This window comes from Lathyrus oleraceus, chromosome 6 (genome assembly GCF_024323335.1).
Source record: "Lathyrus oleraceus cultivar Zhongwan6 chromosome 6, CAAS_Psat_ZW6_1.0, whole genome shotgun sequence".
Taxonomy (NCBI): Eukaryota; Viridiplantae; Streptophyta; class Magnoliopsida; order Fabales; family Fabaceae; genus Lathyrus; species Lathyrus oleraceus.
The window spans coordinates 508256451-508328539 of NC_066584.1; the positions used below are offsets into that span (position 1 = coordinate 508256451).

The 72089-nt window shown below is 35.9% G+C and overlaps 5 protein-coding genes across 6 annotated transcripts in view; 4 read left to right on the forward strand and 1 right to left on the reverse strand.

Annotated features, from left to right (window-relative positions):
* Positions 1 to 7285: 7285 nt before the first annotated feature.
* Positions 7286 to 8387, forward strand: LOC127091374 (GEM-like protein 4). Its single transcript, XM_051029998.1, has 3 exons — positions 7286 to 7518; positions 7704 to 7978; positions 8083 to 8387. The coding sequence occupies exons 1-3, from the start codon at positions 7425 to 7427 to the stop codon at positions 8269 to 8271; spliced, it is 558 nt and encodes a 185-aa protein (XP_050885955.1). The 5' UTR covers positions 7286 to 7424; the 3' UTR covers positions 8272 to 8387.
* A 22966-nt stretch (positions 8388 to 31353) lies between these two features.
* On the forward strand, positions 31354 to 32655 carry LOC127091375 (GEM-like protein 4). The gene is made up of 3 exons (XM_051029999.1): positions 31354 to 31747; positions 31831 to 32114; positions 32224 to 32655. Exons 1-3 carry the CDS (start codon positions 31612 to 31614, stop codon positions 32410 to 32412), a joined length of 609 nt encoding a protein of 202 aa, XP_050885956.1. The 5' UTR covers positions 31354 to 31611; the 3' UTR covers positions 32413 to 32655.
* Positions 32656 to 40876: 8221 nt separating this feature from the next.
* Positions 40877 to 42316, forward strand: LOC127091377 (GEM-like protein 7). The gene is made up of 3 exons (XM_051030001.1): positions 40877 to 41195; positions 41295 to 41632; positions 41719 to 42316. The coding sequence occupies exons 1-3, from the start codon at positions 41060 to 41062 to the stop codon at positions 41908 to 41910; spliced, it is 666 nt and encodes a 221-aa protein (XP_050885958.1). The 5' UTR covers positions 40877 to 41059; the 3' UTR covers positions 41911 to 42316.
* A 436-nt stretch (positions 42317 to 42752) lies between these two features.
* On the reverse strand, positions 42753 to 44520 carry LOC127091376 (putative GEM-like protein 8). Its single transcript, XM_051030000.1, has 4 exons — positions 44116 to 44520; positions 43939 to 44019; positions 43309 to 43583; positions 42753 to 43202 (listed from the first exon to the last, which is right to left on the reverse strand). Exons 1-4 carry the CDS (start codon positions 44249 to 44251, stop codon positions 43014 to 43016), a joined length of 681 nt encoding a protein of 226 aa, XP_050885957.1. The 5' UTR covers positions 44252 to 44520; the 3' UTR covers positions 42753 to 43013.
* Positions 44521 to 66695: 22175 nt separating this feature from the next.
* Positions 66696 to 72089, forward strand: part of LOC127091378 (GEM-like protein 7) — a 15028-nt gene continuing 9634 nt past the window's right edge. The window contains exons 1-3 of one of the 2 annotated variants that reach the window (XM_051030002.1): positions 66697 to 66921; positions 67025 to 67362; positions 67451 to 68138. In XM_051030002.1, coding sequence (XP_050885959.1) covers positions 66786 to 66921; positions 67025 to 67362; positions 67451 to 67624 — 648 coding nt within the window. In that variant the 5' untranslated portion in view covers positions 66697 to 66785 and the 3' untranslated portion in view covers positions 67625 to 68138. Of the gene's footprint in view, positions 66922 to 67024; positions 67363 to 67450; positions 68139 to 72089 lie in introns of those variants that run through there. The other variant, XM_051030003.1, reaches the window with a different exon arrangement.

Genomic DNA, 72089 nt, shown 5'->3' on the forward strand with positions numbered 1-72089 from the left:
CATCACCACAACTCAACACCAAGTCAACTTACTAAACCAGAACAAGGAACTGGTTGCAGAACTGATGCAACCTATGAACCTACAACAAACATGTTCTAAACTCAAACCAAACTTGTAAGGTCCAACTTGCATCAATCCAAACCTTTAAAACCTGTCTCAAGCACATTAGCACACTGCAGTCATCAAACCAAACAAGTGAACCAACAACATATGAACCAGATCATGGCAGCAGTTTGCTATTTACAAATCAAACTCATTATATTGCTATGAATCCAATAACCAGATCTTAACAAGAATGCATAATTGAATCGAAATGATTAAAGACGTCATATGCATATGCTTAACAACAGAGTTGATTTAACTGCAGCAGTTGACTCTAACTTAACCCATGTAGTTTCAGATTTGGCAATCAACATACTGAAACTTTCAAGATGTGGCTAATAAAATAATCACTTCAAAGTAATATGTATAAATTTAGCAACGTTAATTGAAAATTCAATTGCACTTCTACAGCAGTAACCTAGGACAACAGCAACAAACAAGTCGAAAGTATTAAAACATGTGAAACACCAACATAGGTTTCCCGTGTTTCTCCTCCTTTGAGCTTGTTCTCCTTCGTCGTCCTCCTTCTCCTGACGAATCTCAACCGGAACACCGTCGCTGTTGTTGTAAGCAGAAACCGCGTTCGCTTCCGGATCCATCGTAACCTTCAACGAATCCATAGACGGATCTCTTCCTTTGTTTTCGGGTGCGTTAACGAGGATCTCGTAGAAGATCTTGAAGAGTCCAGGAACCTACGAACGGCACGGTGAACCATTTCATCGTTTTCGCAAACCCAAAGATTCTGAGTGTGTTTTTCGTGGTGGTTGGTTGTGCTTGTTGGAAGAAGAGGATTAAGTGTTTGAGTGTGAGCAGAGAGAGGGGTTTTGAGCGATGAAGACGGTGGACAGTTGTATGGGCAGAGCGGCGAACGCTTTCGCGGACGGAGGGAGTATTGGTGGCGTTTGTGAGTGGAGATGAAGAGTGACGATGGAGAAAGAGTGAACGACGAGGATAGAAGAGTAAGAGGTGACAGCGGACTTGAAGGTTTTGGGCGGAGGAAGGTGAATCGGAGAAGGTGACGGCGGTGTAAGAAGGACGGTGGTGTGGTTGTCTGTGTGACAGCGGTTTGAAGGAGAGGGGTTTGGGTGGTGGCGCGATGAAGAAGATGAAGGTTATGGTGGTGGTGACGCGCGGCGGAAAATGGTGAGGAAGAAGAGATTCACGGTGGGTTTTTTTTATTTTTTTTACTTTCTTCAGAGAGAAGAGAATGTGAGTGAGGGTAGCTGGAGTGAGGTTGGATTTGGGAAATGAGTGGTGGAGAGAGAGTGAGGGTTTCGTGAGGGAGTGAAGGAGGCCGCTTAGGATTCACCCTCCCTTTTCTTCATGAGTAAATCCATACTTATATAGTGTACCAATTAGGGTTTTTATTTTTTACAAATGCCAATAATGCCCATAAGATGTTTTATGAATTAAAAAGGGTTTAGAAATAACTAAATGTAATAAAATCAGATGAATTAAAATAAATAAGATAAAATTAAAACAACAAGAGGATTAATCCTATTTATTTTTCGAAATTTTGATAAAAAAACAAAAATAAAAGGGCTCAAAATAAATAATAATTGATCGCAAAAAACATTCAAAAAATTAAAATGAATGTACCAAGATGATCAGTGTGAAATAAACTTTTCGAAAAAATACAGCATTTGAGCCAACTTTGAAATAAATTTTGACCGGTTAAGCAGGCTTGAGCTGATCAAAAAGTGGCCGAAGAATTAGCTGAAAAATAAATCGAGCACAACAGATTAAACTACGTGAAACGTAGATTTAAGAGACTGATGTTTGCAAGCTTGATTTTGAAACTTTTTCGCCCGCTATTTTGACACACATTTGATAATTGATTCAACTAGATTGCCTGTAGATCCGAAAAAATTATTTCGACTGATATTTTAGGCGCTATGCGGTACGGAATGCATGGTATGCTATGTAGACATGCAATAGCTATGATGAATGTATTGAATCAGCGATTCAGGGTCAAAATTGGGGTGTGACAATATACAATCAGAGGTGTAAATAAAATACAGCTTAGATATACTTTAAGACTAAATAACTTCTAAAATATTCACAATGTTTAAGATGTTCTAAGTCTAACAATATTGATAAAGTAGCTTTTCTTTGATTGTCAAGTTCAGAGTCTTGTGGTGCATTGAAGTGTGGTAGTATTCTTCTTAGGTATGTAGCTCCTTTTAAAGAGAATATAGAAAGAGACGTTGGAGACTTTCACCAAAAGGTTGGTTAACATTTATACTTAATTAGACACATTAAGGAAACACCTTTCTGTAAGAAGAATGATTCATTGAGGCTCGGGAATCAAAGAAGAGATTTTTCCTTAAGTCTTCACGTGATCAAAAAAGGTTTCCAATCTATCATAATTGCCTTGATAGAAGAGCTTCTGCTTCAGATGAGATTGTCTTTAAGATAAGGCATCTTGCTGATTATATGAGTCTATTTCAGGTAAGAATATTTGTTATATTTTATTTATTTAGTTCTATTTTTACCAAGAAATTTTGTACATGTAATTTCTTCTTCTTTTGCAATGTTGGATATACGAGCATTTGCCGTCCATTTGTGACAGGCGTGTTTGTGTTCATATCACTGACTCCCCACGAGCCACCAGATGAAGGGCTCACATCCAGGATGTAGTACTAGCAAAGGATTGATGGTCTAACCATAATGGTCATATGGACACCTTACGTAGAGCATAAAGTGCATTGGAACTTTGATTACACTGCCTTGTCTTTGAGCTATATGTTATGTGAGAGTTTAGTGGCTAGATATTTGTCTAAGAGGTGTTTATGCTAGTTTGGGTATGTTCAAGTATCCCTCTACTAGTTCCTGTTGTTCCATCTAAGGGCATTGATATATGCTTTATGTCTAACATTGCCAGCAGTGCCATTGCTATTAGAGATAATGCAATGGAGTTGTGGTTCCCTGGGAAGTGTGAGGATGGTTACTTAGGATGATATGATATAGTATCACACCCTTGCATCATCCCACATGCTCAACCTACTATCGATGATGGATCTTTTCATGACGAAGGACCTATAAATGACATGCAACCGCCTCCACCGCCACCGTCAGATATGACTGACTAGCAACGACTAAAGAGGATAGAACTTCTTTAAGATAAACTCATGGGTTTGGCAAACCCAGATGGTGAGATGTATGCTTTGGCATCGTAGATAACACACATTTCCCGTGGTGGACATGTGTAGATTTTATTAGTTTATTTATTTTTTGATGTTGCTCACATTATTTGTATATTATTGACATCTTATCTTATATTGTCTTAATATTTCAATAGAAGAAAATTAACATTACATTGCATAACATAGCTTAACAAGAAAATAACATGGATAAAATTTCAACAATACTAGATGATTCAAGATGTTTCAACATCTTGATAATATCATCGACATATCTAGAAATTGTCGCATCCACCTCGATCAAACCCTTTATTTCCCATTGATTATATGTGTTTCACATGACTTTTATATCTTCATCCGTCTTCATCTCAAACTTACTAAACCTAATCTTCCCTTCATTCTCGATTGAAGGCGAACAATAGACGATCTTAGAAACTTTTCTGTTGTTAATATGGTACACAAGATTATCCAATTTAAATTTCAGAACAACAAGAGAGATGTCCTATGTGAGCCTAAAATCAACTAGAGGTTTCACTCCATTGAAATACAAAAAAGCGAGATACCAATATTGAGATATTATGAGATATTTTTTAACATCATATCATGCATATTTATACAAGTTTGGAATTAATATGGACCACACAAAATTGTCAGTGCAATCACAACCCTAAAAAAGTGTCAAAAAATCCCAACTATTGAAAATTAACACTACGATATTTTTCAAGGTTATGAGAAAAATCTAGTAATCGTTGGAGGTTTTTTGTATGGTCAAACTCTTCTCCATCTTTGTTTACACTTTCTTTCTTTCAACAAAACATACAACCAAAATGAAACTCCAAACATAAAAAATAGAAAACATAAAAGCCTTAAAAACTTTCTCTCACCAAACAACTTCTTTGACCGTCGGTCATCAATGTTTGTCTCGCAACTGTCATTCTTATAGGTTACAGTTGGATTATTTGTGTTCAAACTCCTTTTGTTTTTATAATTTTTGTTTCTTCTTCTTTTTCAATGAATTTTATTTCAGTCTTGTTACAAAATAGTTTTGATGTGTGTTTGAGGTGTGAAACATGTTAATTTATGTGTATTAAAACATTTTGTTATTATTGTTGTGTTTTATTTGTTAAGCTTTCAAATTCATTCCTAATCTTCTCATGCGAAGTGTCAACTTATGTATTCAATGTTTCGTTTGGATTAAGAACAACTTGTAAGTTCTTTGAAAAGTAGAGCATGAGATATATTATATGAAATGTATTATTTGAAACAAATAATAACATAAAATAAAATACACCAAAAAACATGATAGTAGAAAATACACATATGAATATAATGTTTGTAAAAAAATGTAAATTGATCAACCAAACCAAACCGGTTAGTTTGGTTTGGTTCCATTTTTAAAAATACTAAAATCGAACCAAACCAAACCGATGAAGATATCATTAGTTCTGACAATTTTTTGATTAAAAACCGGTCCAAACCGAACCGATTACACCCCTAGGAAGGATGCCAAGACAAAATCTTATTTGAGTAAAAGGAGTATTCGAACAAAAATATAGTGGCCCAAAAGAAGAAAGAAAAGATAAAATTAAGTGGATGGTTCATTACACCAATGAGTTACTCACACACCCTAACGAAATTTCAAAAATAATTATAAAATTTGGATTTTAAAATTTGGACGCACTTAATACACAATAAGCTCTCTCTGAAATACACAAAAAAACATATCCGGATTTTTAAATCTGATTTAACAACTAATGAAAACTGATATTCGGACGCACTCAAACACACCATACCAAACTCAGACACAAATATGCATAAAATTGAAGTTAAAAATTTGTCTGGATTTCAAAATCCGAAGTTTTTTTTTCAATTACAGAGGATTTTTAACCTCCTATAATTTTGAAATCTAAAACCAATTGATGGCTTATGGACCCCTTGGTGGTATAACATTGTACACCCGATAGTTTTAAGGAAAAAAAAGTATCTTGAGGATCTAGTGAGATTAGTTGAGGCACTATGTTTTGAAAAGACATTATTTTGGGAAATACTCATCCCACCACATAGGGAGTTCCCCACACCTCTGAAAACCCGAGGATGTTCTTCCTGTGTCTGAAGATGTATCCCCGGACGCACCTAAAATCACATTAGTCCTCGTATTTCAGTCAGTCGTCCCATTTTTATCAAAATCTACTCTGGAGATGTAACTCCGTATTTGTTCTGGGGTGAATCCGGAGATACGTCTCCATAACACCACACGTTCACTTAGATTCTAGGTTATCTTAGAATTAGAAGCTTGATTTTACTTGATTTTCCTTCATGTTTTAGGCTTAGAAATCCATACGCCTGATTTTCAACTAATTTCATCCTAAGTGATTAAGTTAATCAAAATCTTCTTTGATTAACTAAATCCTTTGATTTGTGCTTATTATTTCGGCAGTCTAGTCAAGTGATCAAAAGTCTCTTGATCGCATGATAAGACTAGTCCCTTGTGTTGGAGCTGCATTGGATATTTCAAGACAAACAACTCAAGACTTCACTCAAATCCATACAAGTCAGACAAAACATTACAGACAGACTAGAAACTGGACTACTATTCAAGCACAACAAAGGTCCTTCTTCAACACTTGTTAGTTATGATGACGATTACACTCCACGAGTCTTAAGAAATGAAGAATGATGAGAGGGATCATTCTTATCCTTGTTTTTTACTTTAGTGCAATTCGAGTACGGGGCGTAGGCCACAGTTACTGAAAGTACTCACCTTCGTTCATAGACTTTAATATAATTCGAATAAAACAATTATCAAGTCTACTTCAACAATCTTCATCAACAATACACCTTCTCTTTGGATCAGACGCAACAATATTCTTTGATATCCATACATTCTTTGGGCTAATCACCTTATGGTTAAACACCATCTCTGAATCAATCATTCTTCTTGCCTTGTAGAGTTACAGACTCTAACAATCATTATTTTTTCCTTATAGAGTTACAGACTCTGGCAATCATTCTTTTTTCCTTATAGAGTTAAAGACTTTTGCAACTTTTCATCTTGCCTTATAGAGTTACCGACTCTTGTAATCTTTCCATTTTTGCCCTGTAGAGTTACAAACTTTGACAATCTTTCTTTCTACCCTATAGAGTTATAGACTCTGCCAATCTTTCGTCCTGCCTTGTGGAGTTACAGACTCTAGTAAGCATTCAGGCATTACCTTGTAGAGTTACAGACTCTGGTAATCTGTACTTCTTTCCAATGGAGTTACAAACTCTGGCAAACTCCTTTTCTTTTATGTTGCCCTAAAGAATTACAGACTCTAGCAAAATCCTACAATCCTTGTATTGGCCATACCATATATTGGTTAACGCCACACTCTTTGAACCAAATACCTTTTCTTATTTCATGTTTGTCTTATCAGTCCTCTCGTGCTTAGGCAAACACCCTATATTTTCTCTTTGGCCATACCATCTATTGGTTAACGCCACACTCTTTGATTCAAATTTCACTTTCTCCTTCTCTTTTAGGCAAATCACCACTATTGGTTAATGTCACACTCCTTTGCTTTTTTGGCTAATCATCATCCATTGATTAATGCCACATTCATTTACTCTTTTTGGCTAATTACCATCTATTGGTTAGTTCCACACTCTTTATTCAAGCAATTTTCTTCGCCTTTTGACAATTTAATCAACTTTTTCTTTCTTTGTCATCCTTAGTTCCACGAACTACGGAGCTCTGATTTCCTCATTGTACTATGAGGATACGTAGGCACAAGGATTCGAATCCTTGATAAGCACACTAATTATTAAACTTTTTTTCCCTTTTTTTCGATATGGCTTCATGATGAACTGTCAGTTGTAGAACTAGCAATGCAAAACCTCAATAAAAACATGGTCCATTTGCAAAATACAATTGGCAATATGGATGCACAATGTTTGTGGTCCTTCCAATTTCTTCAAATTAAGGCATCTCTTAGAATACAATGATTCTAATCTAGTCTAAATTTTATTCTGCCTATGCCTATGTCTGTCACACATGTGCTGTCTACTCTATTCTGCCAATGACCCATTAACTACCACTTATTTTGTTCTTCAATTAACTACTATCCATAAAAATCCTTTGAACTTATACACACATCAGAATTTCAGCTTTTAGTTGCTTCAAATTTAATTTTATTGATCATGGTCGATTTTACATGTTTCTGTAAATTAAATTCAGTTTTGACTAAGTTTGGAAGAAAAACCGATGGTTTTGCACACGGCATCCGAGAGCATGGTATGTAATCTTAGATGAATTATTTTCAACTTTTCACTTTTGCTATGTTTCAAAGCATGCAACAAGATCTTTGTCGTTGATATTATGTCATTGCTTCCAAAGTACATATAATGAATAATTTGGCATGATTCCATAATAGAATGAAACTGTAACCGATGGCTTAAAACTGTTGTTGTAACCTACAGTGAAACTGGCGCCAAAAATCACAGATACTGTAAAAGGAAAATTGAGGTTGGGAGCAAGAATTCTTCGGGTAGGCGGAGTAGAGAAAGTGTTTATGCAACTCTTTAGTGTTACAGATGGAGAGAAACTGTTGAAAGCATCACAGTGTTACTTATCAACCACGTCAGGTCCTATAGCTGGCCTTCTCTTCATATCAACTCACAAACTTGCTTTTTGCAGTGAGAAATCCATCAAGATCACTTCTCCAAAAGGAGAATTTATTAGAGTCCAATATAAGGTCATTTTCATATTTATCTTTTTTTCAAGAGATCAGTTCTCAAATTCTTTTATATTTTCTTCACATTTTGCAAATATGTATTCTTAATCTGTTTTCTATTTCAGGTTTCTATTCCACATGAAAAGATAGAGCATGTCAACCAAAGTCGAAATATGAAAAAACCTTCAGAGAAATATATAGAAATAGTCACCGTGGATGGTTTCGACTTCTGGTTTATGGGATTTTTTAATTACCAGAAAGCTTTAAGATGTCTTCAACAGGCCATCTCTCAATCTGACGAGAAAAAGTTGTAGAAATGAAATGAAAGTGTACAAATTCATATTTTACATCATTTTATTAATATGATAAGCTAGTTGTTTCTTAAACTATTGGTTCCATGATGTTTTAAACTCAATCTTCACAAAATTACGCATGCATAACATTTATATAACAGGGTTTCTTAGCTAACAAGGTTTGCCTATTTATGATATTTTATTTTTTTTCTGCTTGAATTTGTATTGGTACTCAAACAAAGGGATTCAGAAGCTTTCTTCTTTAACATAGATAATCGACATCCATCTTTACTCAAGAAATATAACATATGGATATGCACTGTAGGCAGATTTTATAGCAGCATTGATTGTCATACTGAATTTTCAGTACCTACAAATAACATATGGATAATCTTTTTATCTATTATGTACTCCCTCCATTATGTTTTATAAGTAAATTTTGACTCTTTAGTTTACTATGTAAATAATGTATTTAGACGATATATAAATTAGATACATCAACTATTCAATAAACCTAAAAGTCAAAAGTTTCTTATAAAAGAGAATAGAAGGAGTATTTAATTAATTATGGTTGTACTTATTTTCAAATCACCTTTTTTTAATTTGATTATTATTCATTTATTGGTCTCGGATATATATATATATATATATATATATATATATATATATATATATATATATATATATATATATATATATATATATATATATATATATAAAAGTTAGTCTTATTAGTGTCGGGGTGACTTTTCTCTTTTCTGTTTGAATTCTTACTAGAGAGACCTTACTTAAAAGAGGAATTTCACTGGTGTCGAAGGGTGTCATTTGATCTTTCTGTTTAGTGGCTATTGAGTCGTCCTCTCATCTTTTTTGTGACTTGTGAGGTAGTTGCTTCACTTTGGTATATATGATCTTTAGATGGTTCCGCACTACAAGAAAACTGTATTTTAGCGTCGGTCAAAAGTCCTCTCTAAATGGCTCAAAACCGATGCTAAAGGGTGTTAGCGACGACCTAGCGTCGGTGTCGGGGCGAACACCGTAAAGGTGGAAGCAAAGTGTAATGTTGAGTTGTCGCTACCTTAAGTGACGAATTTAAAGAACGCTAGCTTGGTGCTAAAATTCAAAAACCAACGTTATAATATAGTCATTTTAAATTGGTGGAGTCGACTATAATCGACGGTATGTTTTATGTAGCATCGATTTATAGTGACACTTAAATATTGTCTTCAATGGGTTAGCGTCGGTTCTGAACGACATCATAATCTAGCCATATTTCTATTAGGTAGAGGACCCAACTCTAAATCCCCACGTAAATTGTTAAGAGGTAAATCCAATCTTGCCTTCTCATTGTCCTTTGTTTTTGCAGGATCATTCATGATAGTGTTAAACACATTATCAAATACATTCTTCTTTATATGCATCACGTCAAGGTTGTGCCTTAACAAGTTTTCCTTCAAGTATGGAAGATCCCAATATATACTTCATATAATCCAATTATGTTGTTTCCCAAATCGTGGAAATTTGGTGGCTCAGTCACTATCTGTGACTTTTGGAAAATCACGAACAACTTCCTAAAGATCATGACCTGTAAACATGTAAGGTGGTCTTTTTTTCTTAATCTTGTTTTTTGTAAATCTCTTTTTAATTTTTTTAAAAGGATGATCCATTGGTAAAAATCGATGATGACAATCGAACCAAGAACTTTTTCCCCCATATCGTAAGATGAAAGCGTTTGTATTATCCATGCAATAAGGGCATGCTAATGTATCTTGTGTCCCCCATCCAGATAACATACCATATGCTGGAAAATCATTAATTGTCTATATTAAATGCGCCCTCATGAAAAAAATTATGCTTCATAGAGATAGCATATGTCACAATGTCATCTCTCCACCAGCGCATCAAATCATCAATCAAAGGTTGCAAGTAGACATCTATTTTAACTTTTAGGTTGTACGGTCCAGGTACAAGACAAGTGAAAAACATGTATGGTTTGGTCATGCACATTTTGGGAGGGAGATTGTATGGTGTGACTATTATCAGCCAACATGAATACGGAGAACAAGAGGCTTGAATGTAAGGTGTAAACACATCAGTATATAGACCCAATCTTATATTTTTTGGGTCACTAGCATAATCAAGATAAACTTTCATCAAAGTGTTTCCATGTTTTTCCATCAGATGGGTGACGCAAAACATTTGGATTGCTTGTTTTCTCACGATGTCATCTCATTTGAGCTGCAGATTCCTTTGAAGCATAAAGTCTTTGTAACCTAGGAATGATTGGAAAATAAAATATTCTTTTCACTACCACATCTTTGTATTTTCCCATTCCACTCTTTCGAGGAACATACCTAGCGGCTTCACAAACTCTACACTGAGTTAAAGTGTTATCTTCTTTATAGTATAATAAGCATCCATTCACACAACAATCAATTTTCTCAACCTCCAATCCCAACTTAGACACCAACTTCTTCACTTCGTAATAGTTTTCAGGTAAGCATTGATTTGTTGGACCAACATTTGTCATACTCCAAAGATCGCCCTACTATTTTTACAATTTCATCTGGCTCATGATCATCACTTCATCTGCATACTTATAGTCATATAGGTCATTCATTCACAATTGCATTCTTAAATATCATTGATTCAAAGGTACTTGTGAATCAAGCATTGGGAATCTGTGTGGCACTAGACTTGGGATGCTCATCTTGGAAATTCTAATATTTGGTTTATGGCTTTGATCCTTATGGGTTATACCAGGAGTGGATTGTAATTGATTGTTACTTACAAATGGGCTTTAACATACACAAGTTCATTGGATGTTTGGTTGGATTCAAGATATGGCAGTGCAAGATCATAATTCATTCAAATTCACATTCAAGATCAATATTCAAGTCACATAGTACACAAATCAAGGATCCATTTCCATTACAAAAATCATCAAATCCCATTACATTACAAAAAAAACCTAAATTACAAACTTTAAACAAAAGGTACAAATTTTGACCTACAATTGACTTTGATCAACTATTGACTTTTTGGTCAACCAGTTGACTAAAGTCAACCACTAGTCTTAACCATAATCCCTACCGTTCCTTCATTCCTAAGCTATCCCCATTCTTGTTCTTCATAATTTTTTATTCTTACCAAAGCCTTCATACTTTGATTAAGCCTTTAATCCAACCTTTCCTAAGCCAAGCATGCTTTAACCCTACGTCAAACAAGCCAACATACCATATTAGACACACATAAACCATATATAGCCATGACAATTAGAATTCATACCATAGCATAACAACATACCAAGTTCAACTAATGTTTCCAAATTAACCTAAATTCATCCATATTCAAACACAATTCACACATACTTAAATCAAATTTCCATGTATACAAATAGTTATGTTCAGTTCATGCAACAATTAGTATAACAGTTCGGCTCAGATCAGATCAAGCAAATTAAGCTAACATTATCATTAAACTCCTAACTCTCATACCATAAAACAAAGCATACAACCACATCGACTTAAACCAAGTTCAAGCTATCACAAATATCATTAGCAATGCCAACACCAATAAGCGGCCTGCATAGCTGATCACACTGAATCACACCATGTTTTTGACTTGGATTTCACATGTTTATTAGGTCTTTCATACCATTTTGCTTGTATTATGCTCTCTTTTATGTTGTTTTCATATATTTAGCTCTTTCAAGACCTTTTTAGAAGAAACGAAGCAAAAAGACCAAATATTAGGGTTTTTCGGCAAATATTGTACACATGGCGTTATGCATGGCGGCCGCTATAGGAGAAGCCATGACACATCAGCCCTCAACCAGGAGGTAACCGCCACGATCCCATGAACTTTCTCATTCACACACATGGGGGACGACATGATGGGGCGGCGGGCGCCACCTTTGTATTTCACGTTCCCACTAAGGAGAAGTTGAAGGGCATCATGGTCTTTGCAAGTTGCTGAATTCCTCTATAAATAGGTCGTTCTAGTTCATTTCCAAATCATCCAACTTAGTTTACAACACTAAGACTATATTATCATCTGTAAAAGCGGTAATCTATCATATCGAGGGGTTATCGCACCGTAGTGTAATTGAGTTGGAGCACTTTGATTTTGCTATCGTCTTTATCTTCAAAGTCAAAGGTTTATTTTCCTTGTACAAGATTTAAAGTCTCCGTTTGGAGCAGGTTCTAATTTAATCGCTTTTATTTATTTTACTTGTCATGCTTTACTTTATTTAATTTCTTGCTATGCTTTACTTTATTTAATTTTTTGCCATGTTTTACTTTATTTAATTCCTGTAATTGTCTTTACTTTATTTAAATTTCTCGTCATTATCTTTATTGCTCGTTTTAATTATTTTACATGCTTTACTTGTTCTTTACACCTTATATTCTAAAACAACTTTTTATCATGATCAATATCGTTGTGTTTGTTTGTATTACCATGTCTGGCTAAATCTTTCAAAGGTTAGAATGTAAGGATCGCGGTTAAAGAGATGTTTCACATATTGAATCTGTAGAAATGCTTTAAAGGCTGTTTTGATTTTTAATTCGAGTTTTCTGAAACAAACTTGGTTAGTTTTAACTACTCAAGGAGTGCGAAAGCACCCTGACATAGTTAACTAGGAATTTTTATCACTTTAAGGAAAAACGATTTTTGAAACTGTTTTCGGACGTGTTGATAGATTTAAAATCAGGAAACTCCTTGGATAAACTTTCCAAATCAAAATCACTTTTCAACTAAGTTTACGAGTATTATTTCTTAAAAATAAGTTTACTACTTTAGCGTTCTACGCACCTTTTATAAGTGACAATAAAAGGCCTTAATTTAAGGGTAAACTTGGTTCTGGATACGCGAAAGCGACAGTTCTTGTTAAATGGATTCTTTTCAAGAGTAAAACATATTGCCCCATAAATAGTTCTATTTAGACAATCGAAACATTGTTTAACTGACGTGAAATACATTCAAACCTGTCTCTATCTTCACTATATTTATTATTTCCTTTATTTACCTTCAGAGAAGTATATAGAAATAGTCACCGTGGATGGTTTCGACTTCTGGTTTATGGGATTTTTTAATTACCAGAAAGCTTTAAGATGTCTTAAACAGGCTATCTCTCAATCTGACGAGAAAAAGTTGTAGAAATGAAATGACAGTGTACAAATTCATATTTTACATCATTTTATTAATATGAAAAGCTAGTTGTTTCTTAAACTATTGGTTCCATGATGTTTTAAACTCAATCTTCACAAACTTACGCATGCATAACATTTATATAACAGGGTTTCTTAGCTAACAAGGTTTGCCTATTTATGATATTTTATTTTTTTTCTGCTTGAATTTGTATTGGTACTCAAACAAAGGGATTCAGAAGCTTTCTTCTTTAACATAGATAATCGACATCCATCTTTACTCAAGAAATATAACATATGGATATGCACTTTAGGCAGATTTTATAGCAGCATTGATTGTCATACTGAATTTTCAGTACCTACAAATAACATATGGATAATCTTTTTATCTATTATGTACTCCCTCCATTATGTTTTATAAGTAAATTTTGACTCTTCAGTTTACTATGTAAATGATGTATTTAGAGGATATATAAATTAGATACATCAACTATTCAATAAATTACCTAAAAGTCAAAAGTTTCTTATAAAAGAGAATAGAAGGAGTATTTAATTAATTATGGTTGTACTTATTTTCAAATCGCCTTTTTTTAATTTGATTATTATTCATTTATTGGTCTCGGGTGTATATATATATATATATATATATATATATATATATATATATATATAAGTTAGTCTTATTAGTGTCGGGGTGACTTTTCTCTTTTCTGTTTGAATTCTTACTAGAGAGACCTTACTTAAAAGAGGAATTTCACTGGTTTCGAAGGGTGTCATTTGATCTTTCTGTTTAGTGGCTATTGAGTCGTCCTCTCATCTTTTTTGTGACTTGTGAGGTAGTTGCTTCACTTTGGTATATATGATCTTTAGATGGTTCCGCACTACAAGAAAACTGTGTTTTAGCGTCGGTCAAAAGTCACTACGCCAAATAAGGGAAAAGAGGGCGCTTTTTTTGGCCTATAACAGCGCTTTAAAGCGCCCTCTAATCTGGCGCTGACATAGGTAAAGACAGCGCTTTTTTTCCTGGTGAAAGCGCTGTCTAAAGTGGCTCTTTAAGCCCTTTAAGGGCCACTTTAGAGGGCGCTTTTTCAAGAAAGCGCCCTCTAAAGTGGAAACATTTAAGGGTTTAGAGGACGCTTTTACTGGAAAGCGCCCTCTAAAGTGGAAACTTTTAAGGGTTTAGAGGGCGCTTTTACTGGAAAGCGTCCTCTAAAGTGGAAACATTTAAGGGTTTAGAGGGCGCTTTTACTGGAAAGCGCCCTCTAAAGTGGAAACATTTAAGGGTTTAGAGGGCGCTTTTACTGGAAAGCGCCCTCTAAAAAGAAATAAAACTAAGTAGCAAAAGCATCTCTGAGATGTATGTTTTTTTTACTAGCAGCAGTCTTCTTAGCAACAACCTCTTTTTGTTCAATATCAATAGCATGAACCTAAAATATCATAAAATTAGTTAGGTGATGTATAAGATCAAGAATTAACATTTTCTATGCATAAATATCATATAATTGTGTTTATACCTTTTTTTTTTATGCAACTGACTCGATTTGCTGCGTAATCCCCTTATATTTTTGGTCCCTTATCTTTTGAAGATATAATTGATATTTGTTTAGATGGACATGTTCCATTGTCGTAGAGGGATACTTTCAAATATCCAGCATCATCATCATCTACGCGAATGAGGCTTGACGACAATGGAACATCTCCATCTAAACAAATATCAATTGATACTTTCAAGTATCCCTTGCCCCTTGCACGAATGATTGACTTCATAATATTCATTTTACCTGTAATAAAGAAAACAATTAAAATCAGATGACAAATGTAAAAACAATTAAAATCATAAAAGTCATTTTACCTGTAATAAAGAAAACAATTAAAATCATTTGACCTGTACCTTTTTCACTAAGTTCTCTTTCTTTTCTTGGTTGGAATATGTTCTACATGTCTCTTAACAACACGGACGGTTGGATTGATCCAAATACCCTCATTATGATCATTTCTAATATATGAATCATTTGATATAATATTCTCATCTTGATCATTTCTGGTAAACGATTCAATCTCAACATCAATATCACCTTGATCTCCAGTGTTTTCATCAATTACTTTGTTGGAAAAAAGAACTATAGACCATTTCGTACTTTTCGGATCATTGACATAGAACACTTGTCTAGCTTGAGAGACTAGAATAAAAGACTCATCTTTGTATCCCACCCTATTAAGATCCACTTGCAAAAATCCTGACTTATCCATTCGAATGTCGTTATTATTTTCAACCCACTTGCAACCAAATATAGGAATCTGAAACTTCTCATAATCAAACACCCAAATGCGCTCGATAACACCAAAATACGACAGATTTGCAAATTTGGGGTTTAAGTCCTTCACACTTGATATGTGCATTGCTTCAGCTACCACGGTGACACCACTATTCTGCATAGTACTTTTATCATCTTGTTCTTTGGTATAAAATGTGTATCCATTAATCGCGTATGCGCTATAAGAAAAAACATGGAAACTTGGACCATATGCTAAGCATCTCAACCTTTCTGTTATTGAAGCGGGATCTGAATAATACTTTGAATAAATATGATCCTTAAACCAAGGTATAAAACATCGATTGTGCTCTCGTACTATCCAATTTTCATTTCTATTGGGATTTAAACCTCGGAGAACATCCTTGTGAATTTCAACATACGGCTCAACCTCATTCTCATTGTGCAGAACATACAAATGCACTTGATCCCGTTCGACCCTTGATACTACCACAAATTTATTTCCAATTAGATTTTTTCCTTCTTTCTTTTCGACAAGCTGAGACTTGGGGAGTCCGATTGACTGAACATTAGACAAATATTCAGTACAAAACTCAATCGCTTCTTCAACAATGTATCTTTCAACCATACAACCTTCTGGTCGACTTCGGTTCTTCACGTATCCTTTTAATATTTTCATATAACGTTCAACAGGGTACATCCATCTCATATAAGCTGGTCCACACAATTGTGTCTCTTTCACAAGATGAACAACTAGATGTACCATTATGTCAAAAAATGATGGAGGAAAAAACATTTCAAGCTCACACAAAGTAATAACGATTTCTTTTTGCAACATTGGTAAGATCGCAAGATTGATCACCTTACTGCAAATTGACTTGAAGAAAGAACACAACTTAGTTATAGAGCTTCTTACTTTTTCTGGAAGAATAGAACGTATACCTATTGGGAGAAAATGTTCCATTATAACATGGCAATCATGGGTCTTTAAACTCTTTAACTTGAGGTCTTTCATAGACACAAGTCTTCTAATATTTGAAGAGTACCCTTCTGGAACTTTAACTTCACTTAGAAACTTACACAATGTTTTTTTCTCCTTTCTAGATAGAGTATAAGCAGCAGGCGGTAGATATGTTCGTTTTCCTTTCTTCAAGGGTCCTAATTCAGTTCTTATTCCCATCGCTATCAAGTCCTTTCTTGCCTTAAGGCCATCCTTAGACTTTCCTTGTATATTGAGTAACGTGCCAATAACACTTTCAAATACATTTTTTTTAATATGCATAACATCAAGAAAATATCTCACATACAAGGACTTCCAATACGGCAATTCAAAAAAAACTGACCTCTTCTTCCACCCACTTTTGACAAGTGTCTGGGCAAAAGGCTTGCCAAACTGAGTATCCAAATCTTTCACCTTTTCAAAAATTTGATCACCCGCCAATATAGGTGGAGCTCTGCCTTGTTCTGTCTCTCCATTGAACGCCTTTCTCCATCCACGGTAGTGATGATTTGAATTTAAGAATCTCCGATGACCGAGAAAGACATTCTTCTGACCAAACTCCAAGCGCTTCCAATCTGTTTTATCTTCACAAATAGGACACGCACATTGACCTTTTATGCTATACCCTGATAGATTTCCGTATGCTGGAAAATCATTAATTGTGCCAAACAACATCGCCCTCAAGTTGAAACTTTCTTTCCTATATCCATCATAAACCTCCACACCGGTCTCCCACAAAATCTTTAAATCTTCGATTAAGGGCTTCAAGTACACGTCTATGTCATTCCCTGGTTGTTTAGGTCCAGAAATCAACATAGACAACATCATGTACTTACGCTTCATACATAGCCATGGAGGTAGGTTATAAATCCTAATAATCACAGGCCATGTACTATGTGAGATACTCTGGATACCGTGTGGGTTCATTCCATCAGTAGATAATGCCAAGCGAAGGTTTCTTGATTCTTCTCCAAATTCAGGATAATCATTATCAATTTTCAACCACTGTGGTGAATCTGTCGGATGTCGATACTTTCCATCTATAATTCTTTCATCTGCATGCCAGGTCAAGTGTCTTGAATCGGTTTCACTACGAAACATGCGTCTAAATCTCGGAATAACAGGAAAATACCACAAGACTTTTGCTGGAGACAACTTGCTCTTATATCGCGAGACACCACATTTAGGACACTCATTTAACGATGCATACTCATTTCGAAACAAAACGCAATCGTTTGGACATGCATGTATCTTATCATAGCTCATGCCAATAGAGCACAACATCTTCTTGGTCTCATATGTTCGATTGGGAAGAACATTATCCTCAGGAAGCATATCTTTTAAAAGGGATAATAACTCTGTGAAACTTTTATCCGACCATCCATTGCCCGCCTTTAAGTTGTACAACTTTAATACCGCAGACAATCTTGTGAATTTAGTGCAACCATCATACAAAGGTTTCTCTGCATCACTTACCAACCTCTCAAACATTTTGGGACAATCCTTAAGATCTCCTTCAAGTGCTTCTGCAATCTCTTCAACTCGATCACAATCGTATGTATCTGCGCCACTATAGTTTGAGGCATAGGTCGTACTATCCCCCGGTTCAACATTCTCGTTACTTTTCTCACCATGCAAATTCCAACATGTATAACTTCGATCAATTCCATGCCTCATTAGATGCAATGTCAACTGAACTGCGTCAACCCGTTTCCCATAACAACAACCCAAGCAAGGACATATCATTCTACTGGGGTCTTCGGCGTGCGCAACGGCAAACTTAACGAATTCTGATACCCCATTCTCGTACTCTCTCGACAATCGATTGGAAGACATCCATGTATTATCCATTACTAATTAGAATAAACAAAAAACAATTTCAGAAGAGAAACCAATTTCAAAAGATACTCTGTGCAGGGCATTCATGTCTCCATTTACTCTATCAAATAACATCCATACCTAAACTTCTTAAGTTACTAGCTACGCTATGTACTGGTTGGCTGTTAATGAAGAATTCAAACACATTCGGACCTAGGTTTCTAATGATATTGGTGTTGACACAAAATCAGATGTTCATAGGTCGTATAACCCTAACTACTGGGTAATGTAGTCCCATTGCATGCGCTATCATGGTCACTAAAAACCAACCGTCAATTGCCTAATAAACCCAAACTATTTAAATGACTATGAATATTGAAACTTTACAGGTCGAAACAAACGTAGCATAGACAACAATAACATAAAACTGAAATGGGGCAAAGCTAAAACAAAGCAATAGTGCAAGTAATAATGTATGCATCGTGTACCTTTGATTGGTAGAAGGAGGAAACGTCGTAGATCTAACAGAGGTGGAAGGAGAACGCCTTAGAACCCTAACGTGAAAAAGAACGAAAATAACAGAGAGTGAAATAACAAAACGCGCAGTATGTTATAATTTTAATGTTTACTAAAGGGGACCTTAGAGGGCGCTTGTGGAAAAAAAGCGCCCTCTAAAGGGGGCCTAAGAGGGAGCTTATGGAAGCGCTCTCTAAGGCTTTCCAGAAGCGCTTTATAAGCTGGAAATGCACATGGACTTATAACAGCGCTTTATTAAAAGCGTCCTCTAAGGGTAACCTTAGAGGGCGCTTTCTAAAAAGCGCCATGTATTGTTGTCCCTCTATCTCCTCCTTATTTTTTCGCTTCACCTTAGAGGGCGCTTTATTACAAAAGCGCCCTCTAAAGTGCGCTGTCTATTGCTCCTTATTTTTTCGCTTCACTTTAGAGAGCGCTTTTATAATAAAGCGCCCTCTAAGGTGCGCTGTCTATTCCAGTTTTTGGCGTAGTGAGTCCTCTCTAAATGGCTCAAAACCGATGCTAAAGGGTGTTAGCGACGACCAAGCGTCGGTGTCGAGGCGAACACCGTAAAGGTGGAAGCAAAGTGTAATGTTGAGTTGTCGCTACCTTAAGTGATGAATTTAAAGAACGCTAGCTTGGTGCTAAAATTCAAAAACCAACGTTATAATATAGTCATTTTAAATTGGTGGAGTCGACTATAATCGACGGTATGTTTTATGTAGCATCGATTTATAGTGACACTTAAATATTGTCTTCAATGGGTTAGCGTCGGTCCTGAACGACATCATAATCTAGCCATATTTCTATTAGGTAGAGGACGCAACTCTAAATCCCCACGTAAATTGTTAAGAGGTAAATCCAATCTTGCCTTCTCATTGTCCTTTGTTTTTGCAGGATCATTCATGATAGCGTTAAACACATTATCAAATACATTCTTCTTTATATGCATCACGTCAAGGTTGTGCCTTAACAAGTTTTCCTTCAAGTATGGAAGATCCCAATATATACTTCATATAATCCAATTATGTTGTTTCCCAAATCGTGGAAATTTGGTGGCTCAGTCACTATCTGTGACTTTTGGAAAATCACGAACAACTTCCTAAAGATCATGACCTGTAAACATGTAAGGTGGTCTTTTTTTCTTAATCTTGTATTTTGTAAATCTCTTTTTAATTTTTTTAAAGGATGATCCATTGGTAAAAATCGATGATGACAATCGAACCAAGAACTTTTTCCCCCATATCGTAAGATGAAAGCGTTTGTATTATCCATGCAATAAGGGCATGCTAATGTATCTTGTGTCCCCCATCCAGATAACATACCATATGCTGGAAAATCATTAATTGTCTATATTAAATGCGCCCTCATGAAAAAAGTTATGCTTCATAGAGATAGCATATGTCACAATGTCATCTCTCCACCAGCGCATCAAATCATCAATCAAAGGTTGCAAGTAGACATCTATTTTAACTTTTAGGTTGTACGGTCCAGGTACAAGACAAGTGAAAAACATGTATGGTTTGGTCATGCACATTTTGGGAGGGAGATTGTATGGTGTGACTATTATCAGCCAACATGAATACGGAGAACAAGAGGCTTGAATGTAAGGTGTAAACACATCAGTATATAGACCCAATCTTATATTTTTTGGGTCACTAGCATAATCAAGATAAACTTTCATCAAAGTGTTTCCATGTTTTCCATCAGATGGGTGACACAAAACATTTGGATTGCTTGTTTTCTCACGATGTCATCTCATTTGAGCTGCAGATTCCTTTGAAACATAAAGTCTTTGTAACCTAGGAATGATTGGAAAATAAAATATTCTTTTCACTACCACATCTTTGTATTTTCCCATTCCACTCTTTCGAGGAACATACCTAGCGGCTTCACAAACTCTACACTGAGTTAAAGTGTTATCTTCTTTATAGTATAATAAGCATCCATTCACACAACAATCAATTTTCTCAACCTCCAATCCCAACTTAGACACCAACTTCTTCACTTCGTAATAGTTTTCAGGTAAGCATTGATTTGTTGGACCAACATTTATCATACTCCAAAGATCGCCCTACTTTTTTTTCAATTTCATCTGGCTCATGATCATCACTTCATCTGCATACTTATAGTCATATAGGTCATTCATGCACAATTGCATTCTTAAATATCATTGATTCAAAGGTACTTGTGAATTGATCGCTCGACTGTGTGAGTCTAGAATGGGATACAAACTGCAAGTGCACAGTTCTATCGCGTAGTTTTAAAAGATATCGATCCCACAGGGACTTATGAATCGATATACCGTTATCTAAAGTTACTACGTAAATCTAAGGTGAAAATGTTTGATTGTTTGGGGGAAAAACTAAGAGCTAAACTAATATCTAGATTAAATATCAATAAAACGGATATCGGTATGTAGTTCGTCAAAACTAGGGAATCAAGTCTTTGTCGGTTTCCAGGTTTTTAAAATAAATCGTTTCAGTTAACTTTATTAGTTAAAGGTTTTATCTCAAACTCTCGCTCTGTTGAATAAACCATGATTTTATATTAATGTTGCTGTCACTTATAATTAAGTCAAAAACCATATTTTGAAAGCAATAAAGTTGCAGAAACTCTTTTTAAGAAAATACTGACCGTTTTAAACACCCTTATCTCAAACTCTCGCTCTGTTGACTTAGGTTATATGATTAAATCCAAATGCTTAACTCTCGTCCTCACATTCGATCTTTAAAAATACTTTTTGGAAAAGGTCAGAATTTAATTGACTCTAAAACTTGCTCTCGCCCTGATCTAGAATTAATGCCTAACTCACACTGTCCAGTCAAAACCTCAAACTCTCGCTCTGTTGGTTTTAACTTCTTTATGTTCTTTACTTTTTGTAAAAAATCTTGTTATTAAACCTGTAAGTTGAGACCGTAAAAAGATTGATTCTAATTTTAAGTTTAGATAGACCGACTCAGTCTCGACCCCTTTTTCTGCTTACTTTACATACCGATACCTAGGCAAATTAGCCAGACATGCTAAATAAATAAGAATTTATATCATGCATAAACAGACTCATTCCAGGCAGGCAATATGAATAAACAATAGAATAAAACATTAAAAATTAAATAACGATTAAAGAACCTGAATGCGTAATACAATGGTCTTGAACACTCCACCACAAGCCGGTAGGATTTGTTCTTGGATTCTTCAATTAAACAGTAAATTAAATCAAGGAAATAAAACTGGAATATAACGTAAGGTTAAATCCGGTATAAAGTTGCACAGTAGTTTCCGGTGTAGAAACTACTACGCGAAAAATATCTAAAAGCTAAAAACGGGGAAGATAAATTGCAAGGGGAAAAGAGAAAGTAAAACTTGCAAAAGAAATAAATAAAATGAACAATGTTGGAAAGGAAGAAAAATAAGCAAAGGCGTGAAAAATAAATTTGGCAGAGCTTCCGCAAAACTGAGCGTGCAAAAACTGTCTTGTTGAAAGTTCCCAATTAGCTGCTATTTATACAGCTGCTGGTGTAACTACTTTTCAAGGGTTTCCGTGTGCGTGGTCTCGTTCCGAGGGTTAAGCGTGCGTGGAAGTAGGCTTCAACGTGGTCAGTTGAGTTCCTTGCGCCAAAAATATAGAGGACTGGTGTGACGTTCGTCACACCATGTGTGACGCTCGTCACAGGAGTGCTTTTAGTGTGACGCTCGTCAAACTCCTTGTGACGCCCGTCACAGGGGCAACGTGCGCTTTCTTTTGGGCTGGGCTTGGTCTTGGTTATTTGTTTCCTTTTTATTGCTTTTTACACCTCCTTTTCTTCCCTTTTTCACTTTTGCTTCAAAATGGGTACCTGATGTAAATAGAAAAGAAATACTGCATAATATCTGATAAAATGGGATAAATTAAAGTAAATGATAATATAATCTAATTAAGTTAAGTCTTAAAATGTGATATAATTTCGTGTTATCATGAATCAAGCATTGGGAATCTGTGTGGCACTAGACTTGGGATGCTCATCTTGGAAATTCTAATATTTGGTTTATGGCTTTGATCCTTATGGGTTATACCAGGAGTGGATTGTAATTGATTGTTACTTACAAATGGGCTTTAACATACACAAGTTCATTGGATGTTTGGTTGGATTCAAGATATGGCAGTGCAAGATCATAATTCATTCAAATTCACATTCAAGATCAATATTCAATATCAAACTTTCAAAATTTAAGTTTTGGAGGGAAAGAACTTGACTTGGAAAACAAGTCACATAGTACACAAATCAAGGATCCATTTCCATTACAAAAATCATCAAATCCCATTACATTACAAAAAAAACCTAAATTACAAACTTTAAACAAAAGGTATAAATTTTGACCTACAATTGACTTTGATCAACTATTGACTTTTTGGTCAACCAGTTGACCAAAGTCAACCACTAGTCTTAACCCTAATCCCTACCGTTCCTTCATTCCTAAGCTATCCCCATTCTTGTTCTTCATAATTTTTTATTCTTACCAAAGCCTTCATACTTTGATTAAGCCTTTAATCCAACCTTTCCTAAGCCAAGCATGCTTTAACCCTACGTCAAACAAGCCAACATACCATATTAGACACACATAAACCATATATAGCCATGACAATTAGAATTCATACCATAGCATAACAACATACCAAGTTCAACTAATGTTTCCAAATTAACCTAAATTCATCCATATTCAAACACAATTCACACATACTTAAATCAAATTTCCATGTATACAAATAGTTATGTTCAGTTCATGCAACAATTAGTATAACAGTTCGGCTCAGATCAGATCAAGCAAATTAAGCTAACATTATCATTAAACTCCTAACTCTCATACCATAAAACAAAGCATACAACCACATCGACCTAAACCAAGTTCAAGCTATCACAAATATCATTAGCAATGCCAACACCAATAAGCGGCCTGCATAGCTGATCACACTGAATCACACCATGTTTTTGACTTGGATTTCACATGTTTATTAGGTCTTTCATACCATTTTGCATGTGTTATGCTCTCTTTTATGTTGTTTTCAGATATTTAGCTCTTTCAAGACCTTTTTAGAAGAAACGAAGCAAAAAGACCAAAAATTAGGGTTTTTCGGCAAATATTGTACACATGGCGTTATGCATGGCGGCCGCTATAGGAGAAGCCATGACACATCAGCCCTCAACCAGGAGGTAACCGCCACGATCCCATGAACTTTCTCATTCACACACATGGGGGACGCCATGAAGGGGCGGCGGGCGCCACCTTTGTATTTCACGTTCCCACTAAGGAGAAGTTGAAGGGCATCATGGTCTTTGCAAGCTGCTGAATTCCTCTATAAATAGGTCGTTCTAGTTCATTTCCAAATCATGCAACTTAGTTTACAACACTAAGACTATATTATCATCTATAAAAGCGATAATCTGTCATATCGAGGGGTTATCGCACCGTAGTGTAATTGAGTTAGAGCACTTTGATTTTGCTATCGTCTTTATCTTCAAAGTCAAAGGTTTATTTTCCTTGTACAAGATTTAAAGTCTCCGTTTGGAGCAGGTTCTAATTTAATCGCTTTTATTTATTTTACTTGTCATGCTTTACTTTATTTAATTTCTTGCCATACTTTACTTTATTTAATTTCTTGCCATGTTTTACTTTATTTAATTCCTGTCATTGTCTTTACTTTATTTAAATTTCTCGTCATTATCTTTATTGCTCGTTTTAATTATTTTACACGCTTTACTTGTTCTTTACACCTTATATTCTAAAACAACTTTTTAGAATGATCAATATCGTTGTGTTTGTTTGTATTACCATGCCTGGCTAAATCTTTCAAAGGTTAGAATGTAAGGATCGCGGTTAAAGAGATGTTTCACATATTGAATCTGTAGAAATGCTTTAAAGGCTGTTTTGATTTTTAATTCGAATTTTCTGAAACAAACTTGGTTAGTTTTAACTACTCAAGGAGTGCGAAAGCACCCTGACTTAGTTAACTAGGAATTTTTATCACTTTAAGGAAAAAGGATTTTTGAAACTGTTTTCGGACGCGTTAATAGATTTAAAATCAGGAAACTCATTGAGTAAACTTTCCAAATCAAAATCACTTTTCAATTAAGTTTACGAGTCTTATTTCTTAAAAATAAGTTTACTACTTTAGCGTTCTGCGCACTTTTTATAAGTGACAATAAAAGGCCTTAATTTAAGGGTAAACTCGGTTCTGAATACGCGAAAACGACAGTTCCTGTTAAATGGATTCTTTTCAAGAGCATAAAATATTGTCCCATAAGTAGTTCTATTTACACAATCGAAACATCGTTTAACTGACGTGAAATACATTCAAATCTGTCTTTATCTGCACTATATTTATTATTTCCTTTATTTACTGTTATTTTGCGACATCAATATCTCTTTTGTACCGCCTTAGATAAAAATCGTAACAATAGTAATCGATATAGATTGACGATTTGGTCTCGGTGGGATCGATATTCTTTTATATTACTCTGACGCGAGTCGTGCACTTGCGAATAGAGCAATCAATAGCAACTGAGCATGACTTTTTCCTCTCATATTCTTAGTCATGATTAACTTCAATATTCACCGACTAATTCTAACACCATGCCTTACTTTCTTCCCTAATTATCAAATCCATAACTAATTACTAATACTTCCCAACATGGCTAACTGTCCAAAGTTGATCCAAACTAACTTAACATATAATTTCTAACCCTAACTGGCTTTTTCAAATTCTAACAGTTCACTTCTAAACCTAGTTATGTACCAGCCAATTAGCAAGGTCATTTAGCAGTTATTAACTTCCATTTCCAATTATAACTAATAGCAGCACAATTCACACTCACTCAAAATATTTACAATACAGCAGAAAAATGCATTAACAATTCAATTTCTCATCAGTACTAACATTCACATTTTAATAACACCAATTCAAACAATAATTAACTGACATTCATGCCAGCTACTACTAACTTTCAATAGACCAAACTTCCTGACTTGAGAACATTCCACATAACCTATATCATTTCAATATATGTCCTCATTCATCCTAATTCTATTAACAACCAGTTTCACTAACTAACCCAAACTCTAACAACACTGCTAATTGATTTTGAATTCGAGCTAACACAGGGCCATGAGCATTCAACTCTTAATTAACATTCTCATTCAATCACATTTTAGTTCCCGTAGTAGCTCAACAATTCACGTTCAAGTTTGAGCATTATCACACTAATAAGGTTCAATTAACATATATTTCATAACATTCATTAACCATCTTTAAATTAGTAACACTTAAGTAGGCCAAATTGATTTCAAGTTAACAACTAACTCCAACTAACTTTCAGTAACATAATTAACACATTTTAATTAACTAATTCAAACACCTAACAACTAACTTAATATAAGTTAACATATTGTTAACTTCTAACCACCCTTACACTTAGAAATCTAATTGTGTTAACTTTCCCTAACAGAGCTACCCAAACTGCCCCATTATATGATGACATTGAAATTCACCGTATTTTCGACTTCGATTTCGCATGTATTTTAATTGTTTTATTGTTATTTTGTTATTTTATTACTATGTTTTTCTTTGTTTTCAGGTTTTCAGTCTAATTGGAGCCCTGATCGAGAAAAGGAGTGAAAATGAGCTAAAAAGCCATAAAATCAGCATTTTACACTTGTGGCTCCCACTGTGGCGGGCGCCATGGGTCCAGCCATGACGTGTCCCAGTTTCAACCTTTCCTAAACTGTCACGCCTCCCACGATCTCCACTTGGGCGCTGCAATTTCCTCCTGTGGCGGGCGCCACAAGAACAAAATGGTTCCCGCCCATTTTCAAACTTAGGGGCATCCTAGTAATTTCCATGTCTCCTTCTTGCCTATAAATAGGACCTTGATTTCATTTGTTTCTTGATCCAAACTTAGTTACAACTAGGCATATATCAGTATTGTGTAAAAGTGATAATCGTTTCACATCGGAGTGTTGCCACACTGTGTAATCGAGTTTGGAGCACTTTGGAAGGAAGTTTAATCCTGCCGCCATTTTCATTTCTGTTACGCACTTTATTCGATCCTCCGATTGGAGCAAGTTTTATTGCTTTACCTTCTTCTACTTTATTTTCCCGCACTGCCTTTATTTTGTTTACTTTCCTGCACTCACACCTTACTTTGTTTACTTTCCCGCACTCGCACTACTTTCCTTTATTTCTTGCACCGCACTACTTTTATTTACTTTCCTGCACCCGCATTACTTTAACTTATTTTCCGCACTCGCACTACTTTTATTTACTTTCCTGCACTCACACTTATTACCTTTTTATTTTAAAAGTCTTTTATTTATCCATTTTTATGATAAAAATTAAAATGCATTTTTACTTTATCATGTTTGGCTAAACCTATAAAGGTTAGAATGTAAGTATCGTAATTGAACCGATAATCCGTACTATTGTTCGTAGAAACACTTAAGGGCTATTTTGACTTTCAACTTAAGTTTTCCCGCACTTAATTTCCATTGGGTAAGATCGAAAGTCGTCCGACGTCTATTTAAACTTAGTTGTTTTTAACTATTTCAAATACAGCGAAATCGCTTTGTTTAGTTCATTAGGAGTCTTTAACTTAAAAAGAAAAGTGATTTTAAAACTAATTTCGGACGCGTTTATAAGTTTAGAGTCTGGTTCGTGAGAACCTCTTTTGGTTAAGAAATCCAGGTCAAAATAATTTTCAACTTAGTCAAGACACTATATTTCTTAAAAATAGGTTTACAATTCTAACGCAATGCGCGCCTTTTTATAAGTGACAATAAGAGTGTTTGATTATGGAGTACAACTCGATTCTGAATACGCGAAAGTGACAGTTCCCGTTAAATTGGTTCTTTTCAAAGTAGGAAATACTGCCCAGAAGTAATTCTATTAACAACTACTTGGATTATTAATTGATTATGTGAATTACATTCGAACCTGTCTTTATTAATTGAATTTAAATTAATACTTTATTTTTCATTGTGCACTCTTAAAAACCCTATTTCGATTACCTTAGATAAACACCGTAACAATAGATAACGATAGATTGACATTTGGTCTTTGTGGATTCGACAATCTTTTATATTACTCTGACGCGTTCGTATACTTGTGAATGTTTCTTGATTTCTTCTTGGTATTTGATTGATTCTCATGTGCTTGGTTTAATTTTTGTATGGTGTATGATTATCCCCATTTTGACAAAATGTATCCCACTCCCATGAACATGTAACACTTTTTGCATTTTTCATTTTATTGTTTTCATCACTCATTAACCAAGAAATAATCAAAACGATCTAAAAAGAATATTTTCCAAAAGAACAAAAATAAACTTGATTCAACGTCAAGTATTTTTTCAAATCAATTTTAATTGAATGCAACACATGTGCTTGATCCAACATCAAATACCTCTTCCATTTAATTCACGCAATTCAAACCCCAAACACTTGATCCAACATCAAATCATTTTCAAAATATTTTTGTAATAAACTGGATGAAAAAGATAGGGTGTACATAATTGTGCACTCCATTTCTCAAGTACTTGGGTTGTTGGCCGTACTTAATTTATGGCTCAATACTTGTCATCAATTCAAAACACTCTAAATAAACGAGTTTATATCCGCCTCACAAATTTCATAAACAAAACTTTTGAGAGGAAAAAGAGAGGACAAAATGCACTTGTCTTTTCAACTCCCAAATACTTCGATTGTCAATCGTATTTATCATTAAATATTACAAATTAATGATAACCGTCAGGTGTGCGTATTACATGTTCCTTCTCGACAAATATCATCGTGAAGGGGCTTTCCACGGTAACTTTTTGACAACTTTAAAAATAGTTTCAACGTTATAAAAATATATTAGATTGTTACATATAGAAATATTATTATTGGAATTTATTATAAATAATTACTTAATCTATAGACATGATTATTAGGAATATAGCGGTTGAGGATTATTAGGATTAGATTCATGTTCTTTTATTAACTTGTGAGCATCCCTCTTTTATTTGTCTATTCTACCATTATGCCAGTAACTTCATGATAGAAAAATCATAGAAAGCTAGAAAGATGGTGTCACCATTGTTAAATTAACTAAGTTTAGAGACTAATTCGAGAGAATGGAATGTAATAGAGAGAAATAGAGTAGTAGCTTCTTTAGAGGATCAGGATCCATGGTGTACTATTCCCCACATATAGAGATGACGTAATTAACCTGTTAAGTAATCGTGCTTGAAATTTAAACTTCCAATACTTTTCTTCAATCTTTCTTTTTTATTGTCACTATCTTTTTTGCTACCATCCTTCGATCTCTTGCATCCACAAATTTACCAGCACTATGTTGATCACCATGTCTGCATCTGAACCATGTGCATATATGTGTTCACTAGTCAATCTTGGGGGAAAAGCCGAAAGTCTGCAAGATTTTTCTGCTTCAGAATGTGGTCGACAGATAACAATGGCAAACTTTCAACAACTAGCTCTTGAAGAAGTGAGGTATGCATGTTGAAAGGGATAGCTAGTAGATTTGAAGGAAGCTAGGCTCACTTGTTTAGATCAGTCCCTTTGTATTTTAAGGTGGTAGTATTTAAAGGGATGAAGAGTAGGAAGTGAATTTTTAGCCTTTTCTGTGATGACTCAACCATGATCTTGTTTGGCAACTAGAAGGACTTTATTCAAGATAAAGAAGGTAAAGAAGAAAGATAATAGTTAGCGTTTTCATAAAAAAACTTAAAAGGGTTTACTTTTAGAGGCTTATGTATCTTGCGGAGCAAGATTCCATGGTATGTATATGACATGTTGTCGGCCAACCTTTTGGAGAACTGCACTGTTTTGGGAAAATGGGAATAATAAGTAAAGAAGGAAATACTTTTGTAAGGATGCATCAGCAGAGTTTTAATAGTTGGCTTTTTAACTATGATACTATCTAATTTCTTTTGCAGGTATTTGACTGAACTATGACTCTCTTTTCATAAACATGTGTGTCGTTGCAAAATGGATCCGTAACCTCGAGATTGCACGGACAAGGGGAATCCGATTGTTTAATTAAAACAAAGCATTGCGATGATCCTTGGAGATGTTGACGCCCTCACTTATAAGCACATGTTATCCGATGTGAGACTCTTCACCATTAATATTAAAGTTTGTGTTTTGTTGATAGAGGAATTATCTGCTAGATTGCTAACTTGACTTGATCAGTCCCTTTCAATCTAAGGAATGTATTATTTAAAGGGGTTGAGATTAGGAAGTGAATCTTGTGGGATGACTCAACCAAGATCTTGGGTGATGTAAGAAAGACACTACTGTCATGGAAACTTGATGTACTTTTATTCAAGATAATATTTTGACATCATGGTGTGTTTAGTAGCCTTTTGAAAAAGATGGTACAGAAATATCCCAATAAGCTTTTTCAAAAGTTCTGAAAAGAAATCATTGAATGGATTTATTTTTAGAGGCTTAAAAAAAGGCTTATGCATCCAGAGGTGGAACAACATTTCGTAGTGCATTGCCACGCTTATGTGTATTCTAACTTTCTGATATGGTAACCTTTCTAATTTCTCTTGAGGTAACGTAGGAAAAAAGATAAAATGGTAATTTCTCTTGAAAGGCATGTGCAACGAAGCACTTACACAAATGCTGAATACTTTAAGCATATAAAAGTGATTGAATATAACCATAGACTCTGTAATATAATATGCTTTCAATATGAAATGTCAATGCTACATAGGTCAGCTGTCAACAAATTCAGTTTCCAATCCATTTCTAGTTTCTACCAAACACAATTTTATGTTCCATAACCTTATCCCTTACCATAATATAGGCCTGTCAGCAAGCTCACTTTATGATATATATATATATATATATATATATATATATATATATATATATATTGATTACAGTGAAAATTAAGTTGGCAGTGTGTTGTTTGCAAACAATGACAGGCAGATGGAAATGTATGTGAGCTTATCAAAAAGAGAAGTTAAAGAAGGGTGACATCACAAAATTAAGAGTGGTAGCTAACTTTGATGATTCATCTGCACATGATAAGATAAGAGAAGTAAGTCCCATTCTTTTAATAAGCATAACTGTCCAATTGTTGAAAAAGTTATTAGGCCTCAATCACTTATTTGGTAAATGTTTCATTTTCCATGTGGGGGCATTGGGATGATGTAGGAATGATTTGGCTATTTTCTTTTCACCTAAATATTCAACTTCTTTTTCCTTTTTACCTGAATGTATAGCATCACAAAGCCTTTATTCCAGCTCAGAAACCTTTCATCACTCCATTTTATTACCATTTCTAAAAGAAATTAACTTCTTTTCTGTAGACAACTAAACATGCAATCTTCAACTTTTTTATTTCTTTTTTTTTCCTTTAGTCTTCATGATGATCCCTAGCTGACTCATCCTCCAAAACCTCAAAAGTCACCTTGTTTTCTTTTAACCATATATATATATATATATATATATATATACTCATTTAGAATACATTCATTCATCAACCAAATTCCTACACCTCTTCAACATTTTTTACAACCTACAAACAAAATCCTCAAAGGCAAGAACAAGATATAACACTAAAATGAATACTTCATTTCTTCATGAGCTACTTAATGGGATCTCTATCAGCTCAACTTATCCGGCTGGGAAGTCCTCAAAGAGATACTTGCCCGATTCTTCTGGCAAATACTGCAACTCTATCACTAAATCAAACAAAGGTAGGACACATATTCATTACCAAATATGTATATCATCAATCAAATTTTATTTTATTGATCATGCTCCTTTTTCTTTTTGACAGGTAAATTAAATTCAGTTCTGACTAAGATGACAGATACTGTAAAAGGGAAACTGAGGCTGGGAACAAGAATTCTTCGGGTTGGCGGAGTAGAGAAAGTGTTTATGCAACTTTTTAGTGTTACAGATGGAGAGAAACTGTTGAAAGCATCACAGTGCTACTTATCAACCACATCAGGTCCTATAGCTGGCCTCCTCTTCATATCAACTCACAAAGTTGCTTTTTGCAGTGAGAAATCCATCAAGATCGCTTCCCCAAAAGGAGAATTCATTAGAGTTCACTATAAGGTGATATTCTTACTTTTTGTAATGTCCATGTTAATGCTCCAACTTCTTTTATCTTTTCTTCACACTTTGCTAGTATATAACCTTAACCTTAATTTGCTTACTATTTCAGGTCTCTATTCCGCATGAAAAGATAGAGCATGTCAACCAAAGTCAAAATAGGAAGAAACCTTCAGAAAAGTACATAGAAATAGTCACTGTAGATGGTTTCGACTTCTGGTTTATGGGTTTTTTTAATTACCAGAAAGCTTTAAGATATCTCCAACAGGCTCTCTATGAATCTCAAAGAGAAAAGTTGTAGAAATAATCAAATAGTTTATCCGTACTGCTTCATCAATTATTTTTTGAAGTTGCAGAGGTTCCAAATATATACAAATATCTTACATTATATTGTTAATATAAAAAGCTACTTGTTTTTTAAAGTTTCAGTCCATACATAATTAAAGAGTTTTGTTGATCTCATCTATTACTTAGTTTTCTATTAACCATGTTAAGTGTTAAATGATATGAATAAAGGGTGGCAAAAACTATGCAGTAGTTTTTATTTCTGTTGTTCTTTTACATAGATCATCAACATATGTCTATCTAATAATAGAGACAGCAAATCTTATCTTAAAACAAAAGCATTAAGGATTTGATAAATTATGGATATCTTTTTATTTAATTGCAAATGGTCTCTTTATTTTTATTTAATTTCTTATTTTTATAATACAACTTTGAGGTTGGTCTGGCATGAAAAAGCTAACGTGCCAACTGATAAAGATGAATAATGTTTATAAGTTGACCGTCCACGGCTAAATAATGTTTGTCCGCATCAGAAATTTAACCTTTCAACTTAATGATGAATGACACATTAAACAATATTTAAAACAAAAAAATTTAATTGTTTTTATTTTAAATTAATGTCGTCAAGAATAAAGTAAAATATGAGATACAGATTGAGTTTTTTATACAAACACAAGAAACTCTATTAAGTTTTACAAAAGAGAGAGAAGAGGAAAAAAGAAAAAAATCAGAATTAGTTATAATTGTTTTACTATTCAGTTTCTCAATAAAAATTAAAGATTACAAGTGAATATCAACAACTAATATCTATCAACAACCTGAGGGAATTAGCATATTTATAGACTTATAAGCTAACTTGAGTAATAGACAAACTTAAACAATTGGACGTAACACATGACCCAATTCGACATACTAACTTAAAATACCAGTTAACAAATTTCGACAACATGCTTGAACAAACTTCGACTACAACATGCACAACTCCTGTCAAAATACCAAGCTATCTTTGTCGATATTAGAGTTCGATCCAAATTCTCACAAATCTCCATCTTGGAACAAACTCTACAAACATTAAGGGAACAAATTAGTTTTCTTCATGCAGCTTTATCAACTGCATACAGTGGAAAAACTTGCAGCTTGACAATATCTTAGTGATCATATATACATCATTGTCTTCAGTCAAAACCTTCAGCACTTGGATTTCTCCACGCTCGATTATCTCTTTAACAAAATGCACCCTCACATCGATGTACTTGGTTCGCTAATGATAGGTTGAAATCTTCGACAAGTGTATTGCACTTTGACTATCACATTTAAGAGTGGTAACTCGACCTTGAAGTTCCAGCTCCTTAGCAAAACCTTCAAGCCACAATGCTTGATAACAGTCTGTCATTGCATGTATTTAGTCGAAGAATCAAAGCAAAACAAGTGAAAGTCGAGCAAATATGAGATGGAATGACCAAAGAAAGGGAAAAATAACTAAGTGTGCAAATTGTGGACTTATTGAAATTTTGAGTGAAAAGGAGCAAAAAAGAATGAAACTTCTGAAATAATCACATCCACCATCACGCAGCATCGTGCACGCGATAAGGCATTAAAAGCTTCATCGCACACGCGATGCAGGGTATCATGCATGCGATGGTCAATTTTTTGGGCCTTTTTCTGACGCGTTCTAGTCCATTCTGACACCTTTAAGAGGGGAAATTTTATACTTTCACAAGGATTACGAAATTTAACATTGGGAGCACGATTTTACAATTAAAGGATGATTTTGAGAGCATTGGAAGTCATTGGAGGTCAATCCTTCAAGGAAATTCATATTCAATTGGCATTGTAATTTTAACTATGAGTAGCTAAGCTTCACTAGGTTAGGTTGTGTGATGATGAACCTTATTCAATCTTGTTGGCATTATATGTTGGTTGACTTTGTATGAATCCTTTGAATTATAATTTTATTTAGTTGTTTTTTAATCTTAATGATTTTCATTTAAGATACTTTGTTAATCTGATTTTGGACGCATAGGGATTACTGACCATTAGCCTATGTGTTGGACTTAGGGCAACTGTTCTACTTAAGCTGGTTGAATAGGGAGAGGAGACCCCGAGTAGTGGCATATTGAATTAACGTTATGTACATCGCCTAACCCTGCTTACAATGACGGACTAGGGATAGAAAGCTCCGAGTAGTGGTTAGTGAATTACTTCATAAGGGGTCGGCTATAACGGTTTTGTTAATTCGTCGTGAGGTTATAAGGATAAGATTATTCATATAAGGCATCATACATCAACAAGAGAGGATAAGGAGATTCTAATACACAACATAACCGTCTTAATTACTTTCGTTTCAAACTCGTAATTTGTTTTCCGTCTAAAAACCTAAACCCCTTCATTTATTGTTTTTCCTTTACGTTGCACAATTGTTGGCTTGTTCGAACACAGTCCATGTGGATTCGATCTTTTATTACTACGACACTATCGATACACTTGTCGAGAAGTCATTAAGTTTTTGGCTCCGTTATCTGGGACTGTTGATTGCAACAGGGCAACGCTTTGTGCAACATATTTTATTTTTCTTAATTTCAATTTTTTTATTTTTGTTTTATTTTCTTGTTTATCATAGTGCTACTGAGGTATTCTTTGTTTGTCTATGCATAGTTCAAGATCATCCTTATTACCATTTGATCCGGAAATTGAAAGAATTGCACGTGCTCTAAGAAAAGCAACTAGAGAAGCGAGTGTGGCTGAAGGAGATTCATCAATATTTTCTTTGGATTCGAAAGAGGAGGAAAACATGGCAGCACTACAACCCCTCACCATGGGGGACTATTGCAAACAGACTGATGAAGGACAATTTTCTAGAGGGTTTGTACAAGCAGACCCTGCTAACCTTAATATTAAGAATTTTGTGCTTTCGGGTCTAAGAGACAATCCGTTCAACGAGAATGCTATCAGGTAAAGTTACAATTTTATGGCTTCTCACTCATTGGAAGGGAAAAAGATTGATTACTATGCCTTCCAAATGGAACCATTCGAACATGAAAGGAGCTAGAAGATAAGTTCTTGAAAAGGTTTTTCACCAATAACCAGTTTACTGAGAGGAGATCTGAGATTGTCAATTTCGAGCAACAAGACATTGAGTCACTATATGACACTTGGAAGAGATTCAAGTTACTGCTACGCATATGCATCATAATATGAATAATATGGAGCAGATGCAAAATTGCATTAAAGGCCTCAAGAGTCAAACACGTATGTTGCTAGATGCTTTAGCGGGAGGCACGATTAGACAAATGACTAAACCACAGGTAAAGAACCTCATTGAAAAGATGTGCATGAATGAGTATCATTCTAAAAGTGAAAGGTCAGTTAAGCTCGAAAGTAGTGGCACACTCAAAAGTATGTTAACTGTTGATACTCATACTGCATTATTAGCTCAAATTTAATTGTTAAATAAGCAGTTAGCTGAAGGCTGCTTAAATAAAGCTAACATGAGACAGGTACAATCACTTAAGTGTGACTTTTATGGAGGAGGACATGAAAACGAAAGGTGTTTGTTTAAAGGAGTAAGTGAAGAGGCCCAATTTGCAAATTTTCAGAAAAATAACCCCTATTCCAATACCTACAATCCGGGATGGAAGGATCATCCGAATTTTCGTTGGAGCAACAACCAAAACCAAAGTGATAACCAAGCTATGCAACAAAACCAACAAGCTTCCAACTTCCAAAAGAAGCCTTCACATTTGAAAGAGACTTTACAAAATTTCATCAAGGTCACTCAGATTAGTTTGGAGCCGTTAAATAGGAACCGTGAAATTTTGGCTAGAAACCATGATGCGTCAATCAAAAATTTGGAGACTCAGATTGATCAATTATCTAGACAAATATCACCTTTGTCTAGCTCAAGTGGAAGATTTACCGGGAACACCATTGATAATCCTAAGAGTGAAACTTGCAAAGTTGTGGAAGTGGATTTGGGGTTGGTTACTATAAAGGAGGAAATAGAAAAAGCTCAAGAGAACAAAATTAAGGGAAAGAAAGGTGAAAGTGAAAAGGAGGAGAATATAAATCAAGGTGACGAAGAAAAAAGAGGAGTCACCCTTAATTAGTTCATTGATAAAAATTATCCTTGAAAGAGGACAAATGATCAAATTCTGAATGAACCAAATCCACCTTTACCAGATTATATAAAACTTTCATATACCATCATTAAGAAAAAACTGGTACAAGAGGATGAGGCAGGAATGTTTGAGAAATTTAAAGATATGTTGAAATAACTTCAGGTAAGTCTTTCTTTTCATGAAATTTAGAATTAATTCACAAGTTTTCTAAGTTTATGCACACACTACTTAAAGGAGGAAAGTAGAGGTTGACTATAGAACAAATCAACATGGCTGAAAAAGAAGAGGTGAGAAAACTGTCGGAAGTTCCACCAAAGATGAATGATCTAGGAGAGTTTAACATTTCTTGCATCATTGGGGGGATGAAAATCTCACATGCTTTATGTGACTTAGGATCGAGCTTCAATGTTATGCTGCTGAGAAAATTCAAGGAATTAGAGATATGCGAGATTGTATCGAGCAACATGACACTAACTTTAGTCGACTCATCTGTAACTCGTTCGTTTGGTGTTGTACAATATGTTCTAGTTCATGTTGATGGATTGACCTTCCTTGCATATTTTGTGGTGATTGGCATGAAAAATGATTCTAAAGGGTTGGTGATTCTCTGACGCTTATTTTTGACAACCGTGAAGGCTAAACTAGATGTGGAGACCGGTGAGTTAATTTTGAAGTTTAATAAGGAGAATGTGGTGTTTCATGCATATAAATGGATACCGTTTGTGGAGGATCTTGAGTTATGCTATCAATTGAAAGAGAAAGGTAGTGAAGGTCACAAGATAATGAAAAAAAGGATTTTTCACCGTCGTGAAGGTATCCCTTGCGCCTGATGTGTTTTGAGCATTGAGTATCAAGTTATTGATGTAATATAAACGTTGGATGGGAGGCAACCCATCAATTTTAAATCAATTTTTATTTTGCAAAATTTATTTTATTTCCATTCAAGAACCATAGCAAGAGGAAGTAGCTACTCTAGCATAAGTTTCCAAGAAGATCTTAATTGCCTTTAATAAACAAGTTTGTAGTTGTTTATGTTTTTACTGAATTACAAGTTCTAACTTTAGCATTGAGCAGATGATCCAAAAGAGACTTGATCATCAAATTAGCAACTTGAAGTCAAAGGATGAAAAAAGAATCAACAGACTTGTACTCAACCTACAAATATCTCATCTGTTAAGTTTTGAACCAAATACTTCCATTGAACATTTTTCTTTCTTTTTGAGTGTATCCATGCATTATTCTTTTATCTAGTTTGATTTATTTTTGATTAAGTTATCAAGTTTGATCAACACACACTGAGGCAATTTTTTTGTTAATAACTTTAAGTCTTTGTAAACCACCCTGTAGTAATAGGAATATCTTTTTTCTAAACAGTTTGAACCTAAACCTTTCTTTCGGTGACTTAGCCTTAAATTCTTAGCCATGTACTTGAAAGATATTTTCTTTCCACCATTTTTTTGGAGTTAAGTAGAAAGTTCATTCGTAAGTAAATGAAAAAGATTAAGTTTGGGGTTGCTATTGAAAGTGAGCAACATTTAAGTTTGAGGTTGGGGTACTAGAAGATATGATCCATAATTTTAAATTTTGTTGTGAAAAAGAAGCGGAAAAAAGACACTTCAAAAACAAAATGAATGAATGACAAAAGAAAAAGAATGACATTGTTAGAAGAATCACAAATCTCTAGTACTAACAAAAAGGTACGATGGATGTAGGAGAACTAGGAACCTAACTTCAAAGGTTTAACCCTACTTTCCTAAATATATCCTACCTTAACGTAAGTCAAATTGCAACCTGAAAAGCCCTATAATGTGTGTGTTGTGATTTCTTATATTGTCTGATATGGTACTCTTAACAAAAATAATGCAAGTTGCCAAGATCTTTCATATGAAGTGAGGCTTATAACTGATGTTTAAGTCGCTAAATGGAAGCAAGATCAGAACCAGTGATAACCATATCATCAACATATAAAGGGAGTAGAACAATACCCACACTTGTACTATAAATAAATAGAGAGGAAACATACTGATTTTGGGTAAAGGAGAACTCAAATAGAGTAGAGAAAAAAATTCTCATAGCATTCCCTAGGCGCCTGTTTCAAACCGTATAAGGAACAGTTAAGTTTGAACATGCCCTTAGATGAAGAGGATAAACCTCGAGGGAGAGTCATATAAATATCTTCAAGTTAAGTCATCATGAAAAAAAACATTCTTCACATTTATTTGATAAAGACACTATCCATTAGAAGCAACTATAGAAAGTAGATTGCGAACAATTGTCATTTTGACAACCGGTGCAAATGTCTCATCATAATCAATTACGTATTCCTATTTGTTTTTTAAAGCAGTCAATCAAGCCTTGAAACGATTGAGGGACACATCAGAATTCGATTTCACTGAATACACCAATTTGCAGTCAATGGATTTTATATTAGTAGGACAAGATACAATATTCCATGTGAAATTCTCTTGAAGAGCCTAAAACTCCTCATTCATTGCTTTTATCCAGCGCACATCTTTAACAGCTTGTTAGTAACAAGTAGGAATAGATATGCTAGAAAGTGAGGCACTCGGAGTAGTATGTAAGGAACCATACCTGATGAATATCTATCAGGTGCTTGCGATATTCAACTAGAAAGACGTGGTTCAACAAATACCGGATCAAGTGGCGGGTCAAGTACCGAATCAAGTAACGGATAAAGTGGCGGATCAGCGTCGGAAAGAGGAGTGAGGCCTATTGTTTATGTTTTCGAACATATACATGACCTGATTTATAACTTGACCCTATTAAACATGGAACTTTGTAGAGTGAAGTCAAGTGGTATTAAAAAAGAGCTCCAAAATCTTTTTTTTGTTAAACAAAGAAGTTAGCAACAAATTGGTTGCATACAGAAGCCCCGAGGCCACCTATGAGTGATACCCTGGAATCAAGCTCAACTAAAACATCACTAGCAGATACCACACAACGGGCTAGAACAAACAGCATGCATATGATAGGACTTATTACATGAATACGTGATTCTTAACTTTGTGTACAATAATGCTTATAAAATAATGGCATTTGATTATCTTATTATGTACAAATGAATCACCAAAGCTAGTTATTTGAGCTATCTGCAATTCTTAACTATGTGATGTCACCCTTCTTTAACTTTTCTTTTGATAAGGTAACAAAAAGTAAAGAGATATGGTGACAGACACACATAATTATACCATAGTATATTCTATATAACATAGTCATATAATTATACTGTTTGTTACCAATTCACTCACTGCCCAACTTAATTTTCACTGCAATAAAATTCAAATTTTGTGAAAGTTATAAGAAAATGTCAGGATTACATGGATAATAATTACTTCAAGTACACAATTAACTTATAACTAAACACAAGTGGTAGTTTATGAGTCAAAAGCAGAATAGCGTATATAGCACTTTAATGTTGCTTAATTTGGAATGACTTTAATATGAAGAAAATGGGAGAACTACAAACATTGTATTTTAAGATATGGCAACCATGTTTTTGGAAAAGTGAATCACCAAATTATTTGCATGTGCATCTAAACTGACTATAGTATTTTCCTAATGGACCGTCTTTTTAGAGGCCTTACATTTCTAGTTCTAGCAAACAAAGTATATATCATGAAGTAAGTTTGTCGACAGGGCTATGGTCTGGTAAGGAATAAAGTTATGGAACATGAAATTGTGTTTGACATAAACTAGAAATGGAATGGAAACTAAAATCTGGTCTCAGGCCGGTTACTGACGATGTGTGAGGCAGTTGACCTATGTAGCACCGACATTTAACATTGATGATGTGTCTAATGTCACACAACATGAAATATGCGAGTATGTGATTATATTCAATCACTTTAAAATTAATACTTACTTCAACGTATCAGTGTTGTATTTGATGTTAGTGTATGTGTCGGTGTTTCATATTTGCCACTGATGTTTGTCTATGTACGTGTCACTGTTTCTTAAAAAAAGGAATTGCCAAATCATTACCACATCATTCACAAAATAACTAGTTTATGTCTCTTAGACACGTTAACTTACTACACATGGCCTTCATTTTAGTTTTAAATACCTACCTTACTGCAATAGAATTTTACATAAGTCTAGCATCACAAAGTTACAATGCCAACTCATAAAGTTTCTGCTGCTGATGAAAACCATGAAATCTTGCTCCTCAAGATATACAAACCTTTCTCTAAGCCTCTAAAAATAAACCCTTTAAGTTCTTTTTTTAAAAGCTAATTTATATCTTTCTTCTTTATCATTTTTTCCTAAAAGCAACCAAACAATCCATGATGTCAAAATACTATCTTAAATAAATCCCTTCAAGTTCCCATGCCAGTAGTGTCTTTATTACATCACCAAGATCATGGTTGAGTCATCACACACAAGGCTTAAAATTTACTTCCTACTTTTCATCCCTTTAAATACTACCTCTTAACAATACAAAGGGACTGATCTAAACAAGTGATCATAGCTTCCTTACCCGACAATTCTTCTTTCAACAAAACACAACCTTATTAATCATTCAACATGCAGACCTCATTTCTTCACGAGCTAATTGTTGGAACTCCAATCATGTATGACCAGTTTCAAAAGTCAAATAACAGATACTTACTTGATTCTGCCTCTCATCAATCTCAATATCCATCCAAACATCAAAGCATATGTAAGACTTTCTTTCCCTTTACAGACGAATCACTATTATCGAATCTAATTTCATTAAGTATTGATGGTTTTACTAATATAGAGTGCTTCAATGTCTCAGGTAGAGCAAGTTGTAACCAGAAAAAGCGCAGCAGGAAGGGCGATAGTAATTCTGAAATTTCAGGGACACTAAGGACAAACATAACGGAAACTATTAAAAGGAAGTTGAGCTTAGGGGCTCAAATTCTTCAAATGGGCGGAGTGGAGAAAGTGTTCATGCAATATTTTAGTGTGATTGAGGGGGAGAGGTTGTTGAAAGTTTGCCACTGTTATCTGTCGACAACATCTGGCCCTCTAGCTGGTCTCCTCTTCATCTCCACTGAAAAGGTTGCCTTTTGCAGCGAGAGATCAATAAAAGTGTTTAATCAGAAAGGACAAATGTGTAGGATACGCTATAAGGTAAGTCGTGAACAAACCTATTCATTGCTCTCAGTTTTCATATTCCAACATTTTGTTGAGATTCTAAAAGGTATATATATGTACAGGTTTCTATTCCAGTGAAGAAGATAAAGAGTGTGAGGCGAAGTGAAAATGTTGAGAAGCCAAGACAGAAGTACATAAATATAGTTACAGTTGACAATTTTGATTTCTGGCTTATGGGCATATCGAAATATCCTAAGACTTATAAATATCTAGAACAGGCAACTTCTCAAGCGGTGATATACAGAAAGCAATGAAATGACAGCTGTAATTGGAGATATGCTTCGAGGACAAAACATCTCACTCAAGATTGAGCATTGATAACTGATGCACTTGGTTCATTCATATCAACTCATATGCAAACTTGGCTATCAACACATTGTTGATAAAGTTGTTGATGCAAGAGACCATTTGGTGCATTCATATTAGGAAAAGGTACCCGTTGATCCATAGAGAGAGGTCTATTTTGAGTACAATTTTCCACTCTCAAGAACATCATACCTATTTGCTTTCAAACAACACTTCAATCCCTAATTGTGTGTGAAGATATGTTTGATTAAACAAATAATAATGAAATTAGTTTTTGTCATCTGATATTGAATATCATTGCATATTTTAACAGAAATGTGCCCCAAATTCAAGAAACGACTAACTTTTCTAAAACCAATTATGTAACATATTAGTACACTTTTGAAACCTCTGCAACATCATTTTGTACATGATTACAAATAAAAAGGATGCAAGCAATCCTAATGAAAAACTGATGTAGTATATACGTATAATATTGTATATTCAAGTGTTTTAAATGGGTTTTGATTTTAATCCAAATTATCTAATTCAATTTAAATTTTATTTCCTTTAAATTAATATTATATACGTATAATATTGTATATTCAAGTGTTTGTTCATGTTGTAAACTGATGTAGTATATCATAAAGGATCCCGTTCTGCTGGTATTACTTATCATCCAACCTTAACTTTAATACATATGAAGAGAAACCCTTTTCAGTAAGTCATTTACAATAAATTAGCTGATAACTTAATACAGAAGAAACAGAAATGCTAATTCAAATTAGCACATCACATTTTAGTAGCTATCCTTAATCTATATAATTTAACACTTAACATGGTTCATACAAAAGTAACTAACAGATGATATTGAATGTAGTTGAAGATTTAACCCAAAGTATTAACAATTGAGTGTACCAACTTTGCCTGTTAGAACATGGAGCCAAAAGTTTAATAAACAGATATCTTTTTCTATTAACAAAATCATGTAGAATATTTGTACACTTTTGAAACCTCTGCAACTTCAGAGAGCAATTGATGAAGCACAACTATTAACAATTTCATTTCATTTCTACAAACTTTCCCTCTGAGATCCAGAAATGGCCTGCTGGAGATATCTTAGTGCTTTCCGGTAATTAAAGAAACCCATAAACCAGAAGTCAAAACCATCCACAGTGACTATTTCTATATACTTTTCCGAAGGTTTCATCACATTTTGACTTTGGTTGACATGCTCTATCTTTTCATGTGGAATACAGACCTGAAGTAGTAAACAAATTAAGGTTACATACTAACAAAGTGTGAAGAAAAGGTAAACGAAATTGAGAGCATTGACATGAAAGTATGACAAAAAGTAAGAAAGTGACCTTATATTGGACTCTAATTAATTCTCCTTTGGGAGAAGTGGTCTTGATGGATTTGTCACTACAAAACGCAACTTTGTGAGTTGATATGAAGAGAAGGCCAGCTATAGGACCTGATGTGGTTGATAAGTAGCAATGCGATGCTTTCAATAGCTTCTCTTTGTCTCTAACACTAAAAAGTTGCTTAAACACTTTCTCTACTCCACCAACCTGAAGAATTCTTGCTCCCAACCGTAATTTCCCTTTTACCGTATCTGTTATCTTTGGTCCAAGTCTCACTGCAATTATGACAGAAGAAACGATTCTTTTATAAACTTCTGTATATTATTAGAATGCAATTTTGGACTTTATACATACAAAGAAACTTTAGCTATTCTAGGAGTTATAATAACTGGTAAATTCTATTAATTTGCCCACTGTCTATTGACCTTCCAATTCTCTCCACTAACTTATTATTAAAAAAGCCATTAACTCTAACATTAAAGTTTATTCAACAAATTATACGTAAACAGTTCCAAGCAATCAGTTAACGAAGCTTTATTCTATTTTCCAATATTTCCAAATTTGAAACTACTCTAGGCTTAGTAATTTAATAATCATGACAGAATATTTGCAGTTTCTAAGGTTACATACCATGCTCTCCGACGTCATGTGCAAAACCATCCCCCTTTCTTCCAAATATGTTTATCTTTGTTAGAACATAATTGAATTTCCCTGAAAATATAAAAATGACCGTGATAAATGAAATTAAATTTGAAAGAAGCATTCTTGAAATATAGTTCTGTTTTATCAATATAGGTGTGTTTATACCTTGCTTTGATTTTGTGATGGATTTGTTGTATATGCCAGAAGAATCAAGCAAGTATCTCTTTGACGACTTCCCAGTCGGATAAGTTGAGGAGATGGAAATTCCATTAAGTAGCTCATGAAGAAATGAGGTCTTCATTTTTGTTTGAGTTTCTTGCCTTTGAGGATGGTGTTTTGAAAAGGACTAGCTTGTGAGAAGTATTGAAAAGCTCTTGTAAATTTTGGTAGATGAATGCTTGTATTGTAAAGGGGTATATATATGGTTAAAAGAAAATAAGGTGACTGTTTAGCTTTTGGAGGATGAGTCAGCTAGGAATCATCATGAAGAGTAAAGGAAAATAATTCAAAAGTTGAGGATTGCATGTTTAGTTGTTTACAGAAAAGAAAAACATTATATAAAATGGAAGGTTTTGTGTTAGCTTTTATGTCGATGCATTTATGAGGACATATTTCTAGAAAATGGGTGGAGTTAAATGATACTAATAGTTTGGTTCTATTGGACAGATCCACATGATTGATGATAAAACAAGGTTTGTTCAAAGGTTGGCTCTAAAGAAAGTGATTAATAAAGCAATGTGAGCTGGAATGAGGCTTTTCTGATTTTATTTTTGACTTTGTGATGTCAACCTTGTTTAACTTATCTTTTGATAATGTAACAAAAAGTAAAGAGATATTAATATTACTATACTTCTATACAACATAACATATAGTTATAGAGCACTATACATTCCCATTTGGCTATCAGTGTTTGCAATCAACACATGTGTGACTGACATGAAATTGTGTTTAGGTGAGATACTAGAAATAACTTGTCAGCTAAGGAATCGTGTCATAGTTTAGGTCGGCTATGAATATCATGTGGTGGGGGAAGTAAGGTAAGACAAACCTGCCAAATCATTTCTACATCATCCACCTTATACCTCACAAAAAATCCATTGTTACAAAAAAAATAACAGACATCAAGGTTCATCTTAGTTATTAGATACATAGAATGCTTAAAAATGAAATTGGGAAGCCACCTTCAGAGTTTAATCTATATTGTTGTGTATTCAAGTGTTAGTGTTTCATGTTGTCAAGGCTTATCCTCCACTGAAATGCAAGTTTCAGGTAGCTGCTAATGAGACCATTACCCTTTCTTCCAAAAATGTTCATCATCGTCAGAACTTAATTATATATTAAATGAAATGAATAAATTTGCAGTACATTCAAAGAAATATCATAAACCCCTTCAACAAATTTATGAATTTAGTACTTCATAGTTCATAGTGCTTAGAAAAATTATATGAACAATTCTCAGATTTGATTGAAATCTACTAAAATCTTAATACTATTATACAATATTTGATTAAAAGAGTTAGATGGACATGATAAAATACTAATAGTGGTTCATATATAGAAACTTTAACTTTTGTATAAAATAATGCATTTGCTTATGATATCATTCTTATAGTGCGAATGCCAAGCATCATCATAGCTAGTTATTTGAGCTATCTGCAATTCTTAACTCTGTGATTGTAATGATTAAATTTAAATTCAACAATATAAGGTGAAATAAATTGTACTTTATTCGATGAAAATCAACTCTCAGTCTTTCAGTGTGAAAAACCTAAGAGAGGTACAAGACAATTGCAAGAGAAAAGGGAAATCAGGGGGAATATTCAGAGAATAACAGAGATAGAATTATCATCAATCCTCATCCAATTATTGTGTATTTGTTATGAAAAACGATGTCGGAATTACAAAGTATAATTGGCTTCTTGATCGTTAAGAAACCCACATGGATAGAAAAAGAAGAAGGTAATAAGAATACAATGAAATTGATTATAAAATATTATTCTTTACTTTCTCTTTGAAACAAGATTATAAGCGTTACAAAATAACAAATAACCTCTCTCATCCTAATTAGGATTGTCATTATGCAATAATGAAAGACTAGTACGTTATTTATAAGAAAACTAACATATTAAACTAATAGGTTTTTACAAACAGACTCATTACACAAGTTAACTTAGAGAACAATCTAACTTAAACAATTGGGCATAACAAACAGGCCCAATTCGACATGTAACAATCATAGCATACTTCAACTACAACATGTGAACAGACTTCGACGGCATGCTAAGGTCTTGTCGAATTGTCGAACCAAGAAGCTACCATTCGACCATACTAGAGTTCGATCAAATATCTCACAAATCTCCACCTTGGAACAAACTCTATAACATCAAGGGAACAAATTAGCTTTCTTCATGCAGCTTTATCAACTGCATACAATGGAAAAACTTGCAACTTGATAATGTCTTGGTGATCACATCAGCAACATTGTGATCTGTCGAAACCTTCATCACTTGGACTTCTCCATGCTCGATTACCCCTCTGACGAAATGCAGCCTCACATCGATGTGTTTGGTTCGCTCATAATAGGCTGAATTCTTCGACTGGTGTATAGCACTTTGACTATCACATTTAACAGTGATAACTCGACCTTGAAGTTTTAGTTCCTTAGCAAAACCTTCAAGCCACAATACTTCTTTCACAACTTCAATGAAGGTGATATATTCTGCTTCAGTGGTTGATAAGGCAACAACCTTCTGAAGTGTTGTTTTACAACTGATTGTTGTGCCATACATAGTGAACATATATTCATAAATATATTTTCTGGAATCCATACAACTGGCATAATCAGAGTCGACATACCCTTCGATTTCTACTTTACTATTTTCACCACATGCTCCACCATAAATCAGGACTCTATTCAGAGACCCATTTATGTACCTTAGAATCCACTTCAATGTTTGCTAGTGAGCCTTTCTAGGATTTTCCATGTACCTTCTTACAAGACCATAACATACATCAAAGAACCTGCATATGGGATGCTATTCATATAAGCTCTTTCGACCTCAGTACTGGGACACTGATCTGTACTCAACTTGAATTGAGAGTTTGTCGGAGTCACAACAGACTTTGAATCCGATATACCAAACTTGTCGAGAATCATTCGTAGGTATGTCTCTTGAGATAAGCATAATTTCGACTGTTTTCTGTCTCTTCGGATGTCAATCCCAAGAATCCTAGATGTTGCTCCGAGATCCTTCATATCGAACTCCTTATTGAGTTCAGTCTTCACCTTCATTACATCCTCGACATTGTTGATTGCTATGAGAATATCATCCACATACAACAACAAAATAATAAATGAATTTTCAGGTCGAAATCTGAAGTAAACACAGTGGTCGAACTGACTTCTAATGAAACCTATGTATTCCATGAACTTGTCGAGTCTCCAATTCCACTGTCGAGGAGATTGTTTCAGTCCATATAAAGATCTATTCAGATCGCATACATAATATTCCTTACCCTTTTATGCATACCCTTCAGGTTTCCTCATCAGAATTGGTCCATCTAAATATCCATACAAGAAAGCAGTCTCCACATCCATTTGTTTCAGTTCTAGGTCGGACGGTACCACTATGGCTAAACTGCGCGTAAAGAATAAATGAACGCCCAGACTAAACTATGTGTAATATTGTTTAATAAAATAAGCAATCGTTGGCCCGAACTTAAGAAATTCCGCTCTCTGATTTTACGTGCGATTGAAAGTTGTTTCAACCAGTCTGTATGCAAAATTGTACTATTATTTTGGATAAAACTGGGTAAAGCTAATTGACTGAAAAAATGAAATCCCCAGACAAAATTAGTGTACGAAAACTGCCCCTATTTAATTACTTTTATCCAAGGAGTATGAATGACGGTAGTCTTCATATAATCGTGGTGAAAGATAATTAAATACAAAGATCCAAATTTTGTCCTTCGAATGTAAATGTAATGGAATGAAATGAAATACAGTGAAATGAGACTTGGCAAAATTCCTTTATTGGTGAATGCAAATGTAATGTGGACTCACTGGGGATTAAATAAGGTAAGTTGAAAAAGGTCCATTGGAATATATCAGACAAAAAATTTGGGGAGAATGTTCCTTGGGGATACTTCAAAAGAGATGGTGAGTTCTTGATTCTCACTGAACGAACCAAAGGTCATTCGAAAATCTCGATAACAAAATGGTAAATTTTGGATTATCACATAACGAACCAAGGGCATTCGGTAATCTTTGTAACAAAATGGTAAGTTTTGGATTCTCACAAAACGAACCAAGTGGTATTCATCAATATTTGTAACAAAATGGTAAGATATGCATTATCACATAACGAAAATATGGGTTCTGACTTCTCATAGAATGAAAAGGTGTGTTACAGATTCTCACATAACAAAATGATGGGTTCTAGCTCTTTTGAGAAAGGGTTTAAAGTGAAAAAGCCAAGTGGCAAAAGTTTTGAACGAGATTTGTGTTTTTTTAGTCTTATAGAAAGAGTTTGATATGCTTAAAGTGTTTTTGAAGCATTTATGAAGAAAGAAAGTTTAAAAATTCAATGACCTAAAGTCAAGGTTTTTTTATGAAAGAAGTTCAAGTTTGAAAAATCCTAAGATTGGACAAGGGTTTAGAAGGGGATAAAGGGCACAAGATGGGTAAAGGAAGCTACAAACACACACAATGAATATGCACATGACAATAAGTCAACTATAGTCCATTTTCCTTGGATTGAAACATAAACACAAGAATCATGCAAGAAATATCATGGATTAACAATATGCACTAAGAAAGCATATGAACAAAATCACTAACATGTATCAAGCTTAAACATATTAAGACACCAATCAAGGCCATCAATAAAGAATAGAGCAAAAGGCATGGCATAGAGAATAGTTCATAACACATGGATCATACAAGCATGCAAGCAAAAATGCCTCAAGAATAATTTTTCAAAGTTCATCAAGCCAAAACATCAAACAAGATATATCATGATATCAATCATACGACATGTAAAGCAATGGTTGAGGCATTTTAAAAGTGGGCCTATAAGGAGCATACAAGCATGTTAAACCTTAAACAACTATCTCATGCATCAAGACTAAAGCAATGTTTAGGAGAAAGTTCAAAGTACATCAAAGTATCATTTTATGACAAAATTTCACCTCATACAAGGGTTCAAGTCATTAGGGTTCATTCCTCTAAGGTTCATACATTAGGGTTTTAAATCAATTCACCAACCATAAACATCCATGTACTTCAAGCACAAATCGAATAAACAAGTTATCATCAAGTTTAAGTCCAAGTATAATCAAGGTGTTCAACACATATGGATCAAAATAAGAGCAAATTAATCATGGGAAAAATTGAATCAAAGCTTACTTAAATGAAAAAATAAAAAGGAATAAATAATAAAGTTTTTTTTTATTTTTAATATAAAATTAAAAACTAAATAACAAAATAAATGAGCTTTTTATGAGGGAGTTCATGTTCAAAACAAACATAATGGTAACAAGAATGAGTGAAAATGATGCTTTTATGAGGGAGTTCAAAATGAGTTTTTTTACCTAACGAGGTGTGTCCGTTGCACCTTCAAAAGCACTTATAGATGAGAAATAATGATCCATCTAGCTTCCTGTTGTGAATAAGGATAGAGTATCGGGTTTTTGTTATCGTCTCCACGGGGATTGTGAGATATCGCCGCCGTTCGACAGTTGTTAAGTTCTTAACTCGTAGTAACAAGGGGGGTTTTAGTTTTTAGTCACGGTAACTTGCATAAAAAGTAAGAAATTACGGTAAAAGTTTTGGTTTTGCGATTTGAGAAATATTGTCAAAGTTAGGGTTCGACGATCACTTTGCATGCATATGTTCGATCAACAAAACTCATAAACTCCTTTAGATGATAAACACATTCACAAAGTCCTCCCAATGTGTTTATCTCTAACACACATTGTGGGTTTTCCCATTTTGATCCATTGTTGATCTCTCACACAATCTATCAAAATGACAACCTTTAGGTTTAACTTTTTTAGTGAACAAACTCATTCATTACTATCTCTAGCTAACAAACAAGAATGGATGAAAACCTAGGTCAAGAGTTGGAAAACATCTCTCGATCATAAACCAACACAAAGAGTTATCAATAAAACAAGGTTTTCACCATACATTCATCATTAAAGAGTTTACAAATGAAGATCATCCCATATACATACAAAGCTTATGATCATCTACATCTAACCTTGACAAAATGAAGGACTTAGCTACTCATTTTCATGGTAGCTTGCACAACAATTTTCGGTTGAAGGTTGATCAACATCCGAGTCGAAGAATCGAGATTGGATGGGAATTCACCTTCTTTTTGTAAAATATTTCTAAGAGATGAAGAAGTATGAGAAAATGGGTTTCTAAGGTACAAAAATATGATCCCAAGAAATGCTGAAAAATATCTAAGTGAAAGTATCCTTTCCAAAAAGTAGCCCCTGCTACTTATAGTACTGGTTCCTGAGCTGTCATGCTCGCTAGGCGAGCAGAATGGTTCGCCTAGCGAGCCCCAAAATAAGCCACCAGAGGCACCTGCACCTAGAAGAATCATCCCAGAAAAATGCATATGTTCGCTAGGCGAACAATCCTTCGCTAGGCGAAGCCCACACTTCACTCCTTCGCTCAAGCGAGCCTTGATGATGTTGCTATTGGAATTGCTCGCTGGAAGCTCGCCTAGCGAGTACTTGGCTACTTCCCTCACCACAGCGAGTACTGAAGGTTTTGCTACTGGAATTGCTCGCTGCTACCTCGCTGGATACTCGCCTAGCGAGTAACTACTAGCTCTGGTTTTGTCCAAGTCTGGGAGTGTTCGCTGGTATCTCACTGAGTGCTCGCTGTAGCACCTCAAAATTTACCCCCCCTCATTCATGCATTCATTTTTTAGGTCATTTAACATTTCATATTGCATTTCATCATGTCAATCAAAATTAGCTCCAAGAAGCTTGAATATCATCCAAGACACTTTGTGGGTTCTATCTGGGTGATCAGTCAACACAAGGGAATGACTTGAGTTACTTCCAACATGTTCAAATGGGGTTTATTCATCATTGAAAACTCTAGTCTTGAAGGAGCAAAAAGCAGAGCCTGAGCTGTCATGCTCGCTAAGTGAGCAGCATGGTTCGCTTAGCAAATCTGAACTGTCATGCTCGCTAGGCGAGCAAGTTCTTCGCTAGGCGAAGCTCACGCGTTTTAAAAATATAACTAAAAATCTTGGACTTGGACCTCTCTCATTTGAGCCCACAAAGCCACGAAAATCAGGTTATAAATTCAGAATTCCATTGAGCCAAACCCCATTCTATTCCTATTACCCTGGCAGAAGAGAAGAGCTAACAGAATTCAGAGCAAACTCCGGACACTGAAGGGAACTCATCTGCAAAGAACCAAAACCCTAAGATTGTTTTGCAAACCCAAGGGTGCAATTCAATTTCATTCGATCTCTCCAATCAGGTTTTCCTTACTCCCATTATTTTATGCTTTCAATTTGAAATTTCTAAATGTATGAGGTATGGTGTTGAATTCGGAAGAGCAGGTATCGTTCGGTTTTGCCCACGGGTCTAGATGTGCATGAATGTGTAAACAATACCTTGAATGTCTAATCGTTTCGTTTCTGAGATGGATGCCATAGGGTTTGGGGTTTCTGAGATCGTACTGTTATCCATGAAGAACCCAAAACCCGCAGGCCTTCGCTAGCACCTTCGCTAGGCGAGCCTGCAGCGAAGCTTCGCTAAGCCTTCGCTAGGCGAAGCAGTAGCGAGCGTGACAGTAATTGATTTTTCTGTTTGCTCTAATCTGTTTTGTGTTCGTCATGGTATGTTTTCTCCTGATTCCATCCTGTTACTCTAACCTGTTTGTTGAGTTTTTTGTGAGGGCTCACGTGACTCTTGAAGAGATAGCTTGCTTGGTATTCCACTTTATTTGTGGGATACCATTTGGAGATTTATTCCGATTACTTTGCTGACTTGCTTTCTCTGATGGTGCTAGCTTGAGGGATCACCGGGTTTCTTGTTTCTTTAGTTGTTATTACTTCGGATCTTTATCTGTGTGGTAGATCTCTCGATCCCTTTTACATCTTTCCCGCATTTTACCGCTTTCTTAGCTGGAAGACCTCGATAGGAGGCAATGTTTTTGTGTGTTTACTTTTGTGCCTAAAGACCTCCAAGAAGAGGCACCAGTGCTAAAGACCTCCATGAAGAGGCAATTGACGGATAAAAGGGATTAGTAGTCAATCCCCCGTTATTCAGTGCGTCGTTCGTTATGCTCATACTACGTGTCGATGCTTCGGAACAAAAGCCCAAGATCTTTTGTCCGGTCAGTTAGTGGAGAGGGTTCCATCTTCCTGAATCCCCACTTTTCGTCATGAGCTCACCCTGTCCAGGGTTAAGAGCTATGAGGTCTTACCCTCATTATCCTTTTGATCTGCTCACCCTGACGTTCAATGGCAGTGGTTAAGAGCCCAGTTGATTACCTTTCCATGGCTTGTTTGTCGAGGTTGATATGACCCCTTTTGACTAAAGCCCTACCCATGTATGTTTGAGCCCCCTTGTTGGCGTGTTTACTTTATGCATGTTTGTTTTGTATGGTGTGATCGTCTCCCCATAGGACTGCTAGGCTTCGTATAGTCTCTCGTCTGCATGTCAATTAAGGTAGCGCGGTTCCTTCGTCTGGGACTGCCTTTTTGCATGAGCGTTCCTAAAACGCAAACAAACCCATTGATTTTTCTTCTCCTAAGAACACGTTTACTCCTTCTACTACAGGCGAGTAAGTCTCCAAAGGTCGAGCATCCGGTAGATTGCGTAGTAACGTCGTTCGCCCAAAACAAACCCCTAGTTAGCCGAACTACGGTTTGCTCTGATTCTCATTCCAGATGAGATACGAAGGCATAAGACGCGATGTCTTAGCGAGCACACTTATCTTTAACCCATAGGTCATCCGAGCTACGAAGACTCTGATTCTCATATTCAAATGAGATACGTATGCAGTGGATGCGGCATCCGTGCGAGTCCTTTTCTTTAGATATTTCCTTTTAGTAAATATTACATTAGATAAACCCACACCCTTTAGACAAGAACAACAAGAGTGGATCATGTAGAGTACTGCGGATGCGTAGGGGTGCTAATACCTTCCCTTCGCATAATCGGCTCCCGAACCCAAGATTTGGTTGCGAGACCTTGTCTTTTCCTTTCCTTTTTCCAGGTTTACTTCGGGCGTTTCCTTTCCCTCCTTTGGGATAAATAACGCACGGTGGCGACTCTTCTGTCATTTTCTTTCTTCGCCGGTTGTTTTTTTCGCAGGTTGCGACACTCGCCTAGCGAGCACTTCGCTACCTCACTCGCCTAGCGAGCTTGCTGATGCTTGCATTCTTTCTTGGTTCCTTTGCCATCTTTCTTGTGCCTTTGTTTTCTACTCTTTCATGCCTAATTTCTGCACAATAACACACAAATTAAAGGTACCAAGATCATTTCACATAGTATTGCAAATCAACAAAAGCAAGGGCGGTTTCGAACACTTTCTCGACAAAAAGGAGTGAAAGATGCCCACATTTGATAGCTCAATTAAGCACTTTTGGGCATCTAACAACTCTCCCCAACTAGATTCTTGCTTACCCTCAAGCAAAGTATGCCTCTTGAAGGACAAGAGGATTTGCTTAAAGAAAAAGATTTCTCCGAAATCGGATAAAATGGCTCAAACACAAGAGAATTAACCAGACTTAAGTTCCCAATGGTTAGATTAACATAATACACAAGAACTAAAGCTTTGTAGCAATGCAAAATATGTAACAATCAACAACAATGTTATCCTGAATGAATCACCCTATCTCTCCTCTTCGAATAAGGATTGACCCGCTATGAGAATACTATATAGAATGTTATGCAAAGTGTCATAAGTTATTCTCATGGTGATAATAGTGTATACCACTCTTCGACCTGAAACCACTATGGATCCTAGATGTAGAGTCGAGTGCTTTATTGTTGATCCAACGTTGCCGGTAACTGGATAACCATAAAGACAGTTGATGGGTACTCCACAAAGCATGCTAAGGGACATGAGTGACCTAGATGGAATTTGCCCATCCTGCGTAACAGGATAAATGTCTATGGGCCCAATATTGAACTGGACAAGGATGACACGGTCTATGCCTTGTGTTCAATATAGACATAAGAGCAAAAGGGTAATTATACACATAATTATTATCACAGAAGGATTTGTCAGATCACATGACATTTTCGTGTCTTGGGTAGCAGTGATGTGTTGCTAGATACCGCTCACTGTTTATTATGTTAAATGCGTGATTTAATATAATTGTCAACGTCGCGAAAACCTACAGGGTCACACACAAAGGACGGATTGATGAGAGATAGAGTAACTAAGGAACACCGTAAGGTATAATGCACTTAAATGGAATACGAAATATGATAAGGTACCACACGCTTAAGTGATTTTGGGCATATTATAAGATATGGGCCAAAATACACTTAAGTGGGCTTTTTAGCTTGAAGCCCACACAAGTGGTTCGATAAATAGAACCCTTGGGTAGAAGCATTGTCACTTTTGCATTTTCGTTTCTCTCTCTCTCACTCAAATCCTTCATTCATAGCAGCTAGCACTGAGATTGAAGGAATCCGTTCGTGTGGACTGAGTAGAGGCGTTGTCATCGTTCAACGTTCGTGATCGCCACAAGAGGTAACGATTCTATCACTGATCATGCCCATTCGTAAGGATCATTAAAGGAGAAATTTTTAAATTCCGCTGCGTTTTGGATCGCCATTCTCCTTCATGCTAGGTATGCTCTAACTCAGCCGTCATTTCAATATTATCGTGATGAAATTAGACTGTCTAATGAAGACGCAGGGAGATGGCTAAATAACATACCAGTAGAGTAGTGGATAAGGGCATTTGACGGAGGTTGTCGATGGGGCCACATGACAACAAACCTTGTGGAATGCATGAACGGGGTATTCAAATGAATTCAAAATCTGCCGATAACCGCCTTGGTAAGATCGACCTATTATAGGTTGGCTTCTACATTCGCAACCAGAGGTGAAAGATGGAGTGCGGTGTTAATGTCTGGGCAAGTATTCAGTGAGTGTTGCATGAAGGTCATGAAAGAGGAGAGCATCAAAACTAGCACACACGTTGTAACAGTCTTTGACCGTCATAGGCAAAATTTCAGCGTCTAGGAAACAATGGATCACAACGAGGGGACCAAATTTAGCCTATGCTGTTAGACTAAACAGAAGTTGGTGTTGTAACACCCCGAATAAAATAAGAGAATTAATTAAATTAAGTTAATAATATATTTATTAATTTAATTAAATAAATTGAATTATTGGATTATTATTATTATTATTATTTGGAATAATAATTATTGGAAAATATATAAGTTGGAATAAGGAAAAAGGGTTTTCAGTATTGGTAAAGAGTTTTCACGTGAAACAGAGAAGCGACTGAAAGGTGAAAAGTGGAGAAAGGGCAAAGAGGAAGAGCTAGAGAGCAAAGGTTGAAGAACGGAAAAGCTCGAAGCTTAGAGATTGCCGAATTATCTCAGGTAAGGGGGGTTTATCGTCGTTTAATGGGTATTATGGGATAGCATGTAATGGGTAGTGATAAACCGTTGAATTGACCCTAATTGGGATTTAGAATGCTGAGAAAATTGTGATGAATAAGTTGTATGAAAACTGAAATTGAATCGATGATTGTATGTGTTGTGATTTTCCGATAATGTAGCTTTTTACGGAAGTTGAATCGGAGGTCCGGAAGTCCTCCAACGGCGGAAAATGCGGAGAACTCTGCATTCTGCCTTGTGTTAGCGCAGGAACTGCTGTTTTGCCTGCGTTAACCGGTTAACCCAGGGCGTTAACCGGTTAACACTGTTATATTTTGTGAAAAGGTGCTGTTTTTCCTGCGTTAACCGGTTAACCCAGGGCGTTAACCGGTTAACACTGTTGCGTTTTGCCAGAAAGTGTGTTTTGTCCTGCGTTAACCGGTTAACCCAGGGCGTTAACCGGTTAACACTGTTGGAAAAGTGAAAAATTGATATTTTAATGTTGTGAGCATACTTGGTGATTTGCCTAGGTTGGTGTGTGACATAGTAGGGATTGAGTTATGTTATGAAGTAATATTGTAGTCAATTTTGATGAGTAAAATTTGTTGGGTTTGTGTTATAAAGTGTCGATGCAAGTATGACTGAGTTGTTAAGTTGTTCCGTGTACGGAAAGTTGTTAAAAATACTGAGTTGTAGGCTTGATGAGCCAAAGTTGATTATAAGTTGATTATGTTGAAAACCTTGTTGTGTTGCTATTATTATTATGTTGTCGGAATTGTAAAGTCGTGTATGCCATGTACATTCATATGCATTAAGTCGGAGCTTTGCTCACACCACGTTGGCCTGGATTGGCAAATTTTAAGTTGAAAGTTGAAGGCTTATGCCTTGATGCCCAATAAAATGGCAATGATTTTAAGTTGGGAGTTTTACTCTGATTGGTACCACATGCATGACGAGTCGAGTCTCATTTGAGTTGCATTTTATGTTGTTATCGAGTTGCATTTTACGTTGTTATTGAGTATGATATTTGAGTTGATGTGCCGTTACTGAATGCATGATATGATTAGGGTGATTAACGTGTAAATTTACTTAACATTACATGATGATTTATAATGCTTATTATATCGATTGAGGAACTCACCCTTACAACTGTTTTTCAGGTAACGAACAGTGAGTGAGTAGAAGCTAGTGCTTGGAGTCTAGTGTGGTCTCCTTAGTGGGTCATGCTCTGATAGATGTAACATCGGGACGGGATGTTTTAACTTGTTGAATAATTTTATGTGTAATGTATTACATATGTTGAATGATCTCTATCCGCTGCGTATTTTGCAAGAAGTGTTTATGTTGAATTAAATGATGAGCATGACTGATTTTTATGGTGAAATGTGTGAAGTGTTGTGTGACACCCTTAACTGCAATAATTACTCTGATTTATATATTTGTTGTTGTAAATTAAATATTTGGGGTATTTTAGAAGGGTGTTACATTAGTGGTATCAGAGCAGGTCGGTCTGTCCGGCCAGTTGTCGTGTCGTTACTGTCTAACAATTGTGTATTGTTACTAATCTAACTTTTAAGTTGTGTTGTATTGATAAGTTGAAATGGCTGGAAGGAATGACGCTGCAATGGCTGCCGCAATGCAAGCGATGGCACAAGCTGTGCAGAACTTGCCAAATGCTGGTGGTGATGCTGGATCACGTAGCTTGGCGACTTTTCAGAGAGAGAATCCGCCGGTGTTTAAAGGGAAGCATGATCCAGATGCAGCCTTAGGATGGTTGAAGGAGATCGAGAGAATCTTCCGTGTGATGGATTGCACTCCAGCTCAGAAGGTTCGGTATGGTACTCACATGCTAGCAGTCGAAGCTGATGACTGGTGGCTAGAGACTCACGAGAGGTTGACCGTGGCAGGTGAAGTCATTACTTGGGATGTATTCCGTAGGGAATTCGTGAGAAAGTATTATCCGGAAGATGTCCGTGGTAAGAAGGAAATTGAGTTCCTTGAGCTGAAGCAAGGAAACTTTCCGATGTGCTTTTGGTTGATAAGTTGACTCTGGTGAATCAGGGTCAAGGTGGTGAATTCAGAGTTGATGAAAATGGTATTCTGAAATTTGGTAAGCGGGTGTGTATTCCGGATGTTATCGAACTTAAGAAGAGTATTCTTGAAGAAGGACATCGTAGTGGCCTGAGTATTCATCCTGGAGCTACGAAGATGTATCATGATTTGAAAAAGTTATTTTGGTGGCCGGGAATGAAAAGAGAAATTGCGAGTTTTGTTTATTCCTGTTTGACTTGTCAGAAGTCAAAGATTGAGCATCAGAAGCCGTCTGGGCTAATGCAACCGTTGGCTATTCCAGAGTGGAAGTGGGATAGTATCAGTATGGATTTTGTTTCTGGTTTACCGAGGACAATTAAGAGTTTTGAAGCTATTTGGGTGATTGTTGACAGATTGACAAAGTCGGCTCATTTCATTCCGATCAGAATGGATTATCCGTTAGAGAGATTAGCTGAGTTGTATATTGAGAAAATTGTAAGTTTGCATGGTATTCCGTCGAGTATTGTTTCAGACAGAGATCCTAGATTTACATCGAAGTTCTGGGAAGGTTTGCAGAGGGCTTTGGGAACTAAGCTGAGATTGAGCTCTGCATATCACCCGCAGACTGATGGTCAGACTGAGAGGACGATTCAGTCATTGGAGGATCTTTTGAGAGCTTGCGTTTTGGAAAAGGGAGGTGCTTGGGATTGTTATTTACCTTTGATTGAGTTTACCTACAACAATAGTTTTCATTCGAGCATTGGTATGGTGCCGTTTGAAGCTTTGTATTGTAGGAGATGTCGGACACCTTTATGTTGGTATGAGTCCGGTGAGAGTGCTGTGGTTGGACCGGAGATTGTTCAACAGACTACAGAAAAGATTAAGATGATTCAGGAGAAGATGAGAATTGCTCAGAGTCGTCAGAAGAGTTATCATGACAAGAGGAGGAAATCACTTGAGTTCCGAGAGGGAGATCACGTGTTTCTTCGTGTTACTCCGATAACTGGGGTTGGTCGAGCTTTGAAGTCAAAGAAGTTGACACCTCGATTTATTGGTCCTTATCAGATTTTGGAGAGGATAGGAGAGGTAGCCTATCGTATCGCTTTACCGCCGTCACTTGCGAATTTGCATGAGGTTTTTCATGTGTCTCAGTTGAGGAGGTACATTCATGATCCGTCGCATGTGATCCAAGTAGATGATGTACAGGTAAGAGATAACCTGACTGTTGAAATATCGCCTATGAGGATTGAGGATCGAGAGCTGAAGCAGTTGCGGGGTAAAGAGATTGCCTTGGTGAAGGTAGCTTGGGGAGGACCAGCAGGTGGCAATGTGACTTGGGAACTGGAGAGTCAGATGAAGGAGTCTTATCCGGATTTATTTGCTTGAGGTATGTTTTCGAGGACGAAAACTCTTTTAGTGGGGGAGAGTTGTAACACCCCGAATAAAATAAGAGAATTAATTAAATTAAGTTAATAATATATTTATTAATTTAATTAAATAAATTGAATTATTGGATTATTATTATTATTATTATTTGGAATAATAATTATTGGAAAATATATAAGTTGGAATAAGGAAAAAGGGTTTTAAGTATTGGTAAAGAGTTTTCACGTGAAACAGAGAAGCGGCTGAAAGGTGAAAAGTGGAGAAAGGGCAAAGAGGAAGAGCTAGAGAGCAAAGGTTGAAGAACGGAAAAGCTCGAAGCTTAGAGATTGCCGAATTATCTCAGGTAAGGGGGGTTTATCGTCGTTTAATGGGTATTATGGGATAGCATGTAATGGGTAGTGATAAACCGTTGAATTGACCCTAATTGGGATTTAGAATGCTGAGAAAATTGTGATGAATAAGTTGTATGAAAACTGAAATTGAATCGATGATTGTATGTGTTGTGATTTTCCGATAATGTAGCTTTTTACGGAAGTGAATCGGAGGTCCGGAAGTCCTCCAACGGCGGAAAATGCGGAGAACTCTGCATTCTGCCTTGTGTTAGCGCAGGAACTGCTGTTTTGCCTGCGTTAACCGGTTAACCCAGGGCGTTAACCGGTTAACACTGTTATATTTTGTGAAAAGGTGCTGTTTTTCCTGCGTTAACCGGTTAACCCAGGGCGTTAACCGGTTAACACTGTTGCGTTTTGCCAGAAAGTGTGTTTTGTCCTGCGTTAACCGGTTAACCCAGGGCGTTAACCGGTTAACACTGTTGGAAAAGTGAAAAATTGATATTTTAATGTTGTGAGCATACTTGGTGATTTGCCTAGGTTGGTGTGTGACATAGTAGGGATTGAGTTATGTTATGAAGTAATATTGTAGTCAATTTTGATGAGTAAAATTTGTTGGGTTTGTGTTATAAAGTGTCGATGCAAGTATGACTGAGTTGTTAAGTTGTTCCGTGTACGGAAAGTTGTTAAAAATACTGAGTTGTAGGCTTGATGAGCCAAAGTTGATTATAAGTTGATTATGTTGAAAACCTTGTTGTGTTGCTATTATTATTATGTTGTCGGAATTGTAAAGTCGTGTATGCCATGTACATTCATATGCATTAAGTCGGAGCTTTGCTCACACCACGTTGGCCTGGATTGGCAAATTTTAAGTTGAAAGTTGAAGGCTTATGCCTTGATGCCCAATAAAATGGCAATGATTTTAAGTTGGGAGTTTTACTCCGATTGGTACCACATGCATGACGAGTCGAGTCTCATTTGAGTTGCATTTTATGTTGTTATCGAGTTGCATTTTACGTTGTTATTGAGTATGATATTTGAGTTGATGTGCCGTTACTGAATGCATGATATGATTAGGGTGATTAACGTGTAAATTTACTTAGCATTACATGATGATTTATAATGCTTATTATATCGATTGAGGAACTCACCCTTACAACTGTTTTTCAGGTAACGAACAGTGAGTGAGTAGAAGCTAGTGCTTGGAGTCTAGTGTGGTCTCCTTAGTGGGTCATGCTCTGATAGATGTAACATCGGGACGGGATGTTTTAACTTGTTGAATAATTTTATGTGTAATGTATTACATATGTTGAATGATCTCTATCCGCTGCGTATTTTGCAAGAAGTGTTTATGTTGAATTAAATGATGAGCATGACTGATTTTTATGGTGAAATGTGTGAAGTGTTGTATGACACCCTTAACTGCAATAATTACTCTGATTTATATATTTGTTGTTGTAAATTAAATATTTGGGGTATTTTAGAAGGGTGTTACATTAGTGGTATCAGAGCAGGTCGGTCTGTCCGGCCAGTTGTCGTGTCGTTACTGTCTAACAATTGTGTATTGTTACTAATCTAACTTTTAAGTTGTGTTGTATTGATAAGTTGAAATGGCTGGAAGGAATGACGCTGCAATGGCTGCCGCAATGCAAGCGATGGCACAAGCTGTGCAGAACTTGCCAAATGCTGGTGGTGATGCTGGATCACGTAGCTTGGCGACTTTTCAGAGAGAGAATCCGCCGGTATTTAAAGGGAAGCATGATCCAGATGCAGCCTTAGGATGGTTGAAGGAGATCGAGAGAATCTTCCGTGTGATGGATTGCACTCCAGCTCAGAAGGTTCGGTATGGTACTCACATGCTAGCAGTCGAAGCTGATGACTGGTGGCTAGAGACTCACGAGAGGTTGACCGTGGCAGGTGAAGTCATTACTTGGGATGTATTCCATAGGGAATTCATGAGAAAGTATTATCCGGAAGATGTCCGTGGTAAGAAGGAAATTGAGTTCCTTGAGCTGAAGCAAGGAAACTTTCCGATGTGCTTTTGGTTGATAAGTTGACTCTGGTGAATCAGGGTCAAGGTGGTGAATTCAGAGTTGATGAAAATGGTATTCTGAAATTTGGTAAGCGGGTGTGTATTCCGGATGTTATCGAACTTAAGAAGAGTATTCTTGAAGAAGGACATCGTAGTGGCCTGAGTATTCATCCTGGAGCTACGAAGATGTATCATGATTTGAAAAAGTTATTTTGGTGGCCGGGAATGAAAAGAGAAATTGCGAGTTTTGTTTATTCCTGTTTGACTTGTCAGAAGTCAAAGATTGAGCATCAGAAGCCGTCTGGGCTAATGCAACCGTTGGCTATTCCAGAGTGGAAGTGGGATAGTATCAGTATGGATTTTGTTTCTGGTTTACCGAGGACAATTAAGAGTTTTGAAGCTATTTGGGTGATTGTTGACAGATTGACAAAGTCGGCTCATTTCATTCCGATCAGAATGGATTATCCGTTAGAGAGATTAGCTGAGTTGTATATTGAGAAAATTGTAAGTTTGCATGGTATTCCGTCGAGTATTGTTTCAGACAGAGATCCTAGATTTACATCGAAGTTCTGGGAAGGTTTGCAGAGGGCTTTGGGAACTAAGCTGAGATTGAGCTCTGCATATCACCCGCAGACTGATGGTCAGACTGAGAGGACGATTCAGTCATTGGAGGATCTTTTGAGAGCTTGTGTTTTGGAAAAGGGAGGTGCTTGGGATTGTTATTTACCTTTGATTGAGTTTACCTACAACAATAGTTTTCATTCGAGCATTGGTATGGCGCCGTTTGAAGCTTTGTATGGTAGGAGATGTCGGACACCTTTATGTTGGTATGAGTCCGGTGAGAGTGCTGTGGTTGGACCGGAGATTGTTCAACAGACTACAGAAAAGATTAAGATGATTCAGGAGAAGATGAGAATTGCTCAGAGTCGTCAGAAGAGTTATCATGACAAGAGGAGGAAATCACTTGAGTTCCGAGAGGGAGATCACGTGTTTCTTCGTGTTACTCCGATAACTGGGGTTGGTCGAGCTTTGAAGTCAAAGAAGTTGACACCTCGATTTATTGGTCCTTATCAGATTTTGGAGAGGATAGGAGAGGTAGCCTATCGTATCGCTTTACCGCCGTCACTTGCGAATTTGCATGAGGTTTTTCATGTGTCTCAGTTGAGGAGGTACATTCATGATCCGTCGCATGTGATCCAAGTAGATGATGTACAGGTAAGAGATAACCTGACTGTTGAAATATCGCCTATGAGGATTGAGGATCGAGAGCTGAAGCAGTTGCGGGGTAAAGAGATTGCCTTGGTGAAGGTAGCTTGGGGAGGACCAGCAGGTGGCAATGTGACTTGGGAACTGGAGAGTCAGATGAAGGAGTCTTATCCGGATTTATTTGCTTGAGGTATGTTTTCGAGGACGAAAACTCTTTTAGTGGGGGAGAGTTGTAACACCCCGAATAAAATAAGAGAATTAATTAAATTAAGTTAATAATATATTTATTAATTTAATTAAATAAATTGAATTATTGGATTATTATTATTATTATTATTTGGAATAATAATTATTGGAAAATATATAAGTTGGAATAAGGAAAAAGGGTTTTCAGTATTGGTAAAGAGTTTTCACGTGAAACAGAGAAGCGGCTGAAAGGTGAAAAGTGGAGAAAGGGCAAAGAGGAAGAGCTAGAGAGCAAAGGTTGAAGAACGGAAAAGCTCGAAGCTTAGAGATTGCCGAATTATCTCAGGTAAGGGGGGTTTATCGTCGTTTAATGGGTATTATGGGATAGCATGTAATGGGTAGTGATAAACCGTTGAATTGACCCTAATTGGGATTTAGAATGCTGAGAAAATTGTGATGAATAAGTTGTATGAAAACTGAAATTGAATCGATGATTGTATGTGTTGTGATTTTCCGATAATGTAGCTTTTTACGGAAGTTGAATCGGAGGTCCGGAAGTCCTCCAACGGCGGAAAATGCGGAGAACTCTGCATTCTGCCTTGTGTTAGCGCAGGAACTGCTGTTTTGCCTGCGTTAACCGGTTAACCCAGGGCGTTAACCGGTTAACACTGTTATATTTTGTGAAAAGGTGCTGTTTTTCCTGCGTTAACCGGTTAACCCAGGGCGTTAACCGGTTAACACTGTTGCGTTTTGCCAGAAAGTGTGTTTTGTCCTGCGTTAACCGGTTAACCCAGGGCGTTAACCGGTTAACACTGTTGGAAAAGTGAAAAATTGATATTTTAATGTTGTGAGCATACTTGGTGATTTGCCTAGGTTGGTGTGTGACATAGTAGGGATTGAGTTATGTTATGAAGTAATATTGTAGTCAATTTTGATGAGTAAAATTTGTTGGGTTTGTGTTATAAAGTGTCGATGCAAGTATGACTGAGTTGTTAAGTTGTTCCGTGTACGGAAAGTTGTTAAAAATACTGAGTTGTAGGCTTGATGAGCCAAAGTTGATTATAAGTTGATTATGTTGAAAACCTTGTTGTGTTGCTATTATTATTATGTTGTCGGAATTGTAAAGTCGTGTATGCCATGTACATTCATATGCATTAAGTCGGAGCTTTGCTCACACCACGTTGGCCTGGATTGGCAAATTTTAAGTTGAAAGTTGAAGGCTTATGCCTTGATGCCCAATAAAATGGCAATGATTTTAAGTTGGGAGTTTTACTCCGATTGGTACCACATGCATGACGAGTCGAGTCTCATTTGAGTTGCATTTTATGTTGTTATCGAGTTGCATTTTACGTTGTTATTGAGTATGATATTTGAGTTGATGTGCCGTTACTGAATGCATGATATGATTAGGGTGATTAACGTGTAAATTTACTTAGCATTACATGATGATTTATAATGCTTATTATATCGATTGAGGAACTCACCCTTACAACTGTTTTTCAGGTAACGAACAGTGAGTGAGTAGAAGCTAGTGCTTGGAGTCTAGTGTGGTCTCCTTAGTGGGTCATGCTCTGATAGATGTAACATCGGGACGGGATGTTTTAACTTGTTGAATAATTTTATGTGTAATGTATTACATATGTTGAATGATCTCTATCCGCTGCGTATTTTGCAAGAAGTGTTTATGTTGAATTAAATGATGAGCATGACTGATTTTTATGGTGAAATGTGTGAAGTATTGTGTGACACCCTTAACTGCAATAATTACTCTGATTTATATATTTGTTGTTGTAAATTAAATATTTGGGGTATTTTAGAAGGGTGTTACAGGTGCGATTGTGAAAAATTTCAGGCCTTCCGCATTCCTTGCTCCCATGTCATTGCAGCATGCGCTTATACTCGTCAAGACGCTTACAGCCATTTATCTGATGTGTACAAGACCGTCACCGTCATGAATGTATATAATCAAAGCTTCTCGGTACTACCAATGGAGGAATACTGACCTCCATATGAAGGTGATATAGTTTGGCACAACGACGAGATGCGTAGAAAGAAAAAAGGAAGGCCAAACAGCACACGTATCAGGACAGAGATTGATTCCACAGATAAAATAATAAGATTATGTAGTATCTGTCGTCAACCAGGACACAACAAGAACAACTGTCCCAATCGAGGAGCATCATCTGGGTCTTAAGCTTTTTGTAACATTGTATTTCTGTAACCTTCAATCATCATGTATCATTAAATTTTTGTTACAACGAGGTTCACAACAAACATCACTATAAAATAAGCTATCTGAAAACATAAATATTTCTAACTGATTACAACAATCAAATTGATATCATCTCGACCGAACATCATTTCCCTAGCATCCTTATTAGTCTTCATTCGCACCCAATCAAAGATATTGTCGAGTCTCTCAATACTTCTAATTTTTTTCCTTCTGGTATTTTCCCATCTAACCAACGAACCAGCTCCCTCTTCAGTTGATCGAACGTAGTGATGTTCCAGAACAGCATCAGCATCTGAGGTTTGTCTCTCGCATAAATCACCTTTCTGTATCGGCGACGAACACCAAACACGATTCCCAAATGATAAATTGAGATGTGGAACAATGACTCACACAACACATCTATTTATAACACAAAAATTGCATTTTACACTAAGGCTTCAATTGAATTGGCGTCTCCTCTTAAGTACTACACAGGGGCGTCAATCCAATTGGCTAGGGCAGCTGCCCTAGCCAATCCAATTGGCGCCTCCATTCAATTTTTAAGAGGAGTCTCTAATTCAATTGGCGACTCCTCCTAAAAGTGGGATAGTTTGAGAATTTTTTTGAAACCAGAAATATTTTGGGAATTTCCTTAAAAAAATGAATTATTTTTGTAAAAAAATCAATTTTAACTTCAATTAAATTCATATTTTATAAAAGTTATAAGAAAATGTCTACTTGAAGTACACAATTAACTTATAACTAAACACAAGTGGTAGTTTGTGGGTCAAAAGCAGAATAGTGTATATAGCACTTTAATATTGCTTCATTTGGAATGACCTTAATATGAAGAAAAAGGGTGGACCACAAACGTTGTATTTTAAGATATGGCGACCATGTTTTTGGAAAAGTGAATCACTAAATTATTTCCATGTGCATCTACACGTGTGTTTTTATAGGCGTTGCATTTCTAGTTCTAGTTCTACCAGACAAAGTATATATGATAAAGTAAGCTTGCTGACAGTGCTATGGTTATGGAACATGAAATTGTGTTTGACAAATACTGGAAATGGACTTGTGTCTGGCAGAAACTAGAAATGGAATGGAAACTAAAATCCGTCCTCAATGTTTGTAGACGGTTGACCAATATAACACTTACTTACATTTTAGATTGAAGGTGTATTTAGTGGTACACAACATAAAACATGTCAATATGTTAGCATTACCCAGACATGAACTTACTACACTGTCTACATTTTAGTTTTGCATACCTACCTTACTGCAATAGAATTTAGACAACTCATAAAGTTTATGCTGCTCATGAAAACCATATCAACCTTTACTTTTTTTTGTTTTAATTTCCAAAGGGTTGGCCGACACCATGAAATCTTGTTCCTCAAGATATATAAACTTTTCTCCAAGCCTTTAAAAATTAACCTTTTTAAGTTTATTTTTTAAAAGGCTAATATATATATATATATATATATATATATATATATATATATATATATATATATATATATATATATATATATATATATATATATATATATATATATATATATCCTCTTTATCATGTTTTCCTAAAAGCAACCAAACAATCCATGATGTCAAAATACTATCTTAAGTAAAGTCCTTCAAGTTCCCATGCGAGTAGTGTCTTTATTACATCACCAAGATCATGGTTGAGTCATCCTACAAAAGGGTCAAGATTCCCTTCTTACTTTTCATCCCTTTAAATACTACCTCTTAACAATACAAAGGGACTGATCTAACCAAGTGAGCCTAGCTTCCATGCTATCTACTTGCTAAACACAAAACACAAACCTTATTCATCATTCAACATGCAGACCTCACTGCTTCACGAGTTAGTTGTTGGAATTCCAATCATAAATAAACAGTTCCAAAAATCGAATAACAAATACTTACTTGATTATGCTTCTCATCAATGTCGATATCCATCTGAACATCAAAGCAAAAGTAAGACTTTGATTTCCTTTACAGACGGATGAATCACGATTATCTATTCTAATTTCATTAAGTATTGATGATTATACTTATATAGAGTGTTTCAATGCTTCAGGTAAAGGAAGTTGTAACCAGAAAAAGCGCAGCAGGAGGGCCGATAGTAATTCTGAGATTTCAGTGAGACTGGGGACAAACATATCTGAAACTATAAAAAGGAAGTTGAGCTTAGGGGCTCGAATTCTTCAAATGGGTGGAGTGGAGAAAGTGTTCATGCGGTATTTTAGTGTGATGGAGGGGGAGAGGCTGTTGAAAGTTTGCCATTGTTATCTGTCCACCACATCTGGCCCTCTAGCTGGTCTCCTCTTCATCTCCACCGAAAAGGTTGCGTTTTGCAGCGAGAGATCAATAAAAGTCTTTAATCAGAAAGGGCAAATGTGTAGGATCCGCTATAAGGTAAGTCGTGAACAAACCTATTCATTGCTCTCAGTTTTCATATTCCAACATTTTGTTGAGATTCTAAAAGGTATATATATATGTACAGGTTTCCATTCCAGTGAAGAAGATAAAGAGTGTGAGGCAAAGTGAAAATGTTGAGAAGCCAAGACAGAAGTATATAAATATAGTTACAGTTGACAACTTTGATTTCTGGCTAATGGGCGTATCAAAATATCATAAGACTTACAAATATCTGGAACAGGCAACTTCTCAAACTTAGCTGAATATGAGATATAACTTACATGAGATTATATGGCAACTGTAATTGAAGATATGGTTTGAGGAAAAAACATATCGCGTGAGTATTGGCTTTTCACTCCAGATTGAGCATTGATATATAACAAATGCACATGGTTCATTCATATCAGCTCAAATGCAAACTTGTTTGGCTGTCAACACATTGTTGATAAAGTTGTTGATGCAAGAAATATTTTGTAACAAACTTCAAACAGTGACGGTTAGTGAAAGGGATCATACTGGGAGAACATATCCATTGATCCATAGAGAGAGGCCTATATTAATGAAGGGATATAATTAACTGTTATGGTATAAAACAAGATAGAAGAAAATATAAATAGAAAGAATGAAGATAACTCTTTGAAGTTTAAGTTTCAGACTCAATTACTTGACGAAATATTTACTTGTAAGTTCCGATGAACTTTTGATATTCATACCATTCAAATCTTGAACAAAATTTATCTAGAATTTATTAACATGTGAATCTTTTTCAATTATTTAGTTTGAATAGTATTGCCTCAATAATTTGATTGAATACTCTTATGTGTTGTATAGTATTTATTTAGGATACTATTATTCACTCTCAAAAAGATGATATCTAAACAGCACAGGATCCAAATAGTTAATTAAAGACTAAATCATAGATTTTGTCTCCGATTTTACATTTACTAAATCACTCTCTCTATTTTATTTTTAAATACTTTTTATCACCTTTTATATTTTTAATAAAAAAGTGATGACATGTCAATTTTTTAATGATTAAAAAATGTTTTGATGACTTGGACAACTTATATGAATTAATAAGAATATATAACATTATTTGAAGAGGTGGACTTTTTAATATCAAATAATTAAAATTTTAAAATATAGTAAAATGGATAACATATAACATAAATATTTACTTTTATGTATTAACAATCGGACATGTAAAAATATTTTACACCGTGTTAACCAGTAAATTTCGACTATGCCGAAGAAGAAAAATCGAAGTAGGAGGAATGTAGTCGAAGTGGTTCGACAATCAGAAAGGACCTAAGCAAGGTCGAAAGAAGGTCGATCGAGGGTGATCTCGTCGAAGTTGAAGCGAAACATGCAAGGATTGATACAATCAATTAAGCAGAACGTGGAGGAAGTTGCAAAGAACGTGGATTTACAGGCTCAGGCGCGTGGCGCATCGTGAATGGACAACAACCATATAGCAGTTATTTTATATTAGTATTTAAGTAGATTTGATTTCTAGTTTTAAGGAGGGCATTTGTAACATTGCAAAAGGAAAACACTCAGAGTATCAAGCGTCTAAGAAAAAAAGAGTTCATTCCTGAAAAAATGTATACTTGTTTCCACATTTATCTTCCAGCAATTTAACTTATCATTTCATTTTATTTATTTTGTTTATTTACATCTTTATCTTGCTTTTGTCCGTTTATTTCTTCGCACTTGTTTACAAGCATTTTTTCCCCAAAAATTTCACCAAAATACACCATATACTCAACACATTTAGTTTAGGATTTTGTAGTCGGTCCTGCAAGTAAACCTCAATAGGAAGGCTAGAGATTGTTCGCGCGAAAACCATGTGCGAACAAATTGGCACACCTGATGGGACACGTTGTGTTCAGTATATGCAACTACGTAGAGGTAAAATGGTATCACCACGTCCAAATCTAAACGAAGAACCGTCTTCGGGAGGAGATACAGTTGCGTCGCAAGCAAACGTTGTTGGGGTTGGCACTATATCTACAGTTTCAACTGCATATATTGGACCAAAATTAACACCGTGTCAGCCTGAGACTCCAAGGCCGGCGGCGATGGGGACTTCAGGGAAATATATGCCAAGTTTCACAGTGCCCATGTGTCGAACTTTAGGAATGTCAACTGAATTTTTGGCAAGTATGCATAATAGCAGTTCGTCATTTGGCGAAAATCCATCGTCGTCATTCCCACCCTACCAGGGGTTAGGACCTTTGATAAATTAATTTGGTCGACCCCTGGGTTTAGGTTTTTCATCTCAGTCGATCTCAACTTTCACATCAAGTTCTGTCGCAGTCATGAGACGGCATATGGATGAAACTAATCACGAAATGGTCCATATGATGACTCAACAAATGGGTACCATACTGAGACCATTGATTCAAGATTCGACTCAGAGTTACCATCACTGGAAACTCAAATGACCCGAATAGGGGACTTCCTATGGGCTCCCAAAGCGCAAGTTCGACAGACTCCCCCACTTCCACCTCGATCGGAAACCCTAGTCCAACATGAGGAGATGGTCGACGAAACAATTGATCAAGAACAACCGGTGGTCGAACCAATACACAGGGTGGCCCAAAGGCCTCCCGTTGTGTTAGTCAATAGAAATCAAGATTCTGACCATGTGGTCAGGCAGGTTTAACAAGAGGCAATGGCTGGGAAGCAAAATTTAGAGGCTATTGTCGAACGGATCATAGTTCGAAATGGGATAAACCCATGCCTTCAAAGGCCAACGTATTCTTCTCCCTTACCATATTTTCATAGTTCGAAATGGGATAAACCTAGGAATTTAAAGGTCAATGTATTCTTCTCCCTTACTAGATTTTATTTTACAAACAGAATTACCTAGGGGATGGAAGGTTCCAAAATTCACCAAGTTCGTCGGAGACATTGAAGAGTCCACCGTCGAACATGTTGCCACATATCAAACTGAAGCTAGTGACATAGCAAACAATGAGGATTTGAAGTTAAAATATTTCATAAGTTCACTCACAAAGAATGCGTTCACTTGGTTTACGACGCTACCACCACAATTCGTCCAGACGTGGACGCAATTAGAGAGGTTGCTCCATGAACAGTTCTACATGGGACAGTCAAAAATAAGTTTGAAAGAACTGGACAGCGTCAAACGAATGGTTGTTGAGTCAGTCGATCAATATCTCAACAGGTTTAGACTTTTAAAAGCTAGATGCTTTACTTAAGTCCCTGAACACGAGTTAGTCGAAATAGTTGCAGGTGGTCTAGACTATTCTATCAGTAAGAAGTTAGACACACAATATCTTAGGGATACGACACAGTTAGCTGATAGGGCTCGGTAGATCGAACGCTTGAAAGCCGAAAAAATTAAAACTGGTAGATACCATAAGAAAGAGAAAGTGTCTTATATAGCAGTTGATGAATACTCTTCTGACGATGAAGAGCTTGTCGACGAAAGCGAGGTCAATGTGGCTGAGCTCAAGCGAGGAGCTCCTTACACGTGTAAATTATTGAAAGCATCAAACAGGAAAAGTCCAATCGAAACAGAAAAAGCAGATAAATATGTTGCTAAAACTTACACTTTCGATGTGACGAGATATTTGATTTGTTAGTTAAAGATGGTCAAATTATTATTCCTTAGGGTTTAAAGGATCCCCCTTTAGAGCAGAAAAAGAAAAGGGGATTCTGTAAGTTTCATAACTTTCTTGATCATAAAACATCTCAATGTGTTCTTTTCAGGGATTTGGTGCAGAAAGCTTTGAAAGAGGGTAGACTTCAATTTGGCGAAAGGCCAAAGATGCAAGTAGACTCAGATCCTCTGAAGGTTGAAGAAGCCTTGTGCTCCAAACCTATTTAATGCATATGATGGAGACGACTGATGGTCCCATTGAGTCTCTAGTTGCTGATTCTTTTGAGTGTATGATGGTTGAAACTACTGATGGTTTCGACAAGAGGGCTGAAGATGAACTAGAGGTAGTTTATCCTCAAGCTGGTGAAGACCTGACTAATTTCTAGGAGAAATGCAGAGTGAGTGGGTCAAAGGCGGTACTATGTCCAAGGTGAAACGCTGTGTTTGATGAGAAAGGCACTGAAAAGTTTGAAGCTGAAAAAAATAAGGCACGGAAAGGAGAAAAGCCTATCATCTCAATATTTGTGTTCGACAAAAGTGGAGCACCGCGCTGAAATGAGGAATTCAAAAGGCAATTCCAGCAGCCTCGGCCAAAGACTTTTCTTCTTCCTTCGGATATCCCACAAGAGAAGAGGGTGGAACCTATGAATTAGAAGGGTGCAAGAGGCCAAAGTGGAGAGTGCTCGATTTGGAGAAATAAGCAAAGACTCTAGAGAAAAAGGTCGACTAAGAGGTTATGTGGTTTCCCTTAATTACAAAGGAAAAAACCCTATGACCATAACCCAATGGAGGTGTTACCAGAGAAACAAGAAAGCTGGGAAAGAGGCTTCGACTTCACAGATGAAGCTTGTCGAAACCTCTGGACAAAAAAGACAACTTCCAAAAGGAGTGTGGATGGAAAAAGGGGAAATCATGGCAAACTAGATAATGGACATGACTGTTGACCCTTCGGGAAGAAAAGGGATAGTATCATCCCAAAACATGAAATGCACATCTCAGGTCGGGAATAAGAAAGAACCTGAGAACACGCTTCAGTCAAATGAGGAGGAGCCTGAATATTCTCCTCAGTCGGATGAGGAAGAACTTGAGTATT

What these genes read in the sequence shown, in the direction of transcription:
- LOC127091374 (XM_051029998.1), top strand. Translation starts at nt 7,425, where the DNA reads ATGGTCGATTTTACATGTTTCTGTAAATTAAATTCAGTTTTGACTAAG. An exon ending in ACACGGCATCCGAGAGCATG is followed by an intron (nt 7,519 to 7,703) that starts GTATGTAATCTT and finishes TGTAACCTACAG; the next exon opens with TGAAACTGGCGCCAAAAATC. An exon ending in TTATTAGAGTCCAATATAAG is followed by an intron (nt 7,979 to 8,082) that starts GTCATTTTCATA and finishes TTTCTATTTCAG; the next exon opens with GTTTCTATTCCACATGAAAA.
- LOC127091377 (XM_051030001.1), top strand. Translation starts at nt 41,060, where the DNA reads ATGCAGACCTCATTTCTTCACGAGCTAATTGTTGGAACTCCAATCATG. An exon ending in ATCCAAACATCAAAGCATAT is followed by an intron (nt 41,196 to 41,294) that starts GTAAGACTTTCT and finishes TCAATGTCTCAG; the next exon opens with GTAGAGCAAGTTGTAACCAG. An exon ending in TGTGTAGGATACGCTATAAG is followed by an intron (nt 41,633 to 41,718) that starts GTAAGTCGTGAA and finishes ATATATGTACAG; the next exon opens with GTTTCTATTCCAGTGAAGAA.
- LOC127091376 (XM_051030000.1), bottom strand. Translation starts at nt 44,251, where the DNA reads ATGAAGACCTCATTTCTTCATGAGCTACTTAATGGAATTTCCATCTCC. An exon ending in CATCACAAAATCAAAGCAAG is followed by an intron (nt 44,020 to 44,115) that starts GTATAAACACAC and finishes TTATATTTTCAG; the next exon opens with GGAAATTCAATTATGTTCTA. An exon ending in ACATGACGTCGGAGAGCATG is followed by an intron (nt 43,584 to 43,938) that starts GTATGTAACCTT and finishes TCATAATTGCAG; the next exon opens with TGAGACTTGGACCAAAGATA.
- LOC127091375 (XM_051029999.1), top strand. Translation starts at nt 31,612, where the DNA reads ATGAATACTTCATTTCTTCATGAGCTACTTAATGGGATCTCTATCAGC. An exon ending in TATCACTAAATCAAACAAAG is followed by an intron (nt 31,748 to 31,830) that starts GTAGGACACATA and finishes TCTTTTTGACAG; the next exon opens with GTAAATTAAATTCAGTTCTG. An exon ending in TCATTAGAGTTCACTATAAG is followed by an intron (nt 32,115 to 32,223) that starts GTGATATTCTTA and finishes TTACTATTTCAG; the next exon opens with GTCTCTATTCCGCATGAAAA.